The sequence below is a fragment of the Neovison vison genome, chromosome 11 (assembly GCF_020171115.1).
Source record: "Neovison vison isolate M4711 chromosome 11, ASM_NN_V1, whole genome shotgun sequence".
Taxonomy (NCBI): domain Eukaryota; kingdom Metazoa; phylum Chordata; class Mammalia; order Carnivora; family Mustelidae; genus Neogale; species Neogale vison.
In genome coordinates this window covers 126,147,240-126,219,328 of record NC_058101.1, presented here as the reverse complement: position 1 = coordinate 126,219,328, position 72,089 = coordinate 126,147,240, and the positions used below count along the sequence as shown (strand labels likewise).

Here is a 72,089-nt window from a genome sequence, read left to right as displayed (position 1 = left end):
CTGAGTGGCAAGGATGAGTTTTAACACTGAAAGCCAAACTTTGACAGCAGTGAGCACAGGACCAGGTGGCATTTTCTCTTACTTGAAGCACACAGATCAAGTAACGATGGCCTCTCTTTCCATTTCACCTCTTACAACCAGGTGTCTGTTAATATGGAGTTAGAGAGACAAACAAATAAGGCTGCGATTCATTTAGGCCCTATTTGAGGAAGGAAAAAAAAATAAAAGAATATGTAGTTTTGGAGTCCTCTTAAATTTTCAAGACTCTAAAATTCAAATCTTTATATCTAAGTGTGACTCAGATTCTTTTAGATCCATAGATAATTACTATTTTAAATCTGGTTAATACCTTCACACACACCCTTGTGCTAGTGAGGAAAAGTGGAAATATTTTTGGGGACATCAAGGTGAACGGAATAAGAACAGACTGTAAAATCTGTATGTGAAGAGAAAGCTGTTTGAATAAGTAAACTCACAGTCACTCAAAGAACAAACTGCTAAGCAGAAAAAACAGATGCTTTAGAAATTACACAAATATCATACTTCCTCTCCCGTAGATTTTTCTGTATTTGGAAGAAGGACAGATGACAATCCTGAGCTCCAACTGCAGGGCAAAAACTCTAGCCAGGCTGCAGTGACTGGAGTGGATATGCTGAGTTGGACATGCATCCTTTCAGTCAATTTGACAAGAAACCAAGTCATCAAAATTTTGGCAGATCGAAGGATGGCAGTGGGTCATGCCCGGGTACCATGGAAGCAGAGACCGAAATTAGGATAGGGGAAATCAGGACAATTTCTTCTGTATTTCTGAGAGATCTTGCTAGAAGCCTTAAGAAAGAAAACTAATAAAAGTTCTTTGGGTCAGCAACCCCTACAAAAACAATGAAAATGCTAGTGGATGGAGGCAAGGAGCATGCGGGTGAGGTTGGCGACCATTCACAGAGGCTTGCCGCCCCATCCAAGGAGCCCGCGCTCTTAGAAAACGCCTTCCTGCAAGGATACAGTCAAGGACTTTCTATCCCGACTTCGACCGACCATCAGAGCATATTACTGTAATTAAACAGTCCCACAACCTGAAAACTCTAGGGTAAATCTGATTTTCAGGTTGAACATAATAAGCCTCTTATTCTTAGACGTACCTACTGTGTACCACGGGATCCTCTTGTTCTGTCCTTATGACTGTTGCTTTGTGACCTTCTCTGAGTTTTATCACGTGTCCCTTCTCTGGTCCTGCTTTCATCCCCTGCCTGTGCCCCAGGCTTCCAAATCCTGTCATTCAGTGTTAGCTCTAGGGTTTAAGGCTATAACCACCTGTGGTAGCTCCCTCACAGTCTGTGCTCACTTGTCCAACGTGAACTTCATCGCCTGACGGATAGCAATCTAATGTTAAACTCTCAGCAGAAACTCACCTGTGGCCAGCTGCTTTGCCTCCCTCTGATTTGATAGCCATCAGACATGCTGATCTGGAAGTGGGTTCTGGTATCTAGTTGCCATGTGTAATTACTAGCTCTTCCACTCACTCTGTGTGACTTTTGGCAAGTTACCCAAACTTCGTGGGCTCCATTTCCTTTTTTTTTTTTTTTTTAGTGTTGAATGTATCTTTATTTATTTTTTTTCCAATTTATTTATTTTCAGAAAAACAGTATTCATTATTTTTTCACCACACCCAGTGCTCCATGCAAGCCGTGCCCTCTATAATACCCACCACCTGGTACCCCAACCTCCCACCCCCCCGCCACTTCAAACCCCTCAGACTGTTTTTCAGAGTCTATAGTCTCTCATGGTTCACCTCTCCATTTCCTTTTAAGTAAAACAGATGTACATGAGTGTGAAGCAAAGGCAAGAGCCCAGGGTGGCCAAAGGCCAAGGCCTAGATCCTGCTGCGGCCACAGCCATGCACAAGAGAAGGCTGAAGGAGATGGGGGAGGAGATAAAAAGCCAAGGTGAGGGACAAGAGAAGATTTGCATGGTTATCGGCTACTCCTGCTCCTCCAAAACCAGAGCTAATCCGGCCCCTCCCAAGAAAGGAGAGAAGGAACAGAGAGGAAAGCTGCTGCTGGCAAGGATGGGAATAACCTTGCAGAACACGGGGGTGCCCCACAGAGCAGAGCGGAAAGCTGAGTGTGCTGGCGGGCCACGTGAGCTGTATGCCCTTTGATAACTGTGCCCTTCTGGTGAATGTACAGTTTGAAATACTACTTCTTTTTTATCAAGCTTTATAAAAATGTAGGATTTTGTTTTACTTTTTTTTTTTTTTAAGCTATATTGTTAGCATACAGAGCATTTCATTGTTGTTTGAGGGGAAAGGCACATGTCACTAATAGGATATCCCTGAAGCTAGACTGATGGGGGGGTGGGGAGAGGTCTTTCTCTTCTAGTTTTGAGAAATTTCCTCTTGGTTCCCGGGAGGAGGTTATTCCTTGATGTTGACACACATTAGCCACAATGTTACAGATGCTTTATAGTGTGAAAAAAACAAAAACAAAAACAAAGTTCACTATTTATGATCTCTTCTCCTTCTTTGCTTTGCCCTAGACTTGACTCCCTTAAACCCAGAGACCTGTTGGAACCTGATGCCAAAACGCAATTCCCAGTATGTCAGGCAATCTGGACTTTGCTATGTACCCGCAGAGAGGGCATCCGTCCACAGAGTTTGTTTTTCAGCTTGTGGATCTTTGGATTGGTGATTCTGCCATTTCCATTTCATTTCCTGAAAGTCAGGGCTGGCTTCTGGAAAGCTGTTAAACAACATGCTGAACATGAACTGCCAACCCTCACTCTGACGTTCAGATGATCACATGAAGACTTCCCTGGGTTTTATGGTGGCTTGGTGATTTCGGGAGTCTGTTGAAGAAGAGAGTTGGGAAATTGTTGTATACTGTTAACAACTGTCTGCCCATGTCCTGCCTGAAATACCACAATTGTTCACGAAAGTGTCTTTAATAAAGCTGGATAGAGTTTGAAAAATTAAAAATATAAAATAAAATAAAAAATAAAATAAAATGGAGGTGATAGACCAAAGATATCACCAAAGGTGATAGAGCAATTCTTACTGTAAGGATTAAACAAAAGTTTAATGCAAATGCAAAATGTTCCAAACAGTATTGGGCTCATGGTGGTTTGCAGGGACAGTATATTGCTCCCTGACTGTCATCAGTACTGTAGATTTTATTATGAGCTTGAAGGGCAGCAGAGATGTTGATCACCTCCAATCACATCTTTTTCTCACCAAGTTCAAATAACTGTTACAGTATGGTACAACATTTAAAGAAATGTAGGGGCGCTTCGGTGGCACAATTGGTTAAGTGCCTGCCTTCTGCTCAGGTCATGTTCCTGGGGTCCTGGGACTGAGCCCAGCATGGAGCCTCACATCTGGCTTCCTGCTCAGCAGGGAGTCTGTGTCTCCTTCTCCCCCATGCCCCTCCCCCACCTTAAGCTTGCTTCTCAAATAAATAAATAAAATATCTTAAAATTTAAAAAATAAAATAAAAAAAACAAAGAAATGTAGACTGAAAGAGGTTTGTAATATTTATTATATCTTTAACACTATTTTTTTTTAAAGATTTTATTTGACAGATAGAGATCACAAGTAGGCAGAGAGGCAGGCAGGGAGAGGGGAAGAAGCAGGCTCCCTTCTGAGCAGAGAGCCTGATGTGGGGTTCAATCGCAGGACCCTGGGATCATGACCCGGGCCAAAGACAGAGGCTTTAACCCACTAAGCCACCCAGGCGCCCCTATTTTTAAAAGAACTTTTAAAAGGGATTTATATGTTAACAAATGCAATATATATATATATATATATATATATATATATAATACATAAGCTATATATAAAGTTTTGAATCTCAAAAATGTATAAGGAACAACGTTTTAGCACAAGAGAGAAGAGCATGTGGTCAGTATAGTAGGCACCTTCTCTCCCACTAAAGTCTGAAGAGATCCTACATTTTGGGGACATTTTATTGAGTACAAGAGAAGGAAAAATTGTTCATGTTCATTTGCACAAGTGTGCAAAACAGCTAGTAGTTAGCTTTTGCATAATTCATTTTCAGTCAGTACTTTGGTATTCTTGTCAAATGTAAAAATAGGCTCAGTCAACAGGTAAAGAGCAACATTTAACATGAATACAAATGAAAAGGAGAAATGGAATGTGGGTGGGAACTGAGTGAGAAACTAGATCTTTGTAGCCTTAGCTTTGTCAGAAAACAATAGGTGCTGCTTAGTGCTTTGTCATTGCTTCTTGCAAAACTTTCAAGAGAATTGTCAAGTGAAAATGTAAGGTTCTTTACAATCTTTAGAATATTAAAACATTAAGTTGCTACAGTTAGCAACTTTTTAAAAGGTCCAATTTCTTTCCTTAAATATTTTTCTAAGAATCTCTCAACTAGAATTCATTTTCCTTTATTACTCTTCTTATCACCTTTTAGATTATATTGTAATACATAGAGTGTTGAAGCTCAAAACAAAGGCTCTATTTGTGGTGCCTGGATGGCTCAGTCAGTTAAGCATCTGACTTCAGCTCAGGTCCTGATCTCAGAATCCTGGGGTCCAGTCTCCACATTCACTCTCCACTCAGCAGGGACTCTGCTTCTCACTCTCCCTCTGCCCCTCCCTCCCCAGCTCATGCTCTCTCACTCTCACTTGCTTCTCTCAAATAAATAAATAAATCCTTTAAAAAAAATAAGGCTCTATTCAAAACTGCACATTATAAATGTGTGTGTATGTGTGTATATATATATATATATACACACTTTATATATATATATATGTACTTTTTTCTTTATCCCATGACCACTTTCACTTTCAACTATTCAGCTATTTTTCTTGTTCTGTTTTTTTTTTTTTAATTAACATATAATGTATTATTTGTTTCAGGGGTACAGATCTGTGAATCATCAGTCTTACACAATTCACAGCACTCACCACAGCACATAACCTCCCAACATCCATAACCCACCCACCTTATCCTCCCCTCCACCACTCCTCAGCAACCCTCAGTTTGTTTTCTGAGATTAAGAGTCTCTTATGGTTTGTCTCCCTCCCAATCCCATCTTGTTTCATTTTTTCCCTCCCTGCCCCCCATGATTCCCCACCCTGCCTCTCAAATTCCTCATATCAGAGAGATCGTATGATGACTGTCTCTCTCTGATTGACTTATTTTGCTTAGCATAATACCCTCTAGTTCCATCTACATCGTTGCAAATGGTAAGATTTCAGTTTTTGGATGGCTGCACAGTATTTCATTGTATATATATATACCGCATCTTCTTTATCCATTCATCTGTTGATGGACAGAAATAGTCAATAAAACCAAAAGACAACTGACAGAATGGGAGAAGGTATTTGCAAATGATGTATCAGATAAAGGGCTAGTGTCCAAAATCTATAAAGAACTTATAAAACTCAACACCCAAAGAACAAATAATCCAGTCAAGAAATGGGCAGAAGACATGAACAGACATTTCTACAAAGAAGACATCCAAATGGTGAATATGACAAATGAAAAAATGTTCAACATCACTCAGCATCAGGGAAATACAAATCAAAACCACAATGAAATACCATCTCTCACTGGTCAGAATGGCTAAAATCAACAAGTCAGGAAATGACAGATGTTGGCGAGGATGAGGAGAAAAGGGAACACTCCTACACTGTTGGTGGGAATGCAAGCTGGTGCAGCCACTCTGGAAGACAATATGGATGTTGCTCAAAAATTTGAAAATAGAGCTACTCTACGACCCAGCAACTGCACTACTGGGTATTTATCCTAAAGATATAAATGTAGTGACCGAAAGGGCACAAGTACCCAAATGTTTATAGCAGCAATCTCGTTCTGTTTGTATAAATAACAAAGTATGATTCAATGTGCTGGCAAGGAAGAAACAAAACAATCCAATATTTCAGAAGACTATTCACTTTTTGTAGACGATCTAGTCAGCATTCTGTGTAGTTAGACCTCAACTGTCCGATAATGACCATTGGCTTCACTGACTACTGAGAACATGAGAAGGAGCTGGTGTTAAATTAATTAAATGAGGCCATTAGACTGTTGTGACTGGAATGTCATGGAAACTAACATAAACAACCCAAGATCTAAGCCTGTAAATGCCTCAAGATTGTGAAATTGAAACCCTCAGACAACCAATCACAAGGAGCTATGTAGTCTTTAAACTATAGCCAATCAATAATTTCATTATTTGACTTTCACCTTTTCTCCAGAAAAGTCTCCTGTCAGTGTAGTCCTCCTAACCACTCGCAGTATGGTGCTGCCTTTGAAGGGCACTTTTGTTCTACTACAAATGGATTTTTATTCAAATAAACTCTTATTTAATACACCTATTTATCTTTGAACACTAGTCTGAATTGAGGTGTATTACAAGTATAAAAGAGACACTGGATTTCAAAGTTTTAAGATGAAATAAAGAATGTAAAATGTTTCATGAATAATATCTTATATGGATTACATGTTGAAATGATAATATATTTTTTATATTTTGGGTTAAATAAAACAGATGTTTAAGATCAATTGCACCTGTTTCTTTCTACTTTTTTAATGTGTGGCTACCAGATATTTTTTAGTTTAAAATTTCACATATCTGATGTAGTTCAAATTTACTTCATATTTCTTTTTGACTCTGCTCACAGAGACCACCCTTGCAATTTCCAAACAAACTAAAAAATATGGAGCTTTGGAGGAAGAAATCATTATACTGATGCATCAAGGAATTATAAGCACCACCCTATTATTTTATATGAAGCTCTATATTTAAAATTGAGGCCATAAAATAATTAAACATATGTGTTCATGAATAACATTGCACATGCACAATGGCACCATGCTTTTAAAAGGCTTTCAACTCCAGACACACTTATCTCCCAAATCTTTTCCACTTTGAACTATCTAGATTACTGGCTTCTATCACTAAGACTCTAGGCTTTCTTGTCAGATCCTAAATTTGATTTCTACATACTTCCTGAGACTGATGTTTTCTTCAGGCCCTGCCTTCCCCTTGCCCCAGATTCCAGGAAACAGACTCAACTCCTTGAGAAGCCCCAGGGCCAATCCCCAGAGTGTCAATTGCCCAGGAGTTGGCTCAGCCTGCGCCGTACACTGTAGTGACTTTGACACAAAAATAACCTAAATCCCTTTGGTTATGTTATTTGTCCTAATACATTTGAACTACAATGCCAGATTGTGGTGCTGTATTGTATTATACATAAATCTATTGAGGTTTCTTCATGTGATATGGAAAACTGCAAAAGGGCAAGTGTTTATGAATTTTTTAACTTATTGTTTAAGTTGACAAAATCATTTTCCCCAGCTTTACAGAGGTATAAGTTAAAATTGTGTACATTTAAGTGAGCAATATGAAGTTTTGACGTATGTATGTATATATTATGAAATGATTACCATAATTGAGCCGATTAGTATACCTATCACTTCTAGTATTTACTCTGTGTGTGTGTGTGTGCGCATGCACGTGTGTGTGTGCATGTGTGTGTGCGTGTGTGTGTGCATGTGCACATGCACAGCAACCCTTACAATCTTGACAAATTTCAAGTATATGATACATCATTATTGCTAACTGTAGTCATTATGCTGTACATTGGGTCTCCAGAACTTATTCGTCTTAAGTTTGTACCTTTGTTTTTTGTTTTGTTTTGTTTTTGTTTATTTTAGAGAGAGGAAGAGAACAAGCTGGGAGGGAGAAAGGCAGAGAGAGAGAGAATCTCAAGCAGATTCCTCATTGAGTGCATAGCCTGACACAAAGCTGGATCCCAAGATCCCCAGATCATGACCTAAGCCAAAATCAAGTGAGACACTTAGCTGACTCAGCCACTCAGGTGCCCCAGGTTTGTACCTATAAACAACGTCTCCCCATTTCCTCTAATCCCTATTCCTTAGTAACCATCCTTCTATTCCCTGTTTCTAGGAATTCACCTTCCTTAGATGCTATACATCAGCTGAAAGATGCATTATTTGCCTTTCTGTGTCTGTCTTATTTCACTTATCACAATGACCTTAATGCCTTCAGAGTCTATCTCTATTGTACAAATGGTAGGATTTCTCCTTTTTAAAGGCTGAATAATATTCCATTTAATATGTATATATCACATTTTCTTTATCCATTCATCCATTGATGGACAGATTAATTCCATATTTCAGTTATAGGGAAATATTTCATAAGTTAATACAAAATGGGCAATAAATTTCACTAGTAACAATCTTAAAAATCTTACATGTAACATAGATGCTTCCTGTCTTTAAGAGGTAATTTTCTATTCAAAGGATGACAGCTTGAAATCGAGGTACATTTTTAGAGAATCAAAACACAACTCTTTATTAAAGAATTTGAACTTCTGTAACATAATTAAGTAAATAATAAAAGTCCAATTGTTAACAGAAACACATTAAGACTTTCATAAACTAATTGGGATCTAGTCATCCTGATTTTAGCTTGCAGCCAAAAGCCCACACCAGGTTTTTGCCTTGGATCTGTTTATTTCTTAGAAGTTACATTTAAAATCCCTCAATTGATCTACTCAATGTTCTTATACCATTAAAGTGAGTACAGTTAAGTACAGATTATATAAGTATTTCCAAAAGGACCAGGCCAAAATCATACAGCATCACTACACTGGAATTTTTACTGAAGGAACAGTGGAATTTTAAAGTAAGAATTAACTTTAGATATCATCTTGTCCAACTCCTTTTTTTAGAGATTAGTCAAGTGAATCTTGAGAAAAATGATTAATCAAGACCACAGGGTTTGTGAGAACTGGACTCAGATTCCTGACATTTTTTTTTTTTTTTTACATCTTAATTTTATTTTATTTTTTTCATGTTCCAAGTTTCATTGTTTATGCATCACACCCAGTGCTCCATGCAATACATGCCCTTCATACCCACCACGAGGCTCTCCCAACCACTCACTCCTCCGGACATCCTCAGTTTGTTTCTCAGAGCCCATAGTCTCTCATGTTTTGTCTTACCTCCGATTTACTCCAACTCACTTTTCCTCTCCATTTTCCCAGTGACCTTCATGTTATTCCTTATGCTCCACAAGTAAGTGAAACCATATGATAATTAACTCTTTTTGCTTGACTTATTTAATTCAGCTTAATCTCAACTTTCTGCCTTTTTGACTCTAATTTTTTTTTTTGGTGGTTTTTTGTTTTGTTTTGTTTAAATCTACCCTATGCTGTTTCCTCTCTCCATATGGTAAAAGTAGCAAGGAAGAATCTTCTAAATATGCTTTTAATTAATGCAAAAGAAGTTTTCTAATATTCTCCCTATAAATAAATAGTACTCTCTTATTTGTATTTGACAGCTTTTAACATGAGACAAATATAACTCAGTTTATCTATAATAATTCTGTACAAAATTATAGCTTCTGTCACAATTGCCTGTTTTAATAAATTTGGACAACTTCCCACAGAATTTGGGTGAAGTATTTGGGTGAAATCTTGGAACAAGATATGTGTGAATAGGTTTCATGCTACACAAATGGTTAAAATAAGACAGAAATAATTATTTTCATGACATTCCTTCAAACCTAGGGGAGGGGGGATGGGTGGAAGGGATCGACTCAAAGCTGCATGCAGGAAGTGACCTTCAGTTTGGAGCCAATGTGGTGAATTCCCCTTCTGAGAGATACTGTGTCCCTCCCAGGTTTTCCAGACTCACATTCTAAAGAGCATTCTCTGCTGCCCTCTAGAGTTTCTAAGAGTCATCAGTGAGGACAGCAAAAAGAGAAACCTACTTACTGGTAAGCAGATAAATAAGTGACTTTTCCTCTTTAAGAATTCTGCACCCCCCCAAAAAAAATTCTGCACCCACTTACAATGTAGGTTTTGGGTTTTGTTTTTATATTTTCCCATGCTACCAAACAAGTCTCAGGAAGTCAACTGGGTGTCTTACATTTCAACTCCACTCTGATACTACCTACTCAGAGACCTCGCCAGAATCCATAGGACGAGCTCTGTCCTACAAGATTGACCCCACTTCAGAGGACAATTGCAAACTTAGGTTGTCACTTGTGTTTCTGATATAAGATTCTCACAATCCCCTATTTGGGCTTATTAATTTACTAGAGTTGAATGCAAACTCAGAGAAACATTTACTTACTAGATTACCAGTTTATAATAAAAAGCTATAACTCAGGAACAGTCAAATGGAAGAGATAATAGGACAAGGTGGGGCAGGGGGAGCAGCTTCCATGCCCTCTCCCAGGACTCCACTCACCCTTTATCTCCATGTTTTCACCAACCCAGGAGCTCTCTGAACCCAGTCCTCTTGGATTTTTATGGAGGCTTCATTACATAGGTATGACTGATTAAATCATTGGCCATTTGGCAATTTGATTCAACCTCCAGCCCTTCTGTACTCCCTGGAGTTTGGAGCTCAGATGAAGTACTGAAATGGAAGCCCTTTAATGAGTGGTTGGTTCCACTGGCAACCAGCCTCCATATTTAGGTGTGACCTCAAAGTCAACTCTTCAATGTAAAAAAGACAACTGCATCACTCTGATCACTTAGAAAATTCAGAGATGAGAGATATATATTCTTATCATTGATTACAATATCACACACTTTGATGACAAAGAAAACAGAACATGTCATTTGGTGAATCATTTTGTATTCAACCCAAATAAAACGATGAATTCGTTCTGAAAGATACATTTGTGTGTATATATAAACTGGCATTCTACTGTGAACATTTTAAAACATGTACTTATCTTCTTTTTTGTAAATTTCTTTTCAGTCTTCCAGAATTCATTGTTTATGCACCATACCCAGTAGCTCCATGCGATACGTGCCCTCCACAATACCCACTACCAGGCTCACCCAACCCCCCCACACCCCTCCCCTCCAAAACTCTCAGTTTGTTTTTCAGAGTCCACAGTCTCTCATGGTTCATATCCCCCACCAATTTCCCCCAACTCACTTCTCCTCTCCATCTCCCCATGTTCTCCCTGTTATTCCTTATGCTCCGCAAGTAAGTGAACATATAATTAACTCTCTCAGCTTGACTTATTTCACTCAGCATAATCTCCAGTCCCGCCCATGTTGATACAAAAGTTGGGTATTCATCCTTTCTGATGGAGGCATAATATTCCATTGTATGTACGGACCACATCTTTTTTATCCATTTATCGGTTAAAGGGCACCTTGGTTCTTTCCACAGTTTGGCGACCATGGTCATTGCTGCTATGAACATTGGGGTGCAGATGGCCCTTCTTTTCACTACATCTGTATCTTTGAGGTAAATACCCAGTAGTGCAATTGCAGGATCATAAGGAAACTCTATTGTATAATTTCTTAAGGAATCTCCACACTAAAACATATACTTATATCTTCAGTTCAAACTGTCATAACATTTTCATAGCATTTGGCTCTAATTTTTTTTTTTTGGTGGTTTTCACTAGGTTTGTTTCACTGAACTTTGATCTGTCTTCAATAAACCTTCTGTTCTATCACCACTTTAAGGCAGGCCCAAAAGCAAAGTAGGAGAGGCTCCCTACCACCCTCAATCCTGATTCTCCTCTCTCTAAATCAGCCCCTGCACCAATGACAATATGATTTTCTTCAAGCACAAATTGAGTAAAGCCATTTTTTGAAGTCTTTTTGGTTTCCTTTTTTGTCCAGTTCCCATTTCTCCTTCCCTTCAATTCTGATTTTCGGCCCCACGACTCAAAAAGACTGCTCTCTTCCTTCCTTCACTCAACAAGTATTGAGTGTCCATTTTGTGGTGGGTTCAAGGGATAAATCTAGGAAAGGAGGAACTATTTTAACCTTAAATAGCTTAAAGCCCAATATAGAAACAGGCATATACACAATGTGCTAACCATGGTAAGTACTGTGAAATAATAAGGTAAGGAAGAACTAAATTTGCCCAGGAAATCTCCAATGAGAGAACACTGAAATGAGTGCCAAAGAGAATTGGAAATTTGCCAGTAGAGTATGGGTACAGAGCATTCCAGAAAGAGCAAACTGGAAAATTACAAAAGCAGCGACTAACAGATAAGTCTGGTAAAGGTGACAATTGTGTATGCTCTCCGAGGGTGTCTAGACAAATGGATAGCAATTAAGTGATCTTAGGCAAAGGGCAGTTTTGATTTAAGAAAGACCACTCTCACAGCACAGTGTGGAATAGAGAGGGAAGAGACAGGAAGTAGGAAAACTTAGAAAGATCTTGTAATTGTTTAGCTTAGTGATGATAAATACTTGAAGTAAGGAGTGTAGGGGGAGTAAAGCAGATTTTTAAAAATATTCAAGATGCCAAAACTGGAATTTAAGTGCTTCGAACGCTGGGATGTTTGTTCATTGATACATCCCCAACACCTACAGCAGTGCTTGCCACAAGTAAACACTCAATAAATATACGTTGGATTCTGGGAAGATGGAAGTTCACAGCAGTTTTGGACTCTTCCTGAATGTCCCTTAAAAACAGGCATAGCAATTAAAATTGCGAAGTCCAAAACCCACACATGCCTTAACCAGTACAAAATTACTTAATTGCCACCCAAATGTACCTCAAACCTATGGATTGGGAACCACTGGTAGCTAAAATCATCAGACAGGGTTATTATCTATGAGGGATGAAATAGGAGGAAGGACCTGGTGCTCTAAATCTGAGGATCTGATATCACAAGTTCATACATACTAGAGAGCTCAGTTGACCGATCTGAGACAACAGCAACCAAAACTGGAACAGCAGTCTATAGAAACCAATTATTGAGTGAGTATGAGGAGACAAGGGCAAGGTCTGATGATGATGGGATGGGATGGGATGGGATTGACGATAGCTGAGAATAACCTACACGTTCTCTTTCCCAGGACACCTACCTATACAGAAAAGAAGGTGCTAGGAATAGGATCCATACTGATCAGGACAGAAGAGTTGGGACAAAGAAAAGAGAAAATACAGAAAAAAAGTGAAAATTAAAAACACATGATTATAGAAGTCCTGGAACAAAAGGAAAATACCAAATAAAACTGGAAAATTAAAACACAATAATGGTGAAAAAATCACGATAGCTAAAACATGGCATATCAGAATACTTGGTCCAAATGTTTTTATCAGAGGACATTTTATAGCATTCAATTTTGTTTTTTTAAAGATTTTATTTACTTATTCTAGAGAGACAAAGAGAGTGTGCATGTGGGAAAGAGAGCACAAGCAGGAAGGAGGGGCAAGGGAAGACAGAGAAGCAGACTCCTCACTGAGCAGGGAGCCTGATGGGGGAATCGATCCCAGGATCCCAGGATCAGGACCTGAGCCAAAGGCAGACGCTTAACCAACTGAGCCATCCAGGTGCTCCTATAGCATTCAATTTTTAAGACAAACATATAACTCAAAAAAGTGAAACAAAAAAAAAAAAAAAACCCTGAATTAAATACAACAGAAAGGAGAAATTAATGATTAAAAGAAAAATTTTAAAGTTGGAAAATAGTAAAACGAAGCAATCCAAAAGCCAGTTCAATGAAAACAGAAAAAAAAGTCACTAATTAACAGGACTAAGGGACAAATGAAGAAAACAAACACTATTTGAGGCAAAATAATCCTCGAAAGTGAGAAAAAATTTAAATATCATAAAAGCTTACTTTGTATGCCTGTTTAAATACTTTAAAAAATCTGAATGGGTAGGTTTTTTTTTTTTAATAAAAACTAATATTAAGTCTAATAAGTTAAAAAGTTAAGAGATCAGTTCCCAGAGAAGTGACAGAGTAAGCAATAGAGAGTTAACCCACAAACAAAAATAAAACGAAGGCGCTGAATCTGGAGATCTTCCTGAGAAATTGTTTCCAACTTTTAATTGTTTCAGGTAATGAAAGTATTAGTTAAACTATCCCAGAAAAAAATTGAGCAAACTTTCAAATTTCTTATAAGAGGAAATATATAATCAATTCTCCCACATTGCTTCTCGGCCTTTTGGCTAAGGTCAAGTGTATGATCAGGTCTCCCAACCTGACAAAGACAGGCAACAAAACATGTACACCTACAGACTATTCTTCTCTATAAAAACGGATGTAACAATCAAAGTGAAATGGTAGCAAACAAAATACAGCAGCACATTAAAAAATAAAACATACTTATTTAGGTTGTGAGGATGTTGACAAAATAAGCCATATAAAGGGGCAAGAATAAAACCTTGCACAAATAAAGGTGCCACTACTGTTAGTCATGATCATTAGTCATCACAGATTGAGCAAGTGAGATTATTAAAGGACATGAGGAAGAAATCAAGGAAAGTCAATGCTTAACTGACTGCTAGAGAACAGAACATTTGTATTTTCCAGTCTCAAAACTCACTCCAAAGCTTCAGTGAACAAGACTGTGTGGTACTGGCACAAGGATAGATCTAAGTCAATGGGAGAGAACTGAGATTCAGAAAATGAACCCTTACTATGGTCAATTTTATTTTCAAGAAGGGTGCCAAGACCATTCAATGAGGGGAGAATGGTCTTTTCAACAAATGATGTTGGGTAAGTGAACCTCCACCAGCAGAAAGGGACATTGGACCCCCTCTAGCCACTACATACAAAAACAGACTCAGGAGGTACCAAATACCTAAATGTAAGGGTTAAACTATAAAGCTCTTGGTAGAAAGCACAGTTGCAAATTTCTGTGATATTGGATAGGCAATGGTTTCTTAGAGACATCTAAAGAATAAGCAACCAAAGAAAAACAGAAATTTAACTACATCAAAATTTAAAAATTTGAGCTTCAAAGTATACTACCAAGAAAGTGAAAAAACCCACATATTAGGTGAAAATTTGTAAATTGTGATCTGATTAAGTTTAGTGTACACAATATAAAAACTACAACTCCACAATTAAAAAACAAATAACCCAATTTATAAAGGGGCAAATAATTTGTTTTTTTCAACAGCCAAATATCTTTCATTGGTAATGTTATTCAGCTTATATTTTGCAGAATAGACACGAGAAGAGGAAAAATGTCCATAAAGTAGTGAGAGAAAACAAAATGCCAACACCCTCTCACCCATTCATTTCCTCTGAAAAAATTCATGGGGAGATCATTCCTGTATTACAGATGATGGTACCGTGGTTCAAAGAGGTTCACAGGTCTTTTGACTTCAACCACTGCCAAGTTTCTCACCCATGTGGTATCATAGTAATCATCCACGCTTTCCCCCCTGACCATAGTCATGATAAACTATCACACCTCACTAAAGCACAGTGCACTTCAGCTCTACTTCCCACACCATCACCATTGCTCCTGCACCTCTCCGGACCCCTCATGCATCAGTCTGCAGTCCCAGGCACCACGAGAGATGCTGGATCCCTTTGGAGCTATGGGAGGTCCATGGTGGGAACCAGCACCAGAGAAGAGCTTAGTAGTGGTGGGAGCCTGGAGATGGATGGAGTTGGGGGTGTTGATCCTGGGCATCCCATCAGACAGCTGGATGCTCCCCCTCTAGCTCTGGATCTTCAAGGAGAGGGCGACAGTCAGGTGGTCATTGCGCACCCCATGGGTGGCCTGGCAGGACCACCCACCACCCCATGGCACATGAAAAGATATTCAACATGATTAGTTATTAGGAATATACCAATCAAAACCACAATGGATGGCCCTTCACACCCACCAGAATGGCTTAGATCAAAAAGATGGACAATATGGCAAGTGTTGTGGAAGATGTAGAGAAGTTACAGGCTTCCTACACTGCTGGTGGGTAAGAAAATTGGTGCAGCCACCTTGGAAAACTGTTGAGCAGTTCCTCACAAAGTTAAACCTAGAGTTCTGTATGACCCAGAAATTAAACTCTTAGGTATATACATAAGAGAACTGAAAACACATAGGCACACAAAAGCTTGTACACAGATGATCACAAGATCATTATTCATATTAACCAAAAGTGGAAACAACTCAAATGCCCACCTGTTTACAAATGGGTAAACAAAACATGGTATGTCTATACAACAGAATATTATTCAAACATAACAAGTAAGGACATACTGATTTATGGTTCAACGTAGACAAACCTTAAAAACATACTCAGTGAAAGAAGCCAGATACAAAGGCCACATCTGTATGATTCAGCTTATATGAAATGCCCAAAGTGAGCCAATCCTTAGAGACAGAAAATAGATTAGTCTTGCCAGGGTTTTGGGGGAAGAGATCAATTTGGTATGGACTGCTAATGGTTACAGTTTGTCTTTGGGGCACAATGAAAGTATTCTGGAATTAGATGGTTATACAACTGGGTGAATATACCAAAACTACTAAATTGTACACTTCTAAAAAGTGAGTTTTAAGTATATGGTTTATAGCTCTACAAAATAAATAAAAGATCTAGAAAATGGGTTAAAGGGAATTGAGAAAAATTTAGGAAATTTTTAATAACTCTAGAATCCAGGTGGCAAGTGAATGGGGTACCCTGTTCAAGCCCTTTGACCTTTTCTTTATGTTTAAAATTCTTACCAAAAAATGTATGTGAAGTAATTGACCAGAAACAATAATTTTTTTAAAAAAAGTGAAAACAAATAAATACAAAATGGTCATCAGGGTCAGTGCAACAATGAGACTTCAAGGAATTTAGAAATTAGGAAGAGCACTTGCAAAGCCAACTCAGCGCACAGAATTCATGCTGCCAGTGATGACTGGCAGGGGAGAGGCTGGAGATCCTGAGGTAGGCTGCTGGACTTGGCCTAGAGCCTTGCTAGTTCTTAACTGTGTTTTATCACTGCAAATGTCACATATTTTAATTATTTGTATACGTGTTTTTCACTCCTAAAAGACTGAGATCCTCAAGGGCTGCTGTCATTTCCTATTGATCTGTGGATCTCCCCCTCCAGGTTTAGTCTTGCTTCTCCCACTTGTTGGTACTAAAGATAAGCAGTGTTTGAGAATAAAGCAAAGAGGAGCTATTCAACTGTATAACCACAGTGAATCAAAATTAATTTAAAGTGCAGAATCGGGGCACTGGGGTGGCTCAATGGGGTAAGCCTCTGCCTTCAGCTCAGGTCATGATTCCAGGGTCCTGGGATCGAGCCCCACATCGGGCTCTCTGCTCAGCGGGGAGCCTGCTTCCCCTTCTCTCTCTGCCTGCCTCTCTGCCTATTTGTGATCTCTCTCTCTCTGTCAAATAAATAAATAAAATCTTTGTAAAAAATAATAAAATGCAGAATTGGGAAAATTATAAAATGTACTTATAAAAATGGCAGTAATAATATGGCCAACAATAACATCAATAACATTTTTGTTGAAATACAAACTGTCTAGAGACAAGTGGAAAAAATAATTTATTGCAGATTCTCTTACACACGAACATTGAACATTTATACATATATAGATGTGCTGATATGAAATGCTAAATTTCAAGACAAAGATTTTTACACAAAAGTAGTTGCACTATATTTTATAAAGGTAGATATTAGTAAATTATCAGAGATACTTAAGAACAATAGGCCAATTATTCCAACAGGAATGCATTTGATGCCAAAATTAAAGTAACGTTTCTGAACATGATGGCTTGGATATAATCACATTCTTCCAAGCTAAGAAAAGGAAGCTCATTTCTGGAAATAAAAGGCCAGAAATGGCTCTTTCAGGAGTATCCCAGCGGTGTCTCCAATTTTATTCTTGGATGTGGTTAGAGAGCCTAACATTTATCCCAAGTTAAGGTAATTGTTCAGTGTGAAAGAGTACAGCTTTTTGTAACAGCTGCAAGTGGTTAACGAGATTTAATATAAGGGATATACTAAAAACATAGAGTTTTAGAGGAATTACAATGCCACATTATATATGATTTGAGTAAGCAACCAAATATTTTGGAACAGGAATGTGCACCCTCTATTTTTGAAGGAAAATGAGTACAATTCAAAATAGTCACTATTTTCTTAGTGTGGTATATTAATTCTTATTTGGGAATCTGAAAATAAATGGCATTTTTTTTTCCAAAACTTAGAACTCACTCCTTTAGAAAATGATTTCTATAATGATATACACGGGCACAATATAAACTTTGTTTTATGTTATTATAGTCATTAAAACATACATAGACATATACATGGAACACTAAACAGATCTGGTAAGCCATGATATGATATATACACATGACCAAATACTGTTCAGTGTCATTTAATTAAATTCAACAAATATTTATTGGGTGCCTACCACTTGCAAATTACCATGTTCAGTGGTAGATCTTAAGACACAGGAAGCTCACATCATTCACATATAAAGCCAAACTTCAGGTAATATACTAAACCTTGAAAATAATCAAAAGCAGAGCTAAGGTTGAGTAGTGAATCATGAAAGCTATACCAAGGAGAAAGGCTTGGGATAACTGCAAAGGACAAAGCGAAATATGTATCCACAGGAATAATGGCTCCTAGGAGAGGCATGTGACTGGGGACCACGGGAGCCCTTTCTGTGGTCCTCTTCATTCCATGGTCCAACATTCAGTCGTCATCCTGAGTTGTTTCCTTTCAAGAGTGGAATAAACAGGAATTCATTTTCAGTGATAATAAAGCAGGCAGTATCCCCCCCAAAACTTTTTTTTTTTCGTCATATTTAAATGTGATCTGCATTTAGATCTGTTTTGCTGCCTCCCACCCTCATTCTGGGGGAAACAGGGCCACCCACCTCAAATGAGCAACACTTGAGGTAGAATTTAATTTATCAGAAGAATATCCGTAAACATGCCAACACCGCAAGTAAACTATTTAAGGTAAAAAGACCAGAAAGAAGATGAAGATAAATATTTTAAAATTTGGCATTCCATTCCTTTTAGGAATTACACTCTACCAGCATTTTTAGGGGGATGCATGTCTACGCAAAAAAGAAATACACTCAGTGAGTCTCCCCCTCCCCCTCTAAAGAACCAGTACATCAACAGGGGAACAAAGTATCCAACTCGCTTCTGACGCAGCGCTCTGCTTGGCAACAGAGTGGGCACGACCTTGGTGTGCGCAGGCCCGGTGGGAGTCGGGGCAGAGGGCCATTGTCTGAGGACGGCTTAGCGGGCCGTCCAGCTGGAATGCGACCCTAGCACGAGCACCAACCTGAGGCTGCCCTACGCAGTCATTCAGGTAGGAGAAGGTTACAAATCGCTCTTCTTTCTAGGAAAAACGCCATGGGACTAGAACGTCTAAAGATCGCCAGACATTCCACGGGGAGACAGCTTGGCCCTCAGAAGGATCCGAAGCTTCGTGATGTAGGAACCACCTACAAATTGTGGTCCTGACTCTGCCCGGACGGTGATTTCAGAATGGTACAGGGAGCTATGGGAAGAGGACCGGGACCCCCCCCCCCAGCCCTCTCATCTCAGCCGTGTTTAAATCAGATTATGGCAGAAGAATAAAAATAAACAAACAAAAACAGGTCTTCCCCTTCTGGTGCTTTTGGTTTTCATTTCATTAGAAGACAAAAGCTGGCAACTTTGCATAAAGTATAAAGTAAAGTAAACTTAGGGAAGTTTTTATTGTTCTAACTGGCTCATTAATGTTTCGGTATTTCCGCTGCTTCACTGGAGAGTTCATTTTTGTAAGCAAGAGTTCTTTTCAAATGAGACCTATTCCCAGTGATTATAATCTAGCTCTTTCTCTGTTTTATTTATTTACTTATTCACTTATTTTTAGCGCTCTGTATTTATATTCTGTCTTTAAAAAAGGAATTGCATGCTGATTAGTCATACCTCTGTTCCTGTATTTTTTCTGGAAAGAAACCAAACTTGCATTGGCTCTTTTTTGCCCTTCATGGACACGGGGCCTCGGTGCTCCAAATGGAACTGTGGATCTGAGTTTTCTGGTGTCATAAGACATCTAAAAAACGGGACAGGGAAGAGAGAGTCGTATGGAATATGGCTGTATAGAAAAAGTGGTATGAACCAAAATTAAAAGTGTAGGTAGTGTAGTGACCCACACTACAGTTGTATATTTAAAGGTAACACAAGGTTTTAGTGACAACGATCATACAGGGAATTCCTAAGGTGGTGTGGAATCATTAGAAGTGGAAGCAATGACCCAATTTTCTCAAATAAGAAATAAACAGTCCTAAGAGCATAAGCAATGACTGTTTAAAAAGAATAAAACCACTGAGAGTTAAGCCACATGTTAAGAGACGTTTTTCTTGCAAGTCAAAACTAAGACGTATTTTCTTACCTATAGGTATATTCAGACACATTTATTTTTCCTTTTTCACCAGTGGTTTCTGTTCTGCTTGTGAGGTTAACGGTGTTTCCAAAAAGGCAGTACCGCGGCATCCTCTGTCCTATCACACCGGTAACAACCTCTCCAGTGTGTATCCCTATCGTTATCTGCAGAAATCCAAACTTTGTTTCCATAAGTTCAATCACCAAAACACTAACTTTTTATTTCTTTACATTACAGAATGTAGAACCATCATATAAAAAATCTTAAGAATTCTCTAGAAGAACCCCACGTGTATTATAGCATATTTATAAAATAAAAGAACTCCAAGTGTATTTATAAAAACAAAAAACCTTCACAGAAATCTGTCTTCCTGGAGGAACATTCATTTTCTAAAGTCTGAAGAGTTCAAAGATATGATTCTGGCAACTCAGATGAGACACAGGAAAGAGGTATTTAAAAATAAGCCAGAAAGGACAGGAAGTTTTATCTCACCCTCATGATTTTACTATATGGAATAGTCTAGGTAATTTCAAATAGGTGGACAGATTTCCCATCTTTATGAAAAAATGGGATATAAGAAAATATTATAATTTATATATAATTAGTGACTGCCTGGTAAAGAATGGGTCAGTTGTCCACAAAGGTCTCCTCCTACTATTATATGTGTTTTATTCACTAACCTGAACAGATTCGCCATCCACTTGAACCTGACCAGCAATTTCCATCATGTCCAAGGCCAGGTGGCAGATGGACCGTGCATGGTGGATGCATGGCTCTGGTAAACCACTCACGGTCATATACTTGTCACCAACTGTTTCCACCTAGCACAGCACATATAATTCACATGTTCCTTGGTTAGAATAAACATTACCATTTCATTTGCTACCCTTAAATATAAACAATGTTTTTTCAAGGCTACCGGTAACTTTAAACTCTCTTTCTCTGAATTCTTTTAAAATTCTAATGCATTCAACTCCAACAAGATGAAACCTTATAATTACTTCAGATTTACACACATGGCCCTTGAGGTCTTTGATTACAGGCAGGTCCACACACAACATTATTCTCTCCCTAGTAATTCCGGGTTTCTCACCCCAGATACCCTTACCATTCAATGGACAATTAATTGCCATTAACTCCCTAAAATAATGATGGTTTATGACACAAGGGCCACTACCCAAAGCCCAGTGATTTATCATATTCATTAACTATTTATATTTAATGTGCTCACAAAGTGTTACATTGTACCTCAGAAAACCACTATAAAATCAATAGTCTTTGTGGTACTCCTATTACTCCAGATGCCTGGAAATGGTTTAGTTAACATTCTTACTTTTATGAAGTAATAATCTCCTGACTTCATTTTTTCAAAATTATATTTGTTTTCAATTGAAACAAATAGCAGAAATATCTTATAAATGTTTATCTTCAAGTCCGTGTTATCTAAAAGCAGATCTGAGTCCCCAGTAGCCTTCTCCTGGTCTCCAACTTCTTTCCCATGCTAAGCATTTATATATTTCAGTAAAAATGTCTCCTGCAGAGCATACAACAAATGTTAAATTTATATTATGTATCATAAACAACCTGCACAGATTCATTAATGTAAGTGCCAATGGACTGCTGAACATTTCATTTTCACTAGGGGATCACCAGCACTATTCCTTTTGTTTACTAGGAAGAGAAAGTTTTATAATAAGAGGGAATTATTTAAGAAAATGGTAAACAGTAAATACACGGAGGCTGGCTGCTGCATGTCTATATGGCTAGAATCAGAGAAGGTGCTTGTGATGCCTCTGAGTGTAGGGCCTTGAAATTCAGACTCTGAAGAGTCCCACATTAGGATATGACCTGGACTTGCCTTATAAACAAATGGATTTTTCCGAGAGTCAGTCAATGTGTCAAATCTGGTGTAGAGGTCATTAAGGAGGTTAACAATCTTCATAGCCCCTTCTCCAGATGCGTGCTTGCTACAGAAAGCATTGAAGCCCACGATGCCGCTGAAGAGGATGGTCACGTTGTCGTATCTTTTGGCAGGCACCGGACGCTTGTGTCTCAGCTCATTGGCAACAGACGGAGGGAGGACAGAATATAGCAACCTGTTCAGTTCAGCGGGGTGGGGAAAAAGCCACAGTAAGAAATGATGGGAAGAGCCTTAGTGCTTCTACTGTCCACCTCCTAGAGCTTTGAGGTCGTGTATACAGTAAAATTCTGGAGTGGTAATAGGACACCCATTACTGGCCATATATGTAAGGGAGGTATCAAAGATACCGTAATTTATTTGTTTCCATCACATACAACATCTGCAAATCCAAACCAGTTCACGCCAAATGAAAATAAATCAAACAAATAAACAGGCAAAGTGGAAGACTGGTAATAGGACAAAGTTTTCATCTGTGGTACTGAATTCTGACCCGCCATTATGGTTCACAGTTTGAAAGCTGTTATCACTAGCACTTAAAACACTGTCTGGGGGCACCTGGGTGGCTCAGTGGGTTAAAGCCTCTGCCTTCGGCTCAGGTCATGATCTCAGGGTCCTGGAATCGAGCCCCACATCAGGCTCTCTGCTCAGCGGGGAGCCTGCTTCCCCCTCTGTCTCTGCCTGCCTCTCTGCCTACTTGTGATCTCTCTCTCTGTCAAATAAAATAAATAAAATCTTTAAAAAAAAAAAAAAAACACTGTCTGAGTAGCAAAATACCAGGGGCACATTTATTCTTAGGAATAAGAAATCTACCTGAATTTGTGTAAATAATTTTAAAAGAAGTAGATTTCTGGGCACCTCAGTGGCTCAGTCTGTTAAGCACCTGCCTTCCACTCAGGTCATGATCCCAGGGTCCTGGGATCGAGTCTCACATTGGGATCCCTGCTCAGTGGGGAGTCTGCTTCTCCCTTTCCCTCTGCCCCTACCCCTGCTTGTACTCTCTCTCTCTCTGTCTCCCTTACTCTCTCTCTGTGTCAAATAAATAAATAAAAATCTTAAAAATAAATAAACAGTAGATTTCTCCCCAGTCTCATCCATGACTCACTCTTCCGTAAGACACTGATAAAACAGATGAAGACTGAACTAGGCAAGAAAGGGATTGTATTTCTATAGACAATATGGAGATTACTTTGATGACTTCAGGGATTACGCTGAGAGGCAAGTGTGGTAAACACACCGGAAAGGGATTAGGGCCGAGGGATGACAGGAGAGAAGCAGAAACTAGGGCGATCAATGTCTCTTGGCATGAGGACCCAGCAGAACAAATGAGGCTTCTTTGCCTTTTTCTTCCCTAGAGCCAGAGGGCATACCATGCTAAGTTTAATCATACAGGCTTCATAAAATATGTTATTTTCAGGGATGAAGTTGTACCACTCACCAGTAAAGGATACAGTTTGAACTGGTTTTCAAGCAGCAGGAGGAAATTGAGCTGCCTGCCCTAGGGACTTCCTGAAATTTGCAAAATACCTGGTAGACTAAGGAGTTCACTTAGGGTCGCAAGGGAAGTGAAGAGGTCTCAAAGAAACTACACATAGCTTTCAGTTTCCTCATACAAGGGTCAAGACAAATGAATTAAGCAGCTAAAGATAAAGATGGACTTTGAATGGCATTCTCTATGTCATCCATGCTATCAATAAATAGTTAACTGGTGTGTTTATATGTGGGCACAGCATTCATCCAAGGGCAGCTACACATGTATTAATGGAAAGAAAAGTACAGAAACTGATTCTGTTATCTATATATATGGGTGCTCGAGAATGAAATAGCTCTTATAGGAAGTAAGACAGATCAGTCCAACTTTCCAAGACAGTTGCCAATTATATCGCATTAAAAATGAACACACAAGACCCTGGGTAAAATCTCTTATGAAACTCCAGTGATTTAGTGCCTTTAACTAAAATATGCAAATGCGACCAAGTAGTATGCACACTGCATATTCAAATGAATTTCTTGAAAATGAAGTATTACCTTTTTTTTTTAAGGTTTTTCTTTTCTCCCATGACATGGAAAACTATTGGCATGAAATGATCAGATCACAAAATTCATAGGTTTTTATATATCCATTTTGAGTCTAAAAGTTCCTATAAAGTTGCCAATATAGCATTTTATTTTATTTTTATTTCTTTTAAAGATATTACTTATTTATTTGACAGAGATCACAAGTAGGCAGAGAGAGAGAGAAGGAAGCAGGCTCCCCGCAGAGCAGAGAGCCTGATGTGGGGCTCGATCCCAGGACCTTGGGATCATGACCTGAGCCTAAGGCAGAGGCTTTAACCCACTGAGCCACCCAGGCACCCCCAATATAGCATTTAAATTTATTAAAATTCTGTTTATCTTATTCAGAAGCACACACAAAAGGCACAATTATATTCCTTAAGTTTTAATTATATCATATATTTTTTGAAGTTTTTGATACTTAAGGAAGTATTACCTTTAATGCTATTTGTCCAGTATTTCACAATTTAATACACAATTCACAGAAAAATAGGAGTTTTAGATTTTGTCATTTTTTTTTTTTAAAGATTTATTTGAGAGAGAGAGAGAACATGTGGCGGGTGAGGAGCAAAAAGAAAGAGAATCTTACAAGCAGACTCCCCACTGACCACAGAGCCTGAAACGGGACTCAATCTCACAACCCTGAGATCATCCTGAGACAAAACCAAGAGTCTGACGCTAAACTGACTGAACCGTCCAGGCACCCCAGATTTTGTTATTTTTGTTAACATATCTCATTACAGATGTAATTGTTGTGATTACAGATGACATCACAATCTGTTAAATTCCTATCTGCCAAGCCCTAAAATAATCTAGACTCTGAGAGTCCATTAAAAGACAAAGGCCTATTCTAAGGACAGTGTTTCTCATAACCCTCAGAACCCACCCAGCCCCTGGCACACAGAGGTTGCTCAGTACATAGTTCTCACGTGAAGGAATGAATGAATGGAGAGTTCCGATTTAAAGACGTGTTTGAATTATTTTTTCCAAGAGAGATATTTTGGCATCTGTTCTTTCAACGTAAAAACTGAAGACATATTCCCACTACCATTAAGACTGACTTATTTCTGTACGCATAATTTCTTTTTAAGTGACACAGAAGATTTCATTTACTACTCAGGAGCTATTGTGGGCTCCATGCCTCTCTGGTGTGCTGATCAGACTTAACGGTAGTGGAGTCACACTATATAAAGCCCTTCCTTCACCACGAGGCTCCGTTCTTACGTGTCTGTCTTTTTCTTTTCATCTTCCAAGGCTCTTAATGTGAGCTGCAGCCGGTCTGTGAGGATTTCCAGTTCCTGGGTCAGTTTGTATTCCTCCCTGAATTGTTCTCCCAAAAGAACGAGGTCGCGTGTGGCGTCGTGCAGAGGGATGTCACTCAGATACAGACCTCTCCGTGTCAGATCGTCCAGATTCATCACACTGTTATACAGGGAAATGAGGCAAAATCAGCGCCAACTTGTCTACATGATAATCCCAAGCCTGGTAACTGTCAAGGAGTATAATCCTGTCACCTTCTACCATTCAGTTCCTCCTACCCATTCAACAGGTGAGGCTACAGACAAGAAAATTAGGGGAGTCACATGAAGGTTATGACTTCATTCTTTTATATATTAAAAATCTATCAAAAAGCAGTGATGAACTTGATATACATTTTGCCAAATCACACTTTTGGTGCCATCGGCATAAACGGCAAGATAAGGTAGAAACCTGTCCCATGTGACCTGATCGGGTATTTAACAACGAGACTGTTATTCACTGCTATCGCATTTCCCCCTCATTATAAAGAGATGAAGAAAAATGTCCTTTTACCCTCTGGAACAGGAATAATAGTGCCTCTCTTGAGAAACTAGTTCATTTTGGCCTTATGTAACTGGTTACTTTTCCCTCCTAGACACAATGATTAAAAGTTTACAATCAAATTTATGACCTATCTTCCGCATGTATTTTATGTATTTATAACTCTTTGACATGTATTTTATGTGCTACTCTCCCTTCTGGTTCTAATTTCTTCTACTACTCTTGTTTCCTTTGAAAATTTTTCTCATTTTTGAAACATTATTTAATCCTGCTAGATTTTATGCATCTCTCTAACCTAATTTATTTTTTTACCTAAGTTATTTTTAGAATAGCATACTAATATTTACTGATTCAGCTATGATCTGGTAAGCGACTGCTTTTTAAAACCTTATCTTTTGGTTAAAATGTCTTAAGGTTACATTATTGGTTTCAATTATTTAAATATAAAGTAATTACTTCTGGGCATTCCCAATAAGAATTTCTCTAAAATGATATAACAAGTTATGACTTTACTGAAGAATTTTGGGCTGATAAAATGTCTTCTTCTTACATATTCTCAGCAGAAATGTCCACAAATGAAAGCAAAAATTAGCGTGTCAATATAGAGAAATAAAATGATCGAAAAGTTTACTAATGAAGCACATGGTCTCTTTAGATTGTGTTAAAATGCATATGTATGTTAAAGCTCACTTTCAGAATAGACCCATCTGAAAAGAGGCCAGATCATCTGACAAATGGTAGACAAGACCATGAGCAGAGAAAATAAAAAGATTATAAGCTTAAAATGAAAATGGCTGAAAATGTACATATTGAGTTAGAAAACAATCAAATTATGTCTCACTTTTCTATAAATTTACTTATTATCTTAATGAACTATTAACACATTTTTTCTAAAGTTAAACTAATTGTCTTGAAATTATTTACTTTACAAGTAAAACTGCTTTTAGGTCATCTCACTTAATGTGAAAACAAACCTTTCTATACACATGGACAGATACCACATGACAAATCGTGAATGTGTCACTATGCATATTTCTGCATATGGCGATTAACAAAAAGACTCCAAATTGTCTGCTTCTGTTTCCCAAGAGAACTTTATCTCCATGAATAGAAACTGTCCCTACTGAAAAGTTGTCATTCTACTAAAGCTCAACTGGAAAAGAGGCAGAAGAAACAAACTTAGGGACAGCCAATGAAATATAGTAGATCAATGTGGGTGACTAAAAAATATAAAGAATTTATGTTCTCTAATTTTTGCCTCTTTTATTTTCATGATACATATTCTCAGGAAAAAGTCCTTAGTCTTACGTAGTCTTTAACAGCTTATTGAAGTTCTACAAAGTTCCTTATGTTTTTCAGAGATTTTAAGGCAGTATATTTAAATGAAAAGTGACCATGGTGAACTTTAAATTTTTAGCCAATAGCTCACTAAAACATACTTAACTGAATGTATTAACTAAATAACGTGCATAGCTTTCAGTTTTGCAGAGCTACAAATACATAAAATATCACCTAACAAGTCTGTTACCTTTTTCTATTTTTCTAAGTAAATGTAGATATAGTTTTCTTATTGTGAGTTCCCATGAATCTTTTAGTAAAATGGTTTGTCAAACTGGAAACACAGCATCCTACAGTTTTACTTTCCTCTGATGGTTATTATAAATAACATAATTTACATAAGTTTCAGTGTAACATATTTTGAATAGTGAATCCTGATTAAAGTTGCTACAGATTTTTTATATAAAATTGTTCAAATCCAGAAATATTTTTAAAAAGTAATTTCTCAGTGCCAAATATATCCATGTATTCACACCATCATATCAGATGCTCTACAGAATTGTTTTTCTATGTGACACTCCTTTGGAAGGTATAAAGCTATAGAATTAGCTACTTGCAGATTGGATTTTTCCAGGATCCAATGGCATAAACGCTCAGCAAGCTGATTAAGACAGGGCAAATAAAAAAGAACATGATTTCTTCCGAGCTTATTACAAGTGTTAAATGAAATTATCCTTGTTATAGAGAGGTATATAAACAAGGGTTGTAAAATCTAATTACACTTCGATCACGTAGACATGATTAAATAAAATGTTACCGAATTTCTGTTAGCTAAAGATGGGTATTTATATCCATTATAATTAATCCAAAAAAAATGATTACCTTGGTGAACACAGAAAAAGTATGCTATCTGCTTCAGGTAAGTAGATCATTTGACCCTTAAGACGTAAGCAGCTGATCTCAGTCCCAGTCAGTTCATCCTCACATTCTAATTTCTCGACATCCAACAATCCTTCCTTGAAAAGGCAAGACATAACCATTAACTAGTACCTTTTTTCCTAACAGTTCAGTAAAAAAAGAAGGACAGGCATGCTTCACTTCCTACCAAACCATAAAGGAGAATAAATGCACCATGTAGATGAGGAAGGACATTTCACCAAAATGGTACCAGGTATTAAGCAAAGTTGGCTACCTGGCAAACAGGGCAGAAAAGTGAGTTAACTGGCTCCTTTGAACCCAAAAAGATAACAGCTGTACTACTGTTGGCATACTTGTTGAAAGCTTCCATGAGTCATACTTCTGATTCTCCAGGATGACTACAACATATAATACTAAGTTCGAGCAAAGAACGACCCAAGAGCCTCCATTCCCTATGCCTTCATTCACATAGTAACACGGAATAGTTCCAAATATGTCAAGCATGTGTGGGTAAGATCTTTGTGAGGGCCACAGGAAGGACAGGATGTTTATTCCAAGACACTTTGGCTGCACCAGTCTGAAGAACAGAAACTATGAGATCTGGGTGCTACCTAAATAATGAACTGGATAAATATGTTATCATTTTTATTTTCCCACAAAAATGGCATGAAGAATAATGGACAATTTAAGGAAGAATTAAATCAGGGCTTTGGTGGAAGTTTAAAAGAACGTTCTTTGTCAATTTTGATTTCTAAAATAGCACATGGTAGTTTAAGGAAGTAAAAGATGTTTGTTTTATTACATGAAACTGAGTTGTCCCAATGAGACAGTCTCAAAACTTATTTTTGTTAATTCTGATCCGTTGAAAAGAGTCCCACTGCACCTTGGGCAAACCAAGAATCAGTAACATTGCCTTTGAAATAGTACTCCCTCTGGGGGCGCCTGGGTGGCTCAGTGGGTTAAAGCCTCTGCCTTCGGCTCAGGTCATGATCCCGGGGTCCTGGGATCAAGCCCCACATCGGGCTCTCTGCTCTGCGGGGAGCCTGCTTCCTCCTCTCTCTCTCTCTCTGCCTGCCTCTCTGCCTACTTGTGATCTCTGTCTGTCAAATAAATAAGTAAAATCTTTAAAAAACAAAACAAAACCAACAAACAAACAAAAAAGATATAGTATTCCCTCTGATGTTTTGTTTGGGATCTGTCTATAGTTCCTCCATATCACAGAATGGTAAAGTAGCTAACTTTCCCTCAGGGCCACTTCTAATTTGAAACATCCCTTACTCACTCACACTGAAAGAAGTATCTTGATTACCTTACTTCTCAGGACGAAAACCGTATTGATGTGTGAAAGGATCCCATGGAAACTAATGTCAATATGAGGACGAACGAGAGAGAAGACAGACAACAGGCTGCAGTTCCCAGGCTGGAGCTAAGGTGTAGATGAAAGGGAAAGAACATGGGATTAGCTGAAATAATTCTTACGATTTGAGATTAGATTAAGCCAGCTCAATAAGACTTAAAAATAGAAAACCATAATCATTTGGTACGGGAATTGCCTCAACCATGGGCTCCTGTCTTGACCAATGTCACTCAACAATCAAACAGGCATCATATTGTTGCGTGAACACAAAACCGAACATGGCTTCAGAGTACTCATATCCCAATATAGGTTTATATAAGTAAGGGAAGCATTTTGGAAGAAGAAAGAATAGAAATGTGAGGTATCAAATGCCTGTGGCTTACAATGAAATTTAAGTAGAAAAACCACCAGAAAACACTCATCGTTTATAATAGTAATGGGTAACAGTTAATAATTGCTTAGACACTGGACCAAAAGTTCTTTATGCACTCTGTCTCCTCACATGGTAATGAAGGGGAAATAGGTAGAGAAAGGCGAGGTAACAGGCTCACATTCATACAGTGAAAGGGAGGCAGGCCCGGCACAGGAGCCCATGCCACGTACTACCCTTCTTCTGGATGGATAAGTCTACAACAGAGCCCATCTGGGCTAATCCGCCATTAGTAAGGCTCTTTAACTACAAGTGGGAAGTATCTCCAATGTGTTGGATACAACTTCAAAGTTAGGTGAGAGGGAAAAATAGAAAGGATTTTTCAAATGGTCTGAATAACCCAAGTTAAATGCACCCCAACTGTTTTCCTTTGAGGCTCTGCTCAACCCCAGAAGAATCTATCACTTCCCTCTTTAGTGTTTGTACAATTCCTATCTCTTCCCTGAAAATGTCAAAGACTGACTTTGAAAGGTATTTTCAGTCAGCATATAATCATTCAATGAATAAATAAGTGAAAGATGCTTGTTACCAGAAAATCACCCATTTTCTCATTTAAAAAAAAAAAAGCATTACCATATAATTTTCCCACTGTCCCTGTAAGTGACTGAAACAGAAAAATAAGTAAGTAGTTCTCCTAGGGAAAGTTGCATATGCTGAAATATACTTAGCTCACATGTGACAAATTTATGATGTATGATGTCCTGCACATTACATGTAACACACTCAGTGAGTTGAAGGAATAAATGGCCGTGTGGAACAACGGCGCCTTCACAGCCTTTTGTCTCAGGCCTTAAGTCAGTGTGAGGTCCTTTTACCTGGGGAAGCACTCTGTAGATGGCATTGCCACACTGAGTAACCACTAGGTCCCGGTCAAATATTATGTGAAAAGGAAAAGCTTTGCAGAAGGTATAGGGGCTGATGCGTGATTCCTGGGTACCATTTTCTTCAAATCTATCAAGATCTTCATAGAAGTCTTCTTCTTTTGACTCTTTTTCTTCAATTAAAAACTGAGTATGATCACATTCTTCATTTCTTTGCTGAATAACCTGTATTCCAAAGGGGAGAGATGGTGTTGATTATTGGCATTTCAGTTTGGTGAAAATATCTGAACACTTAAGACACTGGTTATAAGAATTGCATTTAGAGGGTTAATTAGAAAATATGAATATACGGAAATGCTATGTATGTCTTAAATAGAAAACTATTTCTGGACATTGTCTTGTGCAATCTGAATTAAAGACTGAATGATTATTTGTAATAAAACTGCAAATCTGGTATAGGTCCTTTAAGTAACCCAGACAGTCTCCTGGATAGAATGAGGAGAAAAGTACCACCTTTGTCTTGTAGGCTCAGCCCACTCAGCCAGGTACACTTGGTTCAGTAAATGAACTACCAACCATACAAAGTGGCTCTATTTAATATGATAAAAAATGATATTCACAGAGGGAAATGAAACGATGGAGATACATATTTTAAAATATATGCAATGTCAGGGCACCTGGGTGGTTCAGCTGGTTAAGCACCTGATTTGCTTTTGGCTCAGGTCATGATCTCTGGATCATGAAATCAAACCCCATGTTGGGCTCTGAACTCAGGGAGGAGTCTGCTTGAGATTCACTCTCCCTCTGCCCCTCCCCCTGCTCCCACTAAATAAATAAATAATAAAATCTTTTAAAAATTGCATGCAATGTCATTTTCATCCATCAGTTGGCAATTATACAAAATACCAAATTGGGTAAGACCAGAAAAAGAATCATCTCAAATACCACTAGTGGGAGGGGATCTTGATTAAACTTTCTGAAGGGTAGATTGATAATACATAAGTAATCCCCCCAAAATTATACATTCTCTGATTTAATTTCAAACCTAGGAACTCATTCTAAGGAAGTAACCATAAGAGTGAGTAAGGTTCTATAGTTTAAAAAAATAACTACATTTCTAAAATATTTGGGATCTCTGGGTGGCTCAGTCGGTTAAATATCTGCCTTCAGCTCAGGTCAAGATCCCATATTGGGCTCCCTGCTCAGCTTCTCCTTCTGCTGCTCCTCCTGCTTGTGCACCCTCTTCCTCTCTCCCTCTCTCTCTCTGTCTCTGACAAATGGATAAATAAAATCTTATAAATAAATAAATAAATAAATAAATATTATTCATAGGCAAATACATTATTAAGGTATAGAGGGTTTTTTGTTTTTGTTTTTGTTTTGAGCTTAAGAGACTACAAAAAATGCATCCCCTTAGAAGGGGAAATACTATATCTCAACTGTGGCCAGATCCAAATGGGAAGTAGCTGGGGCAACAGTTTTTCATTTATAGCTAAATGAAAGCAGAATGTTGCCCCTTTTCACTTTTTGCTCAGGAGTTCACCGCAGCACACTCTGAGGCTACAGAACGGATCACAGTTAACATGGACGCCATTGTATATATTCTCTCAAATGCAGTTTCCTGCTGGAATCAGAACATTCCTACTCTCAGTGTCATACTAATCAACTACTCTGGCTAAATATTAGTCTTATTTATGATTTCAACATTCTGCCCCTCTAAGGTTGATTTCTCTAAAGTTCCATAAATGAAGTAAGAGTCAGTCTAAAAATTCAAGCCTAACTTTGGTGTTCTGCTCTGATTCCATTTTAGATACAGGAACTGAATTATATACAACCTAAATTTACTAATTAATTCCTCAATTCTGCTCTTTTGCTTTGATTAAATTGTCAAAATGAGTTGCTCTCTGATCATGTTTTTATTTTTATTTTTTTTTTTTTAAAGATTTTTTATTTATTTATTTGAGAGAGAGAGTGTGAGAGAGAGCATGAGCGAGGAGAAGGTCAGAGAGCGAAGCAGACTCCCCATGGAGCTGGGAGCCTGATGTGGGACTCGATCCCGGGACTCCAGGATCACGCCCTGAGCTGAAGGCAGTCGTCCAACCAACTGCGCCACCCAGGCGTCCCTGATCATGTTTTTAATGTGTCCTTGGTATATTACTTCTTGACATGATATAATATTCCGTAAGTAGTTAAATTGCCTGGTAGCTCCAGACCTGTTAAGCTTACAGATTTGACATAAGAATACTTCGGGAAATTAAAACAGTGCCTTTGACAAAAATTAAATATACAAAACATAACTAAAAATGAAAACATTTCAGAATTCTGTTGTGGAGTACTTGAATCAATAAAGGCCATAAGGCAACCTAAATAATGTATAAAGCTATGTAATTAAACCAGGTAACTAAGTAAAAACTTGAATTTTATATAGAGTATGCTAATGGCTGTCCACCTTCCATAACAGATATGCTAACCATAGCAACTGCAGTATCCAAGTATGTTTTGTGTTTCTTTCCTGAAGTTTCTATGTATTTGTCTCTTGCTCAACTTGCCTAAATAAAAAAAAAAACAAAAACAAAACCAAGAGTAGTTAGACACAGTGGGAATAAAGCCCCTGATGAAGGCTCACTTAGTACAGATGCGATGTTAGCTTGGTGCCAGGATTAGAAATGAAAGGCATATTCTAGTATTTTGACTAAATTCCAGTGAGACTCCTAATCATGGATAAATTCTGATTCTTTGCCCAAGGTTTTAATTTCACTTTTAAAAGTCTCTGGATTTGATAATGTCACGTTATATAGAGTCCCAGTCTCTAGTTATAGAAAAACTAAGGCTGGACCTCGGAATCACCAACATGTGCCCCATCGATACCAACTCCTAAAGAAAGAAAAGCACAAAGCCTAACATGACATCACTAGATGAACGACCTGGGATGCCTTTCCAAAATCATCAATTTAAATGCTACAATTTTTATTTGGCCTAATATGCTACTTAAAGTTTGAGCTTCACATCTGTGCTAGAACATAACTCTGCCATCTAGGAAATATCCATAAAGAAAAAGAGCAGAAATAGGATATCCCCCTCCCGAATTTTCTCAAACTTGGGGCAACTGAAAGATGCCTTTCAAGGCTGAAGGTGCTGAGCACACAAAAAGCACAAAAAAAAAAAAAAAAAAAAAAAAAGACTAGGAGAGATTGTGGGTTACAAAGAGTCAAACAATGGTTCTCTATTGTATGGAGCTAAGAGCATGTATTATTCATGGCAACACAATTTTCAAAGTAGAAGACCTGTCTTCTTTCACCCTGTAATCTAATTAAAAAAAAAAAAGCAGATATTTTAGATCAAATTTTTTAGATCAAATGAGAGATTCCAACTCTATTTGGGGAACAGACCAAAAAAAAATCTACAAAGAAATATTAAACAGCAGAACAGTATCTAATTTTATATTCTTTTAGAATCTGACTGTCCACATTATGTTTTTTGTTTTTTTGTTTTTTTGTATGCTAAAGGCTACAGCTTAGCCAGTCACATAGCCTTCTGCTGCCCAGCTGGTACGTGCTTACAGGAGATGCAAAATAGGTTTCATATTGCCTTAAGCAATGTATAATTGGGAAGAGCTATCTGCCACCACAAGGAAAAAAATATCCTGTAGAATGACTTCTAAGACCAAATATAGAATATTGCTGGTGCGGCACTGGTAGGGCTCAAATATACCCTGATGAGGTCCATCAGCAGTGATAACTAAAGGTAAATTCATGGACTATCATGTTCACTATCCCGTATGTCAGATGTGTTCAGAAGAGTCTCCCTCACTGACCATTACCTTCATGTCTATTTCGGTGCCGTGTATCTGCTGAGCTACTGTTTTGATGATTCCGATGACAATATCCTGAAGACCTTCTCTCTCTGAGTAGTAGTGCAGAATGAGTCCTTTGCCCTTTTCTGCATCGGTGCACCTAAAGGAAGGGGCCCGCATACCTGGGTAGATAGTAGCGAGGTGGTCATGCAGAGCATCAAGGTTCTGCAATAAAGAGGAAATACAATGAATAAATGATGCCTCCACAACGGCAGCTGACATTGAGAAAACAAGATAAGAAAACAGGGCTTGAGTCTGAGGTTGGTTGGCAGAATGACTGTTTGAACATTCACATAGCACAACCTTCCCCTGCGCAATGAAACAACTGTAAAGTAAGAGCCATAGAGAACTTAAAACTAAAGTATGATTAAGACAAACATCTATGGCTATTAACAGTTAATACACTTGAAAGAAGGATAAATAAGTTGTATGTAAAAAGAATGCCTGAAGCAAGAAAAATATAATTATGGGCTAAAACAAAGATATATAGATTTATAGGAGCTTGGGAAAGTTGTATATGCGTGTTATAATAAACAATATGGATGCCCAAAGTGATCACATATTACCCTCTGTTTACACCACAATCCTAAAAAGTATTAATGCAAAAACCTGTATCAGTGATAAGCATATGAAACAAGCATATTATTTTGTGAAGTGATATTTTAGAATTAAAAGCATTTTATAAATTAAAATAGCAGGATTGTTTCATATTCATTAGTAGCCTCCAATCAAGATAGAGGGTCACAGCTGACCTGTGAAATAATTATCTTTTGGAACAGAATCTTGGAAAACAATACATTTACCAATAAATATTTTCTGTACTTACAGCTTTGCCATTAGCATAGAACCTAACAAATTCCCCAGCAACCTGTATTACTCACCAATACACAAAAGTTATTTATATAAAGATCACCAGGAGAAATGATGCAAACTGTATGTTTCGTTTGGTCCAACATGGTTTTTCAAATAAACAACTCATAATGTGTTAGCGTGTGTGTGTTACATATATGTAGTAGGATATTCAGAGCACAGCAGGTTGTAAGAATTAAGAGTGAGGTAGCTTTAGAATTAAGGAGACTTTGATTGAAAACATGACATTGTCCTCAGCCCACAGCAGGGAATTGAACTGTCAACACCTGAATGAACAAGGAAACAATTATGCCCTAGAGACTACATAAAGGAACATGGTCCTGCTGGCACCTTCATTATAGTCTAGTGAGACCTGAATGGACTCTAACTTTAAAAAAATACAATATGCCTGACAATTCACAGACCTGTACCCCTGGAGCAAATAATACATTACATGTTAATAAAAATAATTGATAAATTTAAAAAATAGAATACATTTGTTTTGTTTAGGGCACTTACATTTGTGGTAATTTGTCATGGCAGAAATAAAAACTAATACATCAAGAAAACAGTAATCTATCAATAACTGGTCATTATCACTAAAAACAAATGGGTAAAATAAATTAGTTTCAGAATCCCATGAGCATAAAAGAATGCATAAAAAAGAAGGTGCTGGAGATAGGCCAAAATTGAACTATGGTTCGGGTTCCAAATGCCTCAAAGAAGCCAATTTAGGGAAACAGAAGAATCCAGTAAGATATTAGGATGTGAGTACAAGATGGCTCCATGGGTGCTCAAATCTGAGAAATACTCCACCAGGGCACCAATGGCACTGTGGTTTAGAGTTTTCTGTCCCTTCCATTCAAAGTCAGTCATTCTATAGCTATTCCATATGCATTATGTATTATGAACTGTATGAGGGACAAGCTAGGGGCAGGGTAGAGGGTCAGATACAAACCTGCATGACATGGACCTTGATGTTAAGCCCCTCATGGTTCATATCACAAACCAAAGTGCAAAGTAGCTTTTGAGGCATAAATATCAGAGCCAATAGCTCAGATTGAAAGAATGGGGGTCCAAAGACTTCAACGTGGAGAAAAGGCCTGAGCTAGGTCATGAAAGGCTGACATTCTGATTCAGAAAAATGTTTCAACAGTCTGGTTTCTTATTCAATTGCCTTCATGCCTAGAGATTTTTGTTTTCTTCCTGAAAATTACACCTGTTACTATTAAATCAGGTCTGCTCTTAAAAATTTCAGTTCATCCTGATTGCCTCTAGAGGTTGCTATTACCATATAAAAACAATCCAATATGGCAGACTCTAAGTATTGGCCAGTTCCTAGAAACTGCAAACCACTGAAGGCCTAAAACTATTTTACGTGGTTGAGTCATAGGAAGTTAGTTCTTCCTGTAAGTTTTCCTCATGAAAATTCTTCCCTGGAAAGGGAAGACGTGAAGACTGTTCCTTTATAACTCTTCCAGATCCCTTCTACCACAACCAGTATTGCAGGAAAATGTGAGAGAAAATCTGGTGAGAAGAAATATCACCAACAAAGTGTGATACTTATTTCCATTTCTCACAAAGTAAAAACTGAGCTTATTGCTGCATTTAGGAAACGTCCTAATGTAGTCAGGCCCAAGTACTATGCTGTGACTGATTTCAAAGAAAAAAGGATTCTAATGAGAACTTGACATATGTATCTTAATTTCTTTACATTTTTCCTCTGCAAAATGTTCAAATATATCATAAATCAATATGCCAACCTCACTTCTGTACTCACATATTTTCCTCTCATGTCATATTGTATCATTAGCACATTTCTATATGCAACTACACAGATGGCATGAGACAGTAACAACTGGCACCATTTACATTAGCAGCGCCGCAGATGCCCATGAAGGCCAGAGATTGGCCAGGATCTCCCAAGACCACTTTCCACGAGTCACACGAGTCACTTTGTTTACACAAAGGTAAACACTGCCCCTTAAATGTGGACCCATTTTAATTTAAATAAAAATACTGATAATACTAAGGCATTAAAATCGATAATTAAATATTGCTTATATTTATCACTTTAAATAAGTGGAATACAAAGCAGTGGAATACAAAACGCACCAGGTCAGAAGGCACATCTTTTAAGTTTTTGCAGTAACCAACTCTCCAGAGCTTTACGTAAACCTCTTTATTGAATTTGCTATTAATTAAATGGACAAGTAAAGTGCTTTCCTGGAGCCTAAAAGATTTAACACCACTTAATCTAAGATTGATTTTCTTTAGATAGTATCTAACATACAAAATTCTCTCGGGATTTCTTTAGTTACAGCTTTTCTTACTTGGTTTTATTCTTTCAAAATTCAAGTGATGACCACAGCTTGTCTACTATTAAAAATGGACTTCATGATTAAAAATTAAGTTGACTTCATTTGAGTGCATTTCTGTTGCTAAAAATGAGCCTTCTTCATAGTTAGGTTGCATGTGTTTGCAGCAACCAGAAAGACCTCAAAAAAGATTCTCAAAAAAGCCAAGGGACAACACTGTCTACCTCTTACAATATGTCTCTATACAGCTAATTCTTCATCTACATGATGGTAACAATGTATTCTGGGGAACAAGAATTTCATTTTAAAATTAGTATTCTGTCTTATTTCTAAATATACCATGGGAATAAGTATACAAAAAAAGACCTTAATGACCAGTTACAAAGAAGTATATGTACGTAAAAGAAACATAAAAAAAAGTAAACACGTGTATTTCAGCACAGTAGTAGATTCCCAGCAAACAATGAAGCAAAGTTTTAAGTCTGCTCTGACTTCATTCTTCTGAGCTTTAAAAGTCAGAGAACAAGAAAGAGATAAGAGAGCAGTTCCATTTATCTATTTTCTCTCAAGATGCCAAAAAGGGTAGTCAGATTTTCATGTCGCCTCTTGTGTTCTGGTATCATTTTACGGCATTTTCTATAAGCAAAACAAATATACTTTTTCTCCTCGGGAATTCTGCTAATCCATAAGTCCAATTCATCTTGTGACCTAGCATTTATTAGTTACAGAAGAAAAAGGAGTGCTGGCATCCTGGGAAATTGTGCTGGGGTTCTGGATTTAGCACAATCCACAGATTTAGGAAACAAACGAGAATTTATTATTCCTTTGAGAAATACTTTGAAGTTCCATATTTTCAAAGATCTTGGAATGGTTTGAAATAAATCAAAGTTGTTGCCGTAATATGCACAGTAAAAATAAGTTCATACATAATTACAGAGGCAGAGTTTCCGGGAATTAACTACCTCATTTCCCTGCTTCCTCGGCATCTAATGAAAAATCTCTAAATGATCCACATGTTAAGTGGGTGGAGTAAGTCCTCATCTTGAACGTTTTAAGAGAGATTTTTTTCAGTTGCCAAGTAGCCTTATCCTAGTGAACAAGAAGGGAGTTGCCTGTGTTACTGGAGAACATAACGGAGATTTCAAATGGGAAGAAATCCTTAAAAACCAGTCATTTCCGACCTCTCTCTCTCTCTCTCTTTTTTTTTTTAAGATTTTATTTATTTATTTGATAGAGATCACAAGTAGGCAGAGAGGCAGGCAGAGAGAGTGAGGGGGAAGCAGGCTCCCTGCAGAGCAGAGAGCCAGATGTGGGGCTGGATCCCAGGACCCTGGGATCATGACCTGAGCTGAAGGCAGAGGCCTTAACCCACTGAGCCACACAGGTGCCCCTCCAACCTCTCTTTTTTAAGGAGGGAAGATGAGATAAAGCATTTCTTATCTTTTCACTTCTTATACTTGTGGAAAAACATAACGAACACCAATATTTGCGTATAAACAGCATGATATTCGAAACATATTTTGTCAAGTTTCATAAGAAATAAGTCATTTTAGGGACGCCTGGGTGGCGCAGTTGGTTGGACGACTGCCTTCGGCTCAGGGCGTGATCCTGGAGTCCCGGGATCGAGTCCCACATCAGGCTCCCAGCTCCATGGGGAGTCTGCTTCGCTCTCTGACCTTCTCCTCGCTCATGCTCTCTCTCACTGTCTCTCTCTCTCAAATAAATAAATAAAATCTTAAAAAAAAAGAAATAAGTCATTTTAGAATTTGAACATCAAAAATGAAAAAAACAGAACCTAAATAAAGATGGAAAACCCAACCCATGTAACAGGAAGCACCAAGGTTGGGGTATGAATAGCATGAGATCAGAACAAGTAAGAAGTTAGAAGTAAGTAGTGGAAGATCAGAACAAGAAGGAAGCTTTCATGACACTCCTTCTGCCTTTTCCTCTTGGAATGACCATGGGAAATAGCCTTCCAACTGAAAAGATACAGAGAATCTTTTTAAGAAGAAATAATGCAAGGCTCTATTTAAAAAGAAACTGTATCAGAATCACTAAAATTATTTCACTAGTAATACTGTTAAAACTACATAAAATTATCATTACCATCCTCTCAAGAAAAATACAGTAATTAAAGAAAAAAAGGCAAATAGTCATAGAATTACCTGTGTAAAATATTTTACTTATTGTATTGCTTTTAAATTCATGTTTAAAAAAATATCCCATTGACATACTGCAATCGGCAATATATTATAAAACTGTGAAAATATATGTCAGTTATTTCAAGAGAAAAAACAGTCTTACAATTTTAAAATACTCATCTTCCCTCATAAGTCCATACTTGTCCATTTTAAAACTGCAGGTTATAGAAACTACCATTTTGAATGTTGAGAGAAACAGGTCCTTTTGAAATTCAAAAGTTAAAAATAAAATGAATAGTGCATTTTTGCCCAAGAAATATTATAAATAATTTAGGGAAGTATTAGAATTTCACAGCTGTTCAGGAAAATCCTTGTATTTCCCAAAATAACACTTCACACAAACATTTAAGAATTTTAGATCCGTCATCAATCCCAGACTCTCCTGATGGGCTGGCTAAATCACCGCCATGTATTAAAACCCATAACCGTGAGTCAGCCTAAATTTGAAGGAAATTTCACTGCAGGCTGCACAGAGGTGCTAGTAGAGGAACATCATGAGTGAATGAGTGAAGCTGCTGCCACACCAAAATTAGTACAAGGAACCAGCGTTTCCAACAAATGGTAACAGAATATTTGCTTGCTTTTCAACTGAGATTCCGATGCGTATATAAGCAGACTCATAATTTAAATCCTTATTATTCCCTAAGATTGCTCAGTGCTCATCTAGTTTTCATTAGGCAACCTGGCGGCTTTCCATGCTCATTCGAATTTCATTTTACCTCTGTAAAAGTATTGGGATGTAAAGAATATACAATGTAACAGTAATATAACACCCATGAGAATGAATGGGTGGTCCTGCGTGGATTGACTTGGGTTTCATTCCCTGATGCTTATGTCATTCTAATCTGAGCAGACATGGTGGCTCAAAACTCTTGACTCATCTGTACATGTGTGTATAAGTGTACAAGTTCACACTAACACAGACATAAAAAATGAAGAAGAGAACAATACTCAGGCTGCTGTTCCAATTATGCATTACTGTGTGTCAAAGCACCCCAAACTTATTGGCTTAAAACAGTAAGATATCATTATCCCTAGTGATTCTGTGAACTTTCTGGACTCAGGAAATTCTTGGGTTGCTGTTCATGAAGCTGGGGATGGTGTCATCATAATATTCTACCAGGCTGTTTCCCCAGGAAAGGTCACCCAAAGGGCTGGTGGTAGTTGTCCCCCCTTTGCTGGGAGTTCAGTAAGCACCACTGTCTGAGAGCCCACACGTGACCTCTGCACGTCTCACTTCGAGATATTGGGTTCCTGGAGTGAGCATCCCAAGAGTAACTATTCCAAGATACTCGGGTGGAAACTTTAAGACTTCTTATAAACAAGCCTAGGTAGTATCAAAATGTTACTTCTGCCATGTTCTATTGGTCAAATAATCACTAAAGTCAACCAAGATTCAAGGGAAAGCAAATTCTGCTTTGTGATGGGAGGGGCAAAATCATATTTCAGGGGAGCATGTGAAATGGGACATATTAATGCAGTGATTTTTGGAAAACTCAATCAGCAATAATGCAAATAGGACAGTGAAGTAAGCTGAGTGTGGATTAAGGTAGAAATACTGTCAAATCGGAAATCCATTCTCTTTTTTTTTCTTTCTTATTTTTTTTAAAGATTTTATTTATTTATTTGACAGAGAGAGAAAGCACAAGTAGGCAGAGGCAGGAGAAGGGGAAGTAGGCTCCCCACTGAGCAGACAGACTGATGTAGGGCTCGATCCCAGGACTCTGAGATCATGACCTGAGCCAAAGGCAGAAGTTTAACCCACTGAGCCACACAGGTGCCCCTTTCTTTTTTAAAATGAAGGTTTCAAACCCTACATAGTTTTTGCACTATTTTATTCAATCTGATAGAACCTTCAAATAGAAATCTACTACAATAGCAGCATGAGGGGTGCCTGGGTGGCTCAGTGGGTTAAGCCTCTGCCTTCAGCTCAGGTCATGAGCCCAGGGTACTGGGGTGGAGCCCCACAACAGGCTCTCTGCTTAGCAGGGAGTCTGCTTCTTCCTCTCTCTCTCCCTACCTCTCTGCCTACCTGTGATCGCTGTCAAATAAATAAATAAAATCTAAAAGAAAAAAAAAATATAGCAGCACGAAACTGGACATTTTATTCCTATTTACAATTAAGAAAATGGCAGAATAGGAGAAAAATTCTTGCTGAAACATGATCTTATCTGTAAGACAATATATCCAAGTAAAATGTACGAAATTTAAAAATCAGAATGTCCTGTTTTTCTTTATCTCTTTGATAAATCATATTTCCATTTGCTAAATCAACTAAAGGATTATAATAAATTTGAAGGTTTATCTACTTTTTTTTTTTTTTTAAGAGAGCAAGAGAGAGGGGAGTGGGAAGGGACAGAGGGAGAGGGAAAGAGAGAATCTTAAGCAGTCCCTACATCCAGGGCAGAGCTGACACAGGGCTTGATCTCAGGATGGTGAGATCATGACCTGAGCCAAAATCAAGAGTCGGATGCTTAACTTACTGAGACATCCGCAAGCCCTAAGAACCATTCTTAATAACATATCCAACTGAGAGGCTGAGGAAAGACAACTTCCAAGGAATTCCTCCTTGGAATCATGATGAGTGGTCACAGCTGTCCAGCGTAAAGCATAGTCAAATGGTTCTCCATGTTGTAATTCCAGTAACTATTTTATTGTTGCCTGGGAACTCCAAGTGGAGATATTAGAATGATGATTTTAAAAGTTTCTAGATAAAATAATGTAACTTATAAATTAATTAATAAATAGCAGTTTGCCAGGTCCACATGAGGTGGAAATTGGTCTACTGTGTGTCTATTATTACACATTTCAAACTATAATTCATTTCTTAAAAAGCTATATAGTCTCATTAACAGAATAATAATAATAAAATAAAAATAAGTTGTCATCTCTAGTAAAAGAATCTTGAGCTGTTGATGTATTTTCTTCCTCTTTTTATACAAACCACAAGTCTTCATTCCTCAATCTTCAAAATCATATTTATTCATTCCCAGATACAGACTGTATCTGTGGAGATACCATCATTAGGAGATTATACATGGCCTCTAGCTCCATGAAGTTTACATTCCAGCCCAAGAAACAGGAAATGATAATAGAGTGTGAGAAATATGAGGGCTGGGGAAATATGTGTACTGTGAAAATACGGGAAGTGCTAATTACCCTGGCTCAGAAAGGGCAGCGATTGGAGAGGAGTGGTGTCCTCCTAGAAGAAGTAATTTGACCAATGGGATAAACAGGATTTACTTAGGTGAAAGTATCAGTAACAGTGTTCCAGACAAAGGGAAGAACAAAATAAAAACAAAGATTCTAAAGGAAGTTCTGTTTGGCCAGGCTGCAGGAGAGGAAGAGGAAGGATGGATAGGGGATGTAAGTAGTTTCAATCATTTTAATTACTTTCTACCTTTTCTAGTGAATAATTGGGAATCACTGAAGGATTTTTAAGCAAGAAAATGATATAATGAAATAGATTTGCATTTCAGGAAAAACAGTAGAGTTATAGAATGGAGAAGAGATTAGAAGAGGCTCGAAGAGAGACTGGGAAACCATCCAATCTCTAAAGAATAATAGTTCACGCAAAAGTGTAGAAGAAACAAAAAAAAGTGATAGAATTCTCAAAATACAGTATTTAGGAAATATATTTTAAGGCTTCGATGATTTATTAAAATCAGGGGTGAAAAAGAAAGGTTTTTAAACTCTTTAAAATGAGACCCAGTTTATCTTACTCTTTAGTGAAGGATTAAAGTCTATGAAAAAGAATATTTTATTAATTTATATAATGAAAAATGTAAATTTGAATATGGAAATGAAGATCTTAAGGCAATTTATGAAAATCAGTTGCTTTATTCTGTCATCACTTATACAGAAAAAATATTCATTTAATTTCTATGTAAATAGCCTAATCATAAGATAAATACCTAAGTATTTAATTCATTCAATTTGTCGGTAAGATAGGCAATTTGAAAAACAGGGGAAAAAAAATAAAAAAATATCCACTATTGGCAAAAACTTCACAGTATTCAAACTTTCTAGTTTCTTGATCATTCGCACTCACAGTGAAAGAAACCCAAAATCATATGTAATTTAAAGATATATTAACTAAAGTTGCATATTGACTTGGAGGAAAAAGGACTTAGGGCTACTTAGAGCAACACCATCCAGTGGAAACAGAAGGGATAAAAGTCAACACAGCAAAGCACAGATAGATATTAGCCACATAAGTAATGTTCAAGTTTCTAGTGGCCACGGTTAAAAAAGAAAAAAAGAAATAGGTGAAATTAATGTTAATGATATATTTTTATAAAACTCAGCACATCCAAAATATTATCATCTCAAAACAGAATTTATATAAAATATTTATCAGCAATTCTGTATCCTTTTTATAATTCCTCCAAGTCTGTTCTGTATTTTACCCACACTCCATCACCTTTCAAATACTTAGTAACCATATACTTAGTGGCTAATAGCTATCCTACAGGAGGATGCAGTTTTAGAACCTAGGGAAACCCACCAAGAGGGTGCTTACTCTCCTATTGTGCCCTCACAAATTGAGCAGGATGATCACAGTGAATAGAGGTTAAAACAAATCTTTGTAAACTCCTTTGGATAGCTGTTCTGCTATGGAGATGTGGCCACTGAGAACAAACGTCAAAGTTAAGACAGAGGAACTGCAAATTGCAACTTTCCCAATAAAGTGACAGCAGCCAACCAAAGTATTAAAAGACAGAATATGTATTCAAAAATCCAAAATCCCAATAAACTTTAAATATCAAACTTTGATCCATTTAAAATAACTCATTTAAATACAGCCTGTTAAAGCTTAATTTAAAAATCTCCTGGCAGCGACTTCTCTTGGAATTGGCAGCTTTTTTTTTTTTTTTTTTTTTTTTCCTTTTGACACCAGTAGTTCTATAAATCCATGGCAGGGCATTGCAAACCAGTTTCCATCTTGATTTAATGCTGTCTTAAGTTTATAAGAAAAATGTCACTATGTAAACAACAGATATTTTGATTAAACACTACAGTTCTTATTTTGGCTGTTAAATCAATAATGCAGCTGGACTGAAAGTAGTTTACATTCCCTCAAAACTGGGCTTGAGTTCAGCTAGTATTGCACTGACATCATTTTCCAGCAAGATCTGGCCGCTTTCAGAGGCTGGTTTAGAAATAATCCTTTACAAACAACCACATAATTTTCAACCTTAGCAGATTTCAAGAAGAGGGGCTTATAAATGCCTGTGCTTAAAATAGGGCAGGCAATCCAAAAATAGTCTCTCATCTAATGGGTAATTTACTAGTACCAACTTTTAAGGTAACTTAAATAAGCAAGAAGACAAAGGCAGTTGGATACATTATTTCTTTCACTTCACCTGAAACTGACTTAGAGAGTGCTCTCCTATTCTAGTTGCTACAGTAGCTTAATTAGTATGTAACTAGAAGCAATCCTTCTCAAACTTGTTTTGGTGGCCAAGGGCCTGAAAGACATATTGCTTTCTCCTAAACTTTGAGCCCAACAGAGAACATAATGGACACTGCCATAGTATTTAATTACACTATACAAACTAAGAATACCTTGAAAGAGAAAATAAGACCAGATTATATATCTAAAACATAAAACCACAACTACTAGCACATATAAACCATGCAAAAGGGGGCAGTTAAACAGATCACAATAGGCCATGTTGAGATTTTCAAAGAACGTTAATTTACAACCTGAATATTCAAGGTCAGCAACTAAAAGTTCAAGAAAAAAATATGAAACAAAAATGCTAAAATGCTTTCAAGACCACCTTGATGGGATTCACTGTGATTCCTTTTCAGCAGCAAGACATCGTCGTCCAACTGGCAGAGCAAAAAGTATTCTAGAGCCTCTGTTTGGGAATCACTAACTCAGAGCTTTTAACTATGGAATTTCAAATAGCTTACCTGTAGAAATTCTCTGACATTAGATCCCAGGACACGCAAGATTGTATCATAACCAGACTCTTGACAAAAGACAAAAAACATCTTCCCGAACATTTGGAGGATTTCCCCAGCATTGAGATCTGTTTATAGGTTTGGGAGAACAACAACAATAAAATATATTACAGCTAGAATATTGTTAACAGGAAAAATGAAAACAAGTGCAAAATTAAAAAAATTAAACTATCTTCAATTTTTGTGCAAGTAGTCATTGATCACAAGAAAAACTTCTGGCCTGAACAATACAATGAAATCTGCGAAGAGAAAATATTTACATGTCAAGAGCACAGATGTGTACCTATATGCAAAACAATCAGTTTCTTGGCTATCACAACAAATTCTGAACTTTTAAAAACTTATATTTAATGTATTAACTTATTTTTTCTGAAAAACACAGAAAAAAATCATCAAGAAGGCACATGACAGTATTTTGGTGAAAAATGATTTTCTTCACATAAATATGCATATTTAGTAAGTTGGTTACATATAACATGTACCCCAAACAATAAAAAATTAAAAAAAATTTAAAAATAACATGTACCCCAATATCCTGCTTTGTTTCTTAATGTTCAATCATTAATATTTCCTAAAATCTTTATATTTTTTCTGTAACATCAATTTTAATTTCCATGTCATTAACACAACAATTAATTTAACAATCCACTTGTATCAAAAATATAGACTTTCCTAGTTTTTGATAATGTAAGTTATCTCAAAATGAAAACATACATCAATCTTAATGCAAATAGATCTAACAATTATTTGAGGAAAAATTCCTTAAGGGTTTGCACATTTTTTAAAGAGACTTGACTAATGATGCAAAATTATTCTCTACAATGTTGTCTTAATTTACCATCAGATTAACAATGTGGGTGACTTCCTCTTTGACTCTACTGTTGAATACACTAGATGCTTAATTTTTAAAATGACCAACTCTGTGAATAAAATTTCATATTTGTTTCAGTTTTGATTACTAATGATGCAGGATATTTTTATTATTAACAATTTTCCATTCTTTCTTTGTAATTCTTGTGTCCTGTAATAGATATTTGCTCTTCTAGTTATTAGTGGCAAAGCTAAAAACTTCTTTCTATTCTACCCAAATAGGAGCCTAATTGTAAATTAAGCATGTGAGAATAACTCTGAGGAAAACTTTTTTTTTTTTCCCATGAAACTGTTTTTAAACTTTGCCTACTTTGCAGGAATTTTCATGTAGATCTCAGTTTCTTATTTCTTTTACCAATAGTTAATGGAATGCAAGATTACAAGAGAGATTCAGGGACAGTATTTTCTGCATACTACACTTTTGTAATTACTGTGCTGTTGATACCATAACTGAAGTTATTATTACATGAAGTGTCAATAATTTTTTTTCCACCCCAACACATGGTTTTCTGTGAGGGGATACAGAGAGCTTCTCCACTCTTTAAAGAGCTTATGAAGGAAAACTAGGACACAGGAAAGCCTGAGCCTTCCCTCCACCATTGTGCAGTGTACAACCTACCTAACAATATAATGGGATCTCGGTTCATGTACTCCTTTGAGCTTCTCCATGTAACTTAGCCAAAGAAGGAAAGACACATTCAACTTACTGAGAACTTTGCTTGCAGCAGCAACCAAATCATAAGTTTTAGAATCATCATATATTATTCTGACAAGAAACTGTCCTTCTTCATCTAACTGTGCCTCTTTTCTGGAAAACAAAAACAAGAGACAGCTTAATTTATATGCTGAAATAAATAATAAACTTATTTATATACTTATATGTTTATAAATAATGAATTTATATGCTGAAATAAAAGAATAGCTATTGTAGATAAAACTACTGTATAAATTGTGTATAAACTGTATAAACAGTGGTTTTACGCCTAAAATGGGACATTTCTGGCAAATTTGTTTAAATCAATGCCATGTGCCTAAAAGTCTAATGATTAAGAAGAAATCATTTCACATTCCCAATTAAAACTCCCCTAATTAAAATGATATATTTAAGCATAGTTTAGCAAGACTAACATTTATATAGTACTCTAATGCTCAATACAATGCCTGGTATTAACTATAACCAAGAAATAACTTTTAGTTAAACAAATAGTCAGCAAATATTTGTTGAGTTCCTTTATGTGCCAGGCACAGTTCCAGGCATTAGGGATCCAGCCTTTAGCAAAATAAACAAAAATACCTGTCCTCTTGCAACATACACTTCCTAGGAGGGGAGACAGAACAGGCATAAAACTAATAAGTAACATATAATGGTAAGTAGTTTGAAGAAAAATAAAGACAGGTATTCGGGTAGGGAGCTTGAGTACAAAAGCCAAGAAGTCTAACTGGGATACTGGCAATTGAGTAGAGCCTTGAAGGAAGCTCTAGAAGTGAGCCATGAGCCATGTGGGGAAAAGGGCTAGGCAGGAGCGGCCCAGGGCACTGGAGGAGCGGCCCAGGGCACTGGAGGAGCAGCAGAGGCCAGCGTGGCAGGGTTGGGGCCAGAGTAGGTGTAAGGGAAGGGGTCAGAGTGGTAACAAGGGGCCTGGGAGGACATGAGAATGACTAGGGAATTTACTTGAAAGTGATGGATGGTTTGGGCCTTTGCGACAAGAGAGTCAGAGGAACTGACCTAGGTTAAAGGCATCAGTCCTGTTGTTGCACTGAGACTGCCCCAGAAGGGGTTAGGACAGAGCAAGGAGACCAGTGAGGAGGCAACCACCAATGCTCAGGTGAGACAGGTCGGTAACTCTCGATTCAGAGTGGAAGCAACCCAAGGAGGGAAAAGTAGTCCAAGCTGAGTATGTTCTGAAGGCAAATTCAACAAGATTTGTCGATGGATTGGATACAGGTAGTGAGAAGAGGCTAGGACACACGGATGACACTGAGGTTTTAGCCTGAGCAACTGGAAGGATATTGTCACCAAAGACTGAACTGGGAGAGGCTGTTAGAAGTGGACTGGAGCAGGGGTGGGTTAGATCAAGGCTTATGGTTTAGGGGCGCCTGGGTGACTCAATTGGGTAAGCATCCAACTCATGATTTCAGCTCATGTCTTGATCTCAGGGTCTAAGTTCAAACCCCACATTGGGCTCCATGCCAGCATAGAGCCTAGTTTTTTTAAAAAAAAAAAGTTATAAACATATCAGGTTTGAGGTACCAAATAGACTGATAACATCTCTTAACATATCCTTAGCTTATTAAACACAGTAGCTTAAAATATATACAGTATTCATGGAAGGAAATTATACTTAGCATTTTTAATAGCTGTCATGATCATAGAAATATTTTTATTTTGATAAGATTCGGATTATTTTTCTCAAACAAATGTCCAAAGGAAAAATCTATTATTCAAAATATTGCCAGCCGTAGAAGAGAACTGACAAGTTGGCAGATGTCTTTTCCAATGTTAAATTCACAAAAACAGGTGCAGCTTGGAAATCAATCTGACTCTCAATCCAATTCATCTAAATCCCTGTGGGCGGCCAGGAGAATGAAAGACAAATCAGCCACTATCATCAGGTGAACTTGCAACATAGTAGCAGCTTGAACAGCTACTGATGAAATGCTGCAGGCCATAATCCCTTTCTTTCTCTCTCTCTCTCTGTAGCAGAAGCTGTGTTTCACAGCTACTATCTGTAGCTGGAATACCGGCATCTGCTCAAGGAGAAAATTCCAAATGATGGCATATATTAGGTCCAGGGGGGATGGAGATATTCTTAAAAAGTACCTTGTGTTCTTAAGAGCATACCATTTAGTTGCTTGCAGTTGTGCATATCATTGCATGTAAAAAAATTTTTAAAAAGCCTGATTTTGGTAGGCACAGAGATCTGAATTTCAGAGGCCAGAATTTACCAGCTGAATGAACTTGGACAACTCACACAAAGCACATGAGCTTTAAACCCCCACTTTTTAAAAACAAGAGCCATAATATAACCCTTAAATATAAATTAATTATAATTTAATTTATATTTATAAATATAAATTGATGTGTTTATTAATTTATAAATCATTATTAATATTTAATAATATAACTATTAAATGTATTTTATTATAATCCAATTAAATTGATAATTATTTTATTTTAATCATTTTTGAATTGTATGTTTATTTATATATTGATTATATACTTATATATTTATTATATATGTATCAATTGCTAAAGTTAAATTATTTATATATATCAATTATGTATTTTACCAATTATGTATTTATTATTATATTTATTACCTATTAATTAGTATTTGTATTTATAATTTATAAGTTGTGGATTTATAATTATAGTTTAATTTATATTAAATATAAAAACGTTTAAATAGAACTTTTTAAAAACAAGAGCCATAATATAACCCAGCTTCCTTGCTGTAAGAGATACAGTGTGCAAAAGTATGTTCTAAGCTGTTGAGGAGTGAATATGTGTGTATGTGTGTGTGTGTGTGTGTGTGTGTGTGTGTGTGTTTAGTACTAATGATCATAGTGCTTCCCATGTGCAGGTATTCAAAAAATTAAAGAGTTGTATATAAGATGTGGAAGTCTTCGATTTGCTGAACATACATAGCTATTAAATTGAAGAGAACACATCTTCCAAACTTCAAGTTTTTTTAACACCAGATTTCAGTGAAATACCCCCAAATTATGAAGGTACAGTACAAATACTGACTTACCTTTTGATAAATGCTATTATGTATCTTGTACATTCTAGTTTCTAATTGTATAAAAATATGAATATAAAATATAAAATACAGGCAGGAAAACCTTTAAAAGAACCCTCCACTATCCCGATAACCACTGCTATTATATTTGAGTTGTTCATACTTGAATATACTTGTACGTATGACACACACAATTATACTGCCTTAAAATCTCCTTTTTTGACTTAGTACTTGATGGATCTCTCATTTTATTAAATACATTTCTGTAATTTGCATAAAATTGCATTGTATAGACATTGAAGTTTCAGTAGCTATTTAGATTGCTTTTATTATTTTTTTTTTTGCAAGTATAAACAATGTGATGAGTACCTTTGTGGTTAATAATTGCATTTCTATATAATTATGTAATTAATTCTTAGGGATTGATGATTGAGGGATATGGATAGCCTAATTCTTCTCATTTTGCCACTAACATTTTATTTCAAAATAGCATTGGTCAACAGATCAGCATTTTGAAGCCTTTAATTTAGGGCATTCGAATAAAATATAGATACATTTTAATTAAATATATAATAAAGTATATATAAATTAATTTATATTCTCACTTTGTGGTATTCTCTCTCTTCCAATTGGGATAAATCAGATAACATAAATTCCTATAATAAACTCAACTGCTCAGAAACACTCACCAATCCATAACAATAGGTAAATAAATGAGGTACAAATAGAATATGCCATCCCTCTGCATAAAATAGAAGAATGACGGTTTCCCTAGAAATCCCCTAACCATGAGTCGATGCATTCCTTCTTTCCTCTCTCTTGTTTTAGTAAAATAAGCTCCCTTATCTTTTAAGCTTTACTTCCTGAAATGATCAGCCCAACATGCTCCCTTGAGGAAGGCTGAAATATAAATTAAACAGCAGTACATGGAAAGAAATAACTGTCTTCTTTGAAAAATGTCACACTAAATTCTAATGAATATTTAAAATACTTAGGATTCCTTATTTACATTTATCTTAGAAATCTTTCAAAATTTTGGGTGGCTCTTTAATTACTCTCTCCCTATCACACCAGAAAAAAGGGTATTTGCCACAAATATTTGAGCACCTATTATGCCCCCAGGCACTTAACTAAGTACTTTTAATATATCAGTGAAGGAAATAAAGATCCCAGCCTTCAAAGAGCTTACATTTTAACTGGTAGAAACAATGAGCAATGAGTATCTACTCAAATGTTATAACCTACCATTAGGTGATGAGTGCTATAAACCAAGTAGATGAGGATAAGGGGTGAGAGTAGGGATGTAGGAAGAAGAGGAAGAATGCAGTATTAAAGATAGGGATTATGAGAGGCTTCCTTGAGAAGTTAATTTCCTTGAGAAGCAAGATTTTAGGAGGTAAATTGATCTCCATGACCTAATCTTTCTGGACCCATTTTCCTTTCTTCTGTAAATCATTCATCTTTTTCCATCTTCAGGGGAAAGGAGAATTTACAGTGCAAAGGAGTAGCATGCAAAAGACTTAATTTCAGGCAATATGGTCAATGAAGCTACTAGAAAGGCTTTCTCAGTGTGTCTCAATTCTCAATACTACTGTTCTTCTAGCTTCTGGGCAAATTTATATTTGCTCAGGCTTTATGCTATCAAATGGTTTAGCCTCTGGAAGGTGCAGAGATTATGGTAATAACCATCTCTCAGATACATCTTGAAAATAGATATTTTTCGAGGGAAGCTTCAACAGGCACCCTTCTGACATTACACTCTTCCTTCACTCCTCTTGGAGGTATTTGTTTTGTTTTGTCTTTCACTAGCTACTTAAAACCACAGAGGGTGACCAGCAAAGAAAAGCTGGGAAGTAAGCTAATATTCAGATTACAGAAACCATTTCTATAATTCAGGTAACATTAGCTCACCTCATTCTCCATAAGTTTCTAGCTTTTTTTCTTAAAAGCAAAAGTAAAGGATGTGTCAAATATATAGATAGAACATTTCTAACAATATTTAAGGTTTATCTTCTTGACAGTTTATTTTGTGCTTAAATTACCCGAATTCAGCCAAGTACATTAACCAAATTTTCTAGATTTTCAGAATACATCTTCTGAGAACTAACTTTGTTTAAATTGTTGCATACACAAAGCAAGTATGTAATTCCCTGCTATTTAAATTATACTTAGTTTACATGTGAAAAAAAAACCCACAGGTTGCTCTGAGAAACAATTTTAAATTTTCTCAAAAATGAAAAATTTTGGACATGCTTTTTTTCCCCAGTAACTTTCAGATGACAGCAAATATCATACGAAACCAGAAGTAAACTGGATTGGAATATATTCAATAGTGCGCATGTATCAAATGGCAACCAAGAGAACTATTATCATCTTATATCCGAGTTTGTGTTATTATATCCTGCTGCTTCCTACTATGTTAAGTATCTCTTGGATTACCCAAAAGAATACAGCTTTTCCTTCTTTCCAAATAGTATCGCTTGCAGTAGTTTGTGTTACCTTTACCTATATACTCAAGAACTGTATTTGGGCTAAGCATTACATCTTGCACTTGGTGCATTTTTCGATAAAAGAAGTCAGCAGAAAGGAAGACATATTGAGAGATTTATTTTTAAAGTGGCTTAAATGAGGTTGGATGAAGTGGGAAAAAGAAAAAGGCACTTTCTTGGGTTAACAAGTAAACCTAGATGGAGAGAAACCCATCTGGTTTCATCTGCACCATAAGTCATAGTGTTTTCTCACAAAGCACGCAAAAGCAGCAGCTAAGCTATTTCCATATGCGGTTGCGCTAAGCCTGGGCCAGTTCACCTCTCAATATTTCCGTTTCTTCATCTGTGAAATAGAGGAACAGCAGTACTTACCTGGAATCCTGTTGGTAGGCAGATTTAGTCTACCTAACGGGCTTAGAATAGTTTTCCCACCCACTAAATGCCCAATACAGCCAACCTGCAATAGTCTAGTTGTTGAAGAAGAAGAAGGAGGAGGGGCAAGAGGAGGAAGAGAAGGAAAGAAATGACAATTAGATATTGGGAATTTGTATTCAGCATCAAAAGAGTCAAACTAACGGTGCACTTAATTTGTTCATTTGATGGTAAATTCTCTTAATTCAAGTAGCCAAGAACAAACAAATCCTGTCTCCCCTAAGGACTTTTATTTTTTTAAGATTTTATTTATTTATTTAAGAGAGAGAGAGAATGAGAGGGAAGGTCAGAGGGAGAAGCAGACTCCACACCAAGCAGGGAGCCCAATGCCAGACTCAATCCTGGGACTCTGGGATCATGACCTGAACTGAAGGCAGCCGTTTAACCAACTGAACCACCCAGGTGCCCTTCCCTAAGCACTTTTAAAAAATAAATACCAAGCTTTCACCTGAAGATGGAATAAGAAACCATCATACTCCATGTATTTGTGGCCACAATAAGTGTTTAAAAATTGGTAGGAGTGCATGAACAATTTTCCTAGTAGCAATTTCCTACTTACTTTTTTTTAAAGATCTTATTTATTTATTTGACAGAGAGAGATCACAAGTAGGCAGAGAGGCAGGTAGAGAGAGAGAGAGGGGGAAGGAGGCTCCCTGCTGAGCAGAGAGCCCGATGTGGGACTCGATCCCAGGACCCTGAGATCATGACCTGAACTGAAGGCAGCCGTTTAACCAACTGAACCACCCAGGTGACCTTCCCTAAGCACTTCTAAAAAATAAATACCAAGCTTTCACCTGAAGATGGAATAAGAAACCATCATACTCCATGTATTTGTGGCCACAATAAGTGTTTAAAAATTGGTAGGAGTGCATGAACAATTTTCCTAGTAGCAATTTCCTACTTACTTTTTTTTAAAGATCTTATTTATTTATTTGACAGAGAGAGATCACAAGTAGGCAGAGAGGCAGGTAGAGAGAGAGAGAGGGGGAAGGAGGCTCCCTGCTGAGCAGAGAGCCCGATGTGGGACTCGATCCCAGGACCCTGAGATCATGACCTGAGCCGAAGGCAGCGGCTTAACCCACTGAGCCACCCAGGCGCCCTCCTACTTACTTTCAATGATGGCTATTTGTTGGGATTTAAACTCATCATTTATTTACACTAATTACCATTTCCCAAAAGAGCAATAGGTATTTTTATGGTGATGTTCTGTGGTTTTGGCTTTTGAATTTTGCTTTCTTAATCACTGATGCCAAGCCCAAGTGCTGGAATAGAACACGTGCTCAATTAATGTTCTAATGTTTTAAAAGGCGTGAATGCATTAATTAAACCCACTTCCCTCACATGTTTCTAAACCGCCTACTAAAAATCAAACAATCAAACATGACTGGCAAAAGTGAGCAGTTTGTTTTCAAACTACTATTTAATTTTTATTTTTTATTTATTTTAAAGATCTTATTTATTTGACACAGAGAGTGATCACAAACAGAGGGAGCAGCAAGCAGAGGGAGAAGGAGAAGCAAGCTCCACCGAACAGGGAGCCCGAAGCGGGGCTCAGTCCCAGGACGCTGGGATCATGACCTGAAGCAAAGGCCAAGGCTTAACAGACAGAGCCACCTAGGCACCCACTATTTAATTTTTAAAGACTAGGTACACGATTCGTCATAAATATCCATTTAGCATTTCTCATAACTCCATAATTGAGATAATGCTTAATTGTGAAATGTGAATGTACAAAAAATGGAATTCACATTCTGACACTGAATTCCTGCTGTTATATACTTTTCAGAAAAGTTTGGTATACTAGAAGGTTCTGACTTTTCAGTAAAGAGGTTTCCCATAGAAGCATGAAAGCAGGTGTTCTGTGTTAGTAGACCCTGAATACAGGCATCTTAAAAATAAAGTCCCAAAACAGGGTCTGATCTCAGGAGGAAAAGGTCAGCACACTTCAAACAATCAACCTGACCAATTATCTTTAAAAACCATTATCTAGAACAAGTCTAATTCAAATACAGAACGTAGATGTCATCTTGACAATAAACCCCAAGATGGTCTATTTCAGTGTACTGGAAGGACATCATAAATGCTGAGTTGTTTCCAACCAGTACTAAAATTAAAAGCCCGCTTATAAAACAGAGATAACTATATATAATACCTAAAATGTTAAAAATTCACATTTTTTTTCCTGAGTGCTTGTGAAGTATTAATGACCCCTCAATTTTCAGTAATGGGTTTCCACTAAGTCTGAATCTGCAAAGGAGAAACTGGATTGAGGCAGCTGCAGAGGGGAGAATCAAGGGGGAGAGACTGGCCCTTTAAATGCAGCGACACCAGCTTCCTGCTTGGAGTCTCTTTCAGTTAATAAAGGTCCCTCCTTAAGCCAATGTGTCTACTCATCCAAGTACGGTAAACAGTGAAAATAAATGCTGTCAAGAGTGACACAGACTGAAGCAGAGTGATATCACTCTAGATACATGATTGCATTTTTTTTTTCTTGATACAGGTGGCCAGCCACAAGGGTCTCATCAGTAACTGCCTGAGTTCTGAAGACACATCCATAAACATCTCCTGTGAACCATTTTCAGTAGCTTCATCAGACAAATGAATGCACTTAGATCTGTGTGTGTGCACTTCATCGTGAACTCACCTTGTGTGCCCGCTGAGTCACAGTTCTTCTAAAAATAAATAGGTTGCTCAAAATTTCTGAGGCTCTGGTTTTCTTTAGCACATGTGCTAGTTGGTGGTGGATAAAAACCACCTCTAAAAATGTCACAGCCAAAATCACCTGTCTGTGTGCTTGAAAAGCCCAGGGAAACAAAAACAAAAATGAGTAGTGCTAATACACATGCAATTGCCCAGGCCCATGGTAAACTGGCTGCCTTGGGAAGGGTCAGAGGTCCTTCTCTTTAGAGGAAAGCACATAATAAGATCATTGCAAGCCTACCTCAGTTCAGGTTCCTGCTGTGATCATTAGATTAACAGCTGAGTGATTTGAAACAGGGTTTTAAAGTCATGAAGCTTCAGTTCCCTTACTTACAAAATGAGGACAATGAAACAATTCTATTTTCTCTGGTGTTTGTGAGGATTACGTGAGACAATGAGTATAAAGCACTTTTCAATCCTGGGGACTGTGGCTGAGGAACTCTATGTAAGTGTGTGGTCTGTAAGAGCTGTTACATTCAAAACTGAATGACATTATGATCATTCTCATCAGGTTTTTAGATTTAATTTCAGTATTACATATTACAAACACTTATCTACAGTTTATAATACTGACTTCAAACAGCACCATTATCTACCCAGCTTTTAGAAGCCTACTAAAGGATTCAGTCCTGTCCTGAATCCAGTTCAATATCTGGTTTCTGGTATATGAAATTGGTCATTCAACAGTAGTGTTTCTTTCTTTCTTTTTTTTTTTTTAAGATTATTTATTTATTTATTTGAGAGAGAGAAAGCGAGAGAGAGAGAGAGAGAGAGAATGAGAGAGAGAAAGCAAGCATGAGAGGGGAGAAGTCAGAAGGAGAAGCAGACTGCCCGCCATGCAGGGAGCCTGATGTGGGACCCGATCCGGAGACTCCAGGATCATGACCTGAGCTGAAGGCAGTTGCTTAACCAACTGAGCCACCCAGGTGCCCCTCAACAATAGTGTTTCCAATATTTTATTATATCCATACACATAGGGAGATGACACAAAAGAACTCTGACTCTTTCAGAGGAGATCCCATTATATACTGCTCTACCTTCTGCTTTTGCTATTAAAAAAAAAAAAAAAAGAGTCCATTTCAACAGAGTTTATATTGTGTTAAATAGTGGTTATAAATGTCATCACTCTGACATAATAAATCCTGGTTACAGAAAAAAAATCTGTGAATATGCATGTGTTCTACTCCCTGGAAATTAAAAATATGAAAGATTTTTTTATATATGTATAATATTTTATATAATATATTAAAATATATTTTATATATAGACACACACATAATATATAAACATATACACACATACACATGGGGGAAAAAGAGAGTGAACGAGAAGATGAAAAAGGCAACAATATACCAGGCTCTTTTCTAGGTAACTGTTACAAAGGCTAGAATCTACTAAGACAAAACAAACATTAATAAATAATAGAAATACGTAATTATAAACCCTGGTAGGTATTATGAAGAAAAACTACAGTTTCGGAGGTGAGAGATACTTTCCCTTAGGAAGTCACATTAGTTTTGCCATCTCAAAGCTGAGACACATTTCCATTTCTGGGTGGGGGATGGGGAGGGTGAAGAGAAGGAAAATCTGCTAAGCACAGGTGTTCTCCTGATACATAAAATTCAAAGTCTTCAGGACTGAAAACTGGCCCACGAGGCTGGTGTGGTGAGAGAAAGTAGGGTACGTGGACTGAAATGAAAGGTCTCCATGTTTGAGTGATCTGAAAATTGATCACAAAGCATTTCGATTAAGCAACAATTTAATATTTATTGATTTGACAAAAAATGGCAAGGAGATCAGAATACACAATGGATCTAAAACCACAATAACAAAGAGGTATAAAAAATACTTCCAAATATTTGCCTTTTACCTGGAATAGAGACTTCTTTAACCTCAGTATTTTTTGACAGGAAAATTTTTAAAAAGGTACTCCACTTTACTGGACAAAAAAAAAAAAAAAAAAAAATTTCCCCACAGTTTCCTCTTTAATGAACAACGAGGCAAAGAAGCAGATGGAAAAGCTGCAAGTACTCATGTCTTCTGAGTTGTCACTCTCTGAATTGGGCCAGTTCTACTGATTTCTTAAGGCGTGTTTTCCTGTTAATGTCTACATGCTATCGACTCATAACTATTGCTTTCCAACACACTGAGGAGAAACATGTGCTCAAGTCCCTTATCCTGCAGAGAGGCAAGAGAGTGGAAAGGATGTTGTTCTTTGTGAACAGTAGCAATGTCTCGTTAACATTACCCACAGCTATGTCCAAACAGATCAAAAGAGAGAAGAATACAGATGTTCTAATTTTTCCTCTGGCTCTGATGTTAATGAGCAAAGCTCCTTCTCTCAAATACCTAATTAAATAATGTTTCTATGATTTTTTTTTTCAATTCTCAAAACAAAGACCTAGCTTGATTTCAGGGGGATACTTCGAATCATCAAAGAAAAACCCTGAGATCAGGCTATGACCTATGCTATCACCTATGTATCATGTTGCTCACCAGGCATGGTCCGGTTTAGGGAGAGTCCTATGTAAAGAGCTCACTGGCAGATACGTGAAGGGGTTTACATATGGACATCTACTTCCTCCTCTAAGAATAACTTCAAATGCTAGTGAGCTTATCAACCAGCAGACTGTGCCTACCTCCTTCAGGCTAACTAGCAGGACTTCCTACAGAAATAGGTCTTGATCCTAACAATTATCGAATTTACCTATTTTTATCTGTATATTATTTTTTTAATTTGGACTGAGGATGTTTCTGGGTATGACCGTTAATATGATTTCATTTTTGTATGTGTATTACAATAGCTCCTATGTCTATCTTAAAAGAAGCATTTCTAACCTTTGACACCAGAAGACTAGGGTTGGAGTCCTGACCTTTTAGCTTCCTGTATATAATCCCTAGGACAGTCCTTTAACCTCTTGGAAACTCAGCTTTATCATCAAAAACAAACAAACAAGAAATAATATTGCACTCCCTTATATGTGGAATCTACAAAGGACAAACTCAGAGAAACGGAAGTGGTAGCTACCTGGGGGTAGGGGTAGGCGAAATGGGGAGCTGTTGTGCAAAGGCTAAGATACCCAGTTATAAGATTAACAAGTTCATTATAACTAATAACACTGTATCATATACTTAAATGTTGCAAGAGAGTAGATCTTAAATGTTCTTACCACAAAAAAGAAATGGTAACTGCATGATGAAAGTGGTAGCTAATACTATGGTAGCAATCACTTCACACTTAATAAATGTATCTAATCAACACATCTTACACCTTAAACCTACACAATGTTGTGTGTCAATTATATCTCAATAAAGCAGGAAAGAAATTGACCTGGAAAAGTCTTTCAGAGTCCTGGGATCTAGCCCCCATCAGGCTCCTTGCTCAGCAGAAGCCTGCTCGCCCTCTGCCTGCTGTTCTCCCTGCTTGTGCATCTGCTCTTTCTTTCTTTCTCTCTCTCTCTCGCTATCTCTCTCTCCCTGTAAAACAAGAAAAGAAACTCTTTAAAAAATAAAATAAAATAAAATAAGGCAAAGCACAGTGCCTTATTTTGCTTGTTTTAATTTATTTTTTTAATAAAATGTATAGGAGGAGCATTTGCTACATTTTCAAACAATAAACAGGGATTAGGGACTAGAAAAATATAATGTCAGATTGATTCCAAAATGGAACCAGCATCACGAAAGTAACAATTTTCCCATAATCTGCAGAATGGAGAGGGTGGGTGGGACAAGTCAGACCCAGAAAACCCAGTCATGAGGCTGTTGGAGAAGCACAAAAGAAAGTGCTAGGAGCCAGAATAAAAGAAGAGGAGAGTCTAGGGGCACTTCAAATTCAAAGAACTGGTACCAGTTGTACAGAATGGACAAAAGAGAAAAATCAATGAAAATGACCAGGAAGTTACTACTTATCCTAGAGTGATAAAGGAACATTTAGTCTCTGTATACCTCCATGAGCTACTATTGCTTAAAGGAGAACGTCCCATCTTTCAAAGGAGCTGGGGAAGAAAAAAGTCAAAAAAGTTTGGTTCTAGAGTGAAATTAATAGCAACCATTTATTAAGCAGCCACTTTTCAAAAACTGTGTTAAGCATTTTTGGACATTTTTCAACATTTTACAACAACTCTATACAACAGGAATTATGTTTTCCTTACTCCCAGAGTCTCAGAAAATTTAGGGAAGTTGGAAAAGTCACATTACTAGCTTATAGCAAAGCACTTGCCTATATGAACCGTAACAATCTGTGATTAGCATACTCAACAGATATATTAATTTCAAAACTGAAGATCAGCTTGTTTCTATGCTTGAGTTATGAGCAGTAATATTTCCACGTCTGCATTATAGGCAGAACAAAACAAGAAAAAATAAGACAAAAATATCCTAACAACTCTTAAAAGAATTAGTAATATGGTAAGATTTTATTTAAAGGCAGGGAGTATAGCTTACTTTTCTACCCTCAGTGTTTAAAACTACACTATGCTCATTAAAAGTAAACTTAACTAGAGGGACGCCTGGGTAGCTCAGTTGGTTAAGCTATTGCCTTCAGCTCAGGTCATGATCCCAGGGTCCTGGGATCTAGTCCTGCATCGGGCTCCTTGCTCAGTGGGGAGCCTGCTTCTCTCTACCTCTGCCTGCCACTCTGCCTGCTTGTGCTCTCTCTATCTCTCTGACAAATTAATAAATAACATCTTTTGAAAAAAATTTAAAAAATAAAAGTAAGCTTAACTAGAGAATGAAAAAAGGAATAAATCAATGAAGGAAAAGGTACGCCGCCCTGTTGTTGGTAAATCAGATAAAACCATACTAAACATATATGAATTCTTTATTCAAGAAGGATGATTGACAACCTTCTAGAGGAATTTGCTCCAACACACAGAGTTTGGAGCACACACAGTTGTGTGCTCCAAACACAACTAACAGCATGATTACATCACTTTCAAATCTCATACTAAAATTTTGATCCAAATATTTATCTCGTACTTTTTAGTAAGACAAAGAAGGGCTAAGCTACATATTATACAGAACTATGGAGCTTCAAATCTATTTTTAATTTGTTCCTTGGCCTGCTCAACTCAAGGCAAAATAATTAGTTTTTAGGAAGGTATTGTGGGTTTTTTTTAAATAAACTTTATTCATGTTAGATTTTTTTCAATTTTTTTAATCTATTTTTATGTTTCAGGGAAGTTAAACCAATCTAAAATTGAATCCATTAATTTGATACAATGATTAATTTCATCAGGGATGGTGGAAGAATGGCAGATATGATTAAATCAAGTAGTTAGGTGCTTTTCTAATATCAATAACCTGACTTCATGTTTTCTCTGAAATTACTGATTTTTTTTCATCACCTTTCAACCATGGCTTCTAAAAGGACCATCTGAAAACTGAAAAGAAACCAACAAAACAAGATTTTAAGTAGATTCAGTGGTCTCTTTTTCTTTTTCATATGTATTGGTGGTTTGATCAGAGGTAGTCAACTACAGTCCATGGATTAAATCCAACCCATTGCCCAGATTGTCTGATCTGAGAGCAAAGAATCATTTTTACATTTTAGATGGTCACATTTTAACAGTTATGTCCATACCTACATAATATCCTCCATATTGACTTTTGACCGGCAGCACCTGGATTATTTACTATCTAGACTTTTAAGAGAATACTTGCTGACGCTTAGTTTAGACATTTTTTTTTTTTTCTTAAAAGGAGGAATGTAAAGCCTCTGTGAAATGGTTGTATTATTGGTAAGAGTGTAAGTGGATACAGAGTTTACAATGAAGCATTTTTGGCTCCTACCACTTAGCATTTGTTGCCTGGAATCTGTTACTTAGGATTTTATTTGTCATTAAATGTTTGGCATCCTTTCTCATGAAGAATGGATGGCCATTTCCTACTAAACCAAAAAAAAAAAAACAAAAAGTGTTATATTAAGTTTTATAAATATCAATTTACATAGTTTCTCACAGACCAAAAAAGGAAGATAGAGACATTTGGTGCTTACCAAGACCAAAAAGAAAAGAAAAATATTACACATTTAGTTTTTCATAAAAGATTAAAACAGAAAGTATACTGCATATTGAACCATTGGTCATGAAGGTCATGATCCTTCCTTCCAGGAGCAGAGGAAGAAATTGAAAGGAGACATCAGAATCTTCCAAGGAGCATTTTCAAATTAGCTCCTCCAAATTCTCCTCTCCTGCCCCTATGCAATGAACATCTCTTTGCTGTGCTAAGGGAATGCTTTTCCAAGGAGTGCAAAGTAACCCCTCAGGGGTACTGAGGGGTTGGGAACCAATGAGCTGCTTTAATCCCTCTCAACACAGAAAAATGAGCAATGTTCTCTATCCCAGATCGTCCATGGTACCCAAGAAAATAAGGGCTCCAAAAGAAGGGACACTCAGGCAAAAATGGATCAAAGTTAACACCTGCATTCCAACACTGGTTTAACTATAATAGTATTCCCCTTGCTGGGGTACATATAAAAAAGACTCATATGATTTGTTTCATTTTACCAGAAAAAAAAGATTTTGAATGATTCAAGTTATTAAGACTTGAACAGTTTGACTACTATTCAAAAATACTTAAAAATAAATTAATAAGTTAAACCAGATTGATGTTTAATTAAAAATTAATATGCTTTTTAAAAGTAGAATGTAACAACATTCTTAGCCTACTCTGACAGAGTTAAGTTCTCACACCACTGGAATTTGAGTATTTTTTGGTATTTTGACCTTCTCTGGGGAAAATCTAGCCAATACAAACAAACCACTTGATAATTTAATTTTTGAAAATTTCTGATACATTTCTCTATAAAGTATAATTTTTCATCTTAGTATTTAACCATGATTTAAGTTGATAATGGGTGGCACATACACTCTAAATTTAGTTAAAACACTTAATAACTATTTAGCCATAATAACTATTTTTTATTGTGCTCTCAAAATTTCAGATATATTGTCATAGCATATTCATCCAGAAATTTGGGGATTTCTACATTACAGATGAGAAAACATGTGGGAGATACACAGAATGTTTTCATAAATTCACAAAGTGGCTGAAAGATAATCCCATACTTAAATTACACTGTCCAAAATCTTGCTTTTGACATCTGCCTTCTCTTTAACTCTAACAAGAAAAATAAAAATTATGAAGGTATTAATAAAGCAAACAGATTCAAATCCCAAAGTAAGCTTTAGTGCCTGAATGCTCATTTGATTCAATCCATAATTTCCAAATCCCCACTTCTTTTTATTATATGTAGATATGTCCTGTGGGTAAGATAAATGGCTCATGGAACATGAAACCAGGCTCAACAGTACAGACCCAAGGAAGGGAAAGTCGCATTCTAGTGCTTAATATTTAATCCTGGCCATCTCCATGGAAACAGACATTTAAAAGAAAACATTGTCATGTAACTGCATAATAAGATTTTTTAGAATTGATTGCCAACAATTGCAATGTATTTAGAAAAAAAAATTGCATGAAACACCACCTACTTGATAAAACAAATGAAATCAGTGATGTCAGGAAATGAAAGTAAAGAATAACAACGTGCTCTCCGCAGTCCACTCAGGTAATCACTTCCTCTCCCTCCATTTCAATGTGACAGATTGTCGTTCCCTTATGAAAACCCATATATATGGTTTTGGTGTAACTAGTTGGTTGTGCTATCTATACAAGTTCAACGCAAATTTCACCAGAGTAAGAGAAGAAAAAGAGAGAGAATTTCCTTAGACCGAAATGTTCAACCTGCCCGCGGAGAGGACCCATCATTCCAACAGGCTTTAAGTCTCAGATGTCTGTTTTATTTCCGTCCACGTCCCAAGTCCTGCCAGTGCTAAACTAAAACTAAGATGCTCTCCTACAAAGGAGCCTTGTAGAAGCCAAAAAAAGGGGAGGGGTAGATTTTGAGAAAATGAAAGAAAAAAAATTTCAATTTTACTTTATTTCAAGTGAGTAAATGCACTTGATTCAGTAGCTCAAGAAATCATCTCAAGAGAAGCGACGTCTAGGGCACTAAAAAGGCTTAACTATTTTATGTGTCTGCGAGGTGTGTAAATTCTAAATGACCCAAGGTTTCCTGTTTGTTTCTAAGGCCTCAGGCTCTTTGCACGTCGCGGAGGCCTTAGTGGTCCCCGGGGCCCCTTTCCGCGTGGGAGTCTCCCGGCTTGCAGAGGCTCGGAGCCGCCGCCCGGGCGCTGGCAGAGCGTTCCCACGCTCAGGCCGGGTCGGGAGGCCGCGGTGACCTCAGGGGCTCCTTCCCCTGGTTCGCCCTCAGGGCCCCGCCCCGGCCGCCCCTCCTCCCCGGGTCCCCGCTCCGGAGCGTGGGAGCGCAGCTGCAGCCGGGAGCGGCAGGCGGAGGCATCTCCAAGGATGCGCGCCCGAGACCCAGGCAGGAAGCGGAGGATGCAGTGAGGCGCGGGGGACATCGCGGGGGCCGCCCCGGGATGCCCCCCACCCCACCCCACCTCGCGCGCGCGCACGCGCGCGCACACACACACACACACACACACACAAGCACACGCAGCGCGCGTCGCCAGAGCGGAGCCCAAGCTAGAGGGGCCCGTCACTTACTTGATGTCTTCCCACACCTCTGGCCCGTAATTGCGGATCACCAGCAGCTCCAGCGCGTGATTCACAAATCCGTACTGCAGGGACAGGAGAGACCTGAGTGTCAGGGACCAGCGATAGGTGGGAAGGGGCTCGGGGGCGAGGCAGCAGCGCCAGCCGCCACAACTCTGGTTTAACCTTGTCCCCTGCCCCCTGGCTCCTCTCTGTTCGGGATACTCGGTGCTGAAGAGAGTCATCAAAGACGCCACACCTCCACCCCAATAAAAAGCAGATCCTCTCCGCCACCGTCCGCCCCATCGCCGTGCCACCTTCTTACCCCTCCGCTCACCTGTCACCGCTCCGAGGCGGGAGGGTGGGGGCTTGGGGGTGGGAGGGGGTATCCGGGCAAGTATGGCAAAGGGGACGCGAACCCGGCACTCCCCCCACCATTGGCTCTCAGCCACCCACACCGGTGGGGTCCGCCTGAGCCGAAAATGCCCCGCGCCTCAGCCGCAAGTCCCCTTCCCGAGCCCGGGAAGTCGGGGCGCGATGCCGAGCGGTGGACCCTCCGCTGAGGAGCAAAGGCAATGACCGCCCCCGTCGCGACCCCCAGCGTTCCCAACTCCCCTCCCAAGACCCAGGCAAGACCGGGAGACTGCTCCCGCGACCTGCGGTGCGATCCTCCTGCCCCCGCGCCAAGCTCGGGTGGCGCGGCCGGTTCCCTAGGGCAACCAGGCCGAGCACAGCGTGAGGTTCCCAGCCTAACCCGACTGGAGACACTCACCATGGTGTCTGCGACCCGAGCCGAGGAGGCAGCTCCCACGCAGACGCACGGCCGAAGGGACCCTGGTGGCGGCTGCAGCAGCGACAGCGCAACAGGACCGCGGCGGCAGCATAGAGCTGGAAGCCGCGCAGCCGCCTAGGCCCGCCCTGATTGCCACCTCTTCGCAACCAATGGGGAGTCGAGCCGCTGGAGGCCGGTCGTTGCCTCCCAGTTTTCAACCAGTCAGCGACAGAGGAGGGAATTCGGATGCTCTCTGCGCTGCTGCGCTCCAGTGCCTTCCAGCCCCCGCCCCAGTTACAAGGCTTTCATTTGAGGCCATTATATGACGACAGAGAAGCCCCAGTCTTGCTTCTTGCATGAATGCTGGGGGAGGAAAAATGCAGCTGTTGGTGTCTCATCAAATGCATTCTTACCCAAAGATCTGCCTTCATGGGTAGCAAAAACTAAGGATGAGTGTGTGTGTATGTGTGTGTGTGTGTGTGTGTATTGCAAGGATGAGTGTGTGTCTGTGTGTATTGCAACAGACAAGCCCTAAAAAGGACTAGGCCCTCATGTCAGCATCCTCCTGTTCATCGTCCTCTTGCAGATAAACATTTCCTTTGTGGCTTGATTCCTCAACAGCTTTTGGCAAACTGAAAGCTAGTAGTACTGAGCTTAACACATATTACTTCTACTTAATGAGACTAGTTGAGTGAGCCAGCTAAAGTATTCAGCTTGATAAGTGTAATAATACAGTTTGATGAGCAGCCTGTCAAACCCAGCTTTGTCCTTCCCTACAAGATTCAGTGATCTGTGCTTTTTCCTGGTGAGACATCTGACCCTGTACCATAGAGAAGAGCCATGGGAGTTTTTAACTGCTCAGAACAGACTTCCTTTCCCCCTTCCCAGAGGTTAACAAATGAACTGGAAAACAAAAACAAAACAAAGTGAGCAATAATCTTTTCATTAATCTATCTCCCAGTCTACACTCTACCAGGCACTTAGGTTCCTTACTGCTCTGAGCCCCACCACAGGGAAAAGATGAGAGGAACAGGAGCTTTCTGTTGATTAAAACCCTGCCTGAGGTGCATGGATATGGTTAAATAGTATTAGGTCCAAAATGAGGAAGAGAAAGAAGCATTGCTACTAGGTTGCCAGCCTCAATTGGACCTGAGAAGCCAGGATAGTATTCTGTAATGTGAAGAGTTTACTGTGAGAACAATTTCAATATGGTAGAGAAAATGTCAAAGCAAGAGAACTGTGCTGGCATTGATACCCAGAGACCTATACTGAAGTGTGACTGATAAAGAAATAATATATAAAAAATAAAACAACAACAAATAACTTATTAAAAAAAACTAACTTTATCAATATGATCAAATAAGTTAGATTCATACAATGGGATACTTTACACAATAAATAAAATACTAAACCATTATTATTATTAACTATTAATTTTTAACCATTAAAATGGCCTATTACTCTCTACAACTCTGGAAAAGATTGATACATAACAATACAGAAAAAAAAATTATTAAATAAACAAATGACACATAAATGTAATGACCCTAGATTTTTTTTTCATGGCTATATAGGATAAAATGCTATTTGGGTAGTAAGACCACACACACACACACACACACACACACACACACACAGTGTCTTGAGCATAACCTTGGGAAATGCATAGGAAAACTTCTATATGCCTATTGTCTCTAATTCAAACTAGGGGTTGGACAGACCAAGGCTTTTACACTTTGTATTATGACCATCTGTACCTTTTGATATTTTCTATAAAGATGTAATAATTTTTTACCTTGTTGAAAAGAATTTTTATCTTATCTTGACCTATCTTCTTTTGACCAGCAGTAGACTCCTGTTGCATCTCAGTCTGGAGTGTCCTCTAGACTTTTCCTAGGCAAAAGATAGAAAGGAAACTGCTCTCTAATTATGAAAAAATAAGAAAAGTCCACCTGGAGAGAGATATGAGAGGAAATGAAGAATGAGCGTCCCTGTCAACTCTTGTTCTCTCTCCCTGAAGTTCAAACATTCCTCTATCATTGCTCTTCTGTCTGGCAACTTTTTGTACTGATTGCCCTTCTGTCCAACACCTATTTGCATTTGTAAATATATTTTACAGTTTTGTTTTCTAATTGTCTCATATTCACTCTGAATCCAAAAGAAATTCTGTTCACCAAATCTTTGCCTGCTTTTGTTTGGCTCAGAAGAGACTACAAAGGATATGACGGTCTGCAAAATGGGGGTGCCCATCAGCTGTGGGTGATCCCAAAGAAGGTCACTCTGTTTCTACAACACCTACAGATTATTGCCACCATCACTCCCATGGCAAAGGAGCATAGGGATACAGTCACAAATAGTCTATGTTGTATTCTCAGAAACAAGGTACTACCTTTGAAGGCACCAAGGGCAAGCTACTCCAAGATGGGCCACTTCAGTGTACAGACTATTTTTTTAAAAAAATTGTTTCTTTTTTAAATAATTTTAATTGTATTTACTTTTAAAGTGTACTCTACCCTTACATGGAGCTTGATCTCACAACTCTGAGATTAACAGTCAAATGCTTTACTGAGCCAGTGGGGTGTCCCTGGTAAGGAGACTGTTTTGAACCAAAAGCAGTCTAAGATCTTGTAAGCTCAAGAGAAATTTTACCCTTCCCTTAACTGCTTAGAAGGATCTAAATTGAGGGTTTTTGGTTTTGGTTTTTGTTTTTTCCAGAATAAAGGTGACCAGTAGAGACAAATTTTATCTGAGTGACACATCTGTGTGGTATGACAAACATCTAGTTATGAAATGTCTGCTCCTCTTATTGCCCTGTAAATTGCTTTTCTTCTGTTAAAAAACAAAATTAAGGGGCGCCTGGGTGGCTCAGTGGGTTAAAGCCTCTGCCTTCGGTTCAGGTTATGATCCCAGGGTCCTGGGATTCAGCCCAGAGTCAGGCTCTCTGCTCAGCGGGGACCCTGCTTCCTCCTCTCTCTCTCTCTCTCTCTCTGCCTGCCACTCTGCCTACTTGTGATCTCTGTCTGTCAAATAAATAAATAAATAATCTTAAAAAAAATTAAACCAAGTAAGTGTGAAGATCTAATTGTCTTTATTAAAGAAATTATGAATCATGCAGCATTCTCTCTAGTAAGTAGAGAAGCACTCCAAGAGTTGTTCAAAATGGAAGGATTTTATAGAAGAATGGTGGGGGGCATGCTTATTAGCAAAAGAATAGGATTGTGCCAGGTGAGGGTGGTTTCTAGAGGAGAAAGCAAGATGCCTCATGCAGATTACCTCATCTTTCTTTGGGGGATGGAGAGGACCCAGGTGGCAGACTCAGTGGCACAGATGGAAAATTTCTGCATTTCTGGGGGAATATTGAATTGCTATAAGATTAGGTATTGGGCACTGACTTGAGAACTCGGATGAAGTGACACAATTTGGGGCTAGTCTTTGTTTTTTAATACTTTCTTCTAAAGTCCCAGACCCCTACCCCCTTCTCCTTAGTTCAGAATGGCATAGATACTTCATTTTGCCTGACCATCTTTATGATTCCCGTGCTGTGTGGATTGCCGGTTCATTCACAATTACATTTTATCATCTCCTGTGAATCTCTCCATAATCCAGGTAGAAAAACACTTGAAGACAACAGGAATTCTTGCTCCAGGACAGTTGGCATAGTGGACAGTATCCTTTCACTCACCGGACACTGCGTGCCCTAGGCACACCATGTCAGCCCCCTGGAATCCATCTGGGGAGTCCAGTGGAACAAGAGTGAAGAGAGTCGTTTTTCTCTCTTCCTAAATTTAGATTAACTGGACAAAATAGTTCCTCAGGCTTAACTACTCTTTGGTTACTGATCCCTTTCCTCCAGAGATGGTCTTTGTTTTCTTTTGTCTGTGTCTTTCAGGTGGTTTGTCAAAGGGACTTGGAATGTGTGAGCATGAGGTAAAGGCTGTCTCCCACGGACAACCACGGAAGCCAAAGCTACAAACCTGGTGGGCAGGAGTCAAGCCTTTGGCTGTTAGAGTGCTTGCCACCAAACTCAAAGACTCCTGTGATAGGATAAGTTGGTCAGACATGGGTTGACACTAGAACGTTCACCACCTTCTAGAAAACTTCCATGTGACCAGGTACACTATAAAACATTAAGTGGTCCCCAAGCCCATGATACATCCCTCCTAGGTATGAGTGTGGCTCCAAGAGACCCAAGGCTTAGATAAAGCTGTTAAGGTACATATTGCACATAGGAGTTTTTCTCTCATCTTATTCTGTGTCCTCAAAGCTTGGTTTTGTGACCAGTGAGAATATTCTCTTTGGTCTCCACCATTCTGGGAGTCCACTTACTAGGGTGCGCTTTGATGGCTGGTCCAGTACACTGGGGTTTTGAGTCTCTCTGTCCTGCTCTGCCAGCTCTTAGGGGAGTTTTTCATGGAGGTATGAGCCCATAGTGATGTGGAAAACAGAGGCAAAAGGAAAGTTATTAAATTTCCTTACTATCTAGAGCCCACTGAAAAGTCCTTGTAACAGTCAGAGTGACATTCCTGTAGGGACTCAACTACCTCCACCTCAATCCTTTGCAAAGGGCAAAAGGCAGTCCTAGCCTGACTGCTCCCCCTACCCCAACCAGGATCCTGTGGGTCTACTTTAACATATAAAAATTCCTTTGGAAACTTCTTTTATCTCTGAATCCCCCCGAGATATGTTTTGACAATTGTCCCCAAGCATATGGCCCACCCATATACATCTGAAGGGTCTCGTGACTAAGGTTTTATTAGAGGGTAATAAATGACCTTTTCCCAACAATAGCTAGCCCCTCAAGGTCCTAGAAACCTTGCTTCCAAAATTCCTTATTGACAAGCTATTCCTGACCCCCTCCCAACTTGCAGGTATATAATGGACCACTCCTCACAACCCTGGAGCCGCGACTCTTCCTGCCCACGGGTCCTGACCCTGTGCTTTAATAAGATCACCTTTTTGCATCAGAGACGTCTAAAGAATTCCTTCTTGGCTGTCGGCCTGGACCTCACCTATATCCCAAACTTCATCAATAGAAACCTTTGTCGTCTCAACCTTACCTGTTTGTTGGTGCCGGAAAGTTTCATCTCACTAGCACCCACCTGGTGTCACCGATTAGCGGGCCTGGGACTGGAGACGTCTCCTGTTTTCCGGGAGACCAGAGATAAACCATTCTTGTTGTCTTATTAGTAAATGGTTAGCCCTGGGGACTCCCTTGACAAGATAAAAGAGCAGAAATTAGACTTAGGACAAAGATAAATGTCCTCATCCATGTAAAGTCCCCTTCTTAAAATCCAGCCTCATTTCCTAGAAGATTTATAGAGACCACTCTGGTCTCATCTCTAGGTGGAAAGTATACAGGTTGTTCATGTAAATGCTGAAAGCCAGTAATGAATTTAACAAAAGCACCCAGACTGGCCATAGGGCTTGCTTTGTGCCTACCTTCCAGGGCTCTTGTAATCAGGCTCTGCCAATTTCAGACCTTACTACTATGCAATATCCTTTCTAGGGGTATCTTAGACCCACACTGCAAAAGAATTTGTGTTCCCAGGACAGCAGCAGATCTTTCAAATAATAAAGGCCTTTTACCTCTACTTTCTAAAGATTAGAATTTTTTTGGCTATATTCAAAACCATCCTTTCAAAGAGGAAACAAGATGACCAAAAAAAATTTTTTTTTTTTTTTAGATTTTTTTATTTATCGGGGGGTGGGGGGTGGAGAGAGCAAGCACAGGCAGACAGAATGGCAGGCAGAGGCAGAGGGAGAAGCAGGCTCCCTGCTGAGCAAGGAGCCCGATGTGGGACTCGATCCCAGGACGCTGGGATCATGACCTGAGCCGAAGGCAGCTGCTTAACCAACTGAGCCACCCAGGCGTCCCAGATGACCAAAATTTTTGATAGGCCCTCCTACAAATGGACAGTGGAAGGCCAATATTCAGGAGCTGATATTGCATATTGAATAGAATAGAATTGAATTGAATTGAACTGAATTGCATTTTATTACATTCTTTTTCTGTCCCTTCAAATTATTATTGAGTTGAGTTGATCTAGAAAAAAAGGCTTTTGTTAAAATACATTGCACAGACTTTACAAAGGCATAGATCTTTTGTTTCCTATTTTATTTAAAAATTCTCTCTGATATAAAGAAGCAAATTTCATTAAAAAGACTAGCTTGTCCCTTGATAACAAGAAGTGGCTATAATCCGGTTCTTTGTGGAATTAGAAATAACTGTTTTTGTCTTACAGATCTTTGCAAAACAGAAATGTAACTCTAGAAGCAAGTCAAAAACCCATCTACTTTAACAATCACTCAAGTACACCTACTGGGGCGCCAGGGTGGCTCAGTCCTTGAGCGTCCTGGAATAGGGCCCTGCATAGGGCTCCCTGCTCAGCAGGAGGCCTGCTTTTCCCTCTGCCACTCTCCCTGCTTGTGTTCCCTCTCTGTGTTTCTCTCTGTCAAATAAATAAAATAAAATAAAGCTCACCTATTCCTATCAAAATGCTTGTGCATATTATAAAAGATCAGGATATTGGTACAAATCTTTTTGTACTTTAAAAAAAAGGTAAATTTTAAATAGCAGTTACCCTGAAACTCTAGGGAATTTTTTTATTATGTTCTTTTTCTGTCCCTTCAAA

General features: G+C 38.1%; 1 protein-coding gene across 2 annotated transcripts; it reads right to left on the bottom strand.

The window, feature by feature from the left end:
• Positions 1-17,248: 17,248 nt before the first annotated feature.
• Positions 17,249-65,562, bottom strand: GUCY1B1 (guanylate cyclase 1 soluble subunit beta 1). 2 transcript variants are annotated; one of them, XM_044224672.1, is made up of 14 exons: positions 65,458-65,562; positions 64,698-64,771; positions 47,473-47,573; positions 45,845-45,963; positions 34,522-34,719; positions 30,696-30,926; positions 29,403-29,519; positions 28,058-28,191; positions 25,322-25,519; positions 21,983-22,220; positions 20,805-20,945; positions 20,134-20,288; positions 19,668-19,794; positions 17,249-18,456 (listed from the first exon to the last, which is right to left on the bottom strand). In XM_044224672.1, exons 1-14 carry the CDS (start codon positions 65,458-65,460, stop codon positions 18,433-18,435), a joined length of 1,860 nt encoding a protein of 619 aa, XP_044080607.1. In that variant the 5' UTR covers positions 65,461-65,562; the 3' UTR covers positions 17,249-18,432. The 2 variants fall into 2 exon arrangements, with proteins under 2 accessions (XP_044080607.1, XP_044080608.1); XM_044224673.1 differs by lacking the exons at positions 64,698-64,771; positions 65,458-65,562 and adding an exon at positions 56,074-56,159.
• Between the last annotated feature and the right edge of the window lie 6,527 nt (positions 65,563-72,089).

Coding starts and splice junctions, on each gene's coding strand:
- GUCY1B1 (XM_044224672.1), bottom strand. Junction 28,192..29,402: donor TTTTCGTCCTGAGAAGTAAG/GTAATCAAGATA, acceptor TGCCTTTTCAAG/GAAGGATTGTTGGATGTCGA. Junction 18,457..19,667: donor GAAAAAATACAGGAACAGAG/GTATGACTAATC, acceptor CACTCTTGAAAG/GAAACAACTCAGGATGACGA.